General features: G+C 41.2%; 1 protein-coding gene across 3 annotated transcripts; it reads right to left on the bottom strand.

The window, feature by feature from the left end:
- Positions 1-7,593: 7,593 nt before the first annotated feature.
- TRIM36 (tripartite motif containing 36) lies at positions 7,594-59,019 on the bottom strand. Of its 3 annotated transcripts, none has more exons than XM_073344730.2 (10): positions 58,712-59,019; positions 36,232-36,469; positions 22,966-23,309; positions 19,848-19,994; positions 18,193-18,288; positions 15,802-16,055; positions 14,162-14,286; positions 11,947-12,240; positions 11,310-11,607; positions 7,594-9,908 (listed from the first exon to the last, which is right to left on the bottom strand). In XM_073344730.2, exons 1-10 carry the CDS (start codon positions 58,772-58,774, stop codon positions 9,554-9,556), a joined length of 2,214 nt encoding a protein of 737 aa, XP_073200831.2. In that variant the 5' UTR covers positions 58,775-59,019; the 3' UTR covers positions 7,594-9,553. The 3 variants fall into 3 exon arrangements, with proteins under 3 accessions (XP_073200831.2, XP_073200832.2, XP_078708975.1); XM_073344731.2 differs by having other exon boundaries at positions 22,966-23,291; positions 58,712-59,017; XM_078852849.1 differs by lacking the exon at positions 58,712-59,019 and adding an exon at positions 37,962-38,261.
- Positions 59,020-64,477: the final 5,458 nt, after the last annotated feature.

Raw genomic sequence — 64,477 nt, forward strand, 5'->3', positions numbered from 1 at the left:
ACCCCCCCCTTTCCTGGGAAATGTTGGATAAAAAGCCTCACCAATTTGCATAGGTGACCACAGACCCAAACCCTTGGATCTGAGAACAATGAAAAAGCATTCAGTTTTCTTACAAGAAGACTTTTAATAAAAATAGAAGTAAATAGAAATAAAGAAATCCCCCCTGTAAAATCAGGATGGTAGATATCTTACAGGGTAATTAGATTCAAAAACATAGAGAACCCCTCTAGGCAAAACCTTAAGTTACAAAAAAGAGACACAGACAGAAATAGTTATTCTATTCAGCACAATTCTTTTCTCAGCCATTTAAAGAAATCATAATCTAACACATACCTAGCTAGATTACTTACTAAAAGTTCTAAGACTCCATTCCTGGTCTATCCCCGGCAAAGACCAGCATATAGACAGACACACAGACCCTTTGTTTCTCTCCCTCCTCCCAGCTTTTGAAAGTATCTTGTCTCCTCATTGGTCATTTTGGTCAGGTGCCAGCGACGTTACCTTTAGCTTCTTAACCCTTGACAGGTGAGAGGAGCTTTCCCCTGGCCAGGAAGGATTTCAAAGGGGTTTACCCTTCCTTTTATATTTATGACACGTGTCCTTTTTAAAAAAGGAAGAGCATGGAAGGGATGAAAGCAGTGAAAAGCATCATGGGAAGAGGGAGACACCTCAGGTGAGGCGAGGAGGGAGTAGGACTGGAGAAACTAGTATCCCCTAGGCAAATCTTGCATTTCACGGGCAGGTACTGCCCTACCATCAGGCACAGCAAAGCTCACCAGGGAGTGTTGCCAGTTCAGTCCAAGCTATGTTTATCTTTCCCACAACATTCACGGCAACAGAATGGGATATTCCGGGGGAGCTTAATTACTTTAAAAGCTTTCTTTTTCTTCCAGACACTTAATTAGCTCAGGAGACTGAATGTCTAAATAGTTCAGTGACACACAGCATTGCTTTCTGCTGGCTGTCCACATGCCAGCATACAAATTTCACAAGTGTGTGAAAGCAAAACAGAATCTTGTTAGCTACAAAGTGTCTTCAAAATGTCAACAATCTAGATCTGATGTAATAAATTATCATTTTACTCTGAAATGAAACTAAAAGGGGCATCCATGATGGTTTCCTGGATTTTCTCTTAATGTTTCCCTCCCACCCTCACCCTCACCCCTGCCCCTTTTCCTACCTGGCCCTTTCTGTTTTAATAACATGTATGTGTCTAATTTAGACTTCAAGCACTTTGGGGCCAGAACAATGTTGTCTTTTTGTAAAGTGCCATACCAAGTTATGGAGCTGTAATTAATAATTTAGGGCTGGCCCGTTCCTTTCACAGACCCTAGGAAAACCATGCTAGGGATAGGACTCAATGGAAGGAGGCATGTCTACAAATAAAGGGAGAAAGACATTTAGCCCTGAGAAGGTAGGCATGTCTATACAGGTATACTGAGGTCACAAGGGAATGCTTGAGTTAAATTCCCTCTCTTCCTAGATAGGTCAAGAAAGGGGAGCTCCCTTAGGTAAGTCCAACCAAAGCTTGAATCCTCTAGGGAGTCGGAATAGAAGATGGTGTCTCAAAATAAAAGGACATATAGATGACCTTGATACACAGGGACCTATATATGGAAAGGAGGCCTAATACTAGGGTTATCTGCTAGGGTTTTGCATGGGGCTCATGCTATAGCCTTAGCTGAGCATTAGCTACTATTGCAGAGCCACTGGAGGTGCTGAGCTTCTGTGAGGGAGAAAAAGAGAGGAAATCAGTCGTGTACTGGGTCAGAGGACTTGAGAGAGGTGGAGGTTAAAGGTGGCCAGGGTGGGGCATGTGACTTCCTCCATTTGCAAGGAAAAGTGAGAAAAGACTCAGAGCAAAAAGAAAGCTTAGGTAGAGGAAAAAGACTTCAGTAGAGTAAGACCCTACATGAAGCTGTTGTGGAAAACAACCTCTGCAAGCAGTTTGTAGCAACTGGGATTGCTGCAAGCCTAATCCAACTCTCAGAAAAGTCAATGGGATCCGTCTATTGATATCAATGGCAGTTAGATCACATCCTAAGTGAGGCTCCCAGGTTAAATGGGGTGGGGGAAGGTAAGTCACCACAAAAAGGAGGAGGAAAGAGAGAGAGGTTGTACTAATCTACCATATTGACAGGTGTGGAGTAATGGAGAAAAAGGAAGAGTTTGCTACTTACCTTTTAGACCTACTGTAAACTGTTGACAATTCTCTCCCTTGGGGCTGACTTCAACAGAAGTTTTGGGTATTTAAACTGATCCCTAAGGTCTGATGCCTTTCCAAGGTAGCGAGGAAGGCCCAGATCCACAAAAGGACTTAGGGTCTGAGACACTAACACACATCTTCTGGCTGGAGCACAGGTGAACTATGGTGGTAGTGTGGGGGAGGTAAAATGGCAGGGAGGACTCACATGGGAGGGGTAGAGAAGGCTTGGGTGGAAGAGAAGGAGCTTTAGCTGAGCAACAAGTAGCTTCAGTTCCACTTTACCCTTGGTCCAAGGTTTCAGGTTGCCAGTTCCCTCTGGAACAGAGAGTCTTGCCAGCCCCGGCCTCTCTGGAATCTTTCCCACAGCATGATTCTTAGACTCACTCCTCTTGGTTAAAGGATTCCACAGCCTTCCTTCCTGGGGCTGTGCGGTGACTCAAACAGGCTTCCCCAGCCCTCCAACTTCTGCTCTGTTCTTGTTCCCATCCCAGACAGCCTCTGTCCTGACTGTATGCTCCTCTATAATTCTCCTCTCCAGGCAGTTACCTAACAGCTGGGTTTTATTGTTTAAAGGCAGTAGCTACCTGATTAAACAATTCCCCAAGCTAAGCCTCAGCCCTGCTGTCCCTTAAAAGGGGACAAATGACCCTGCTAGGAGTTTACCACTACCAACAAGATCAGGTACCACACCCTGGTGTGTGTAATTTCTTGGCTTAACCAACAAAGGAAACAGAGGAAAGGTGGAAAGCAAATCCTCAAATAGGGCTTATAATTGAGAAGTTGCACAGTGTTGCCTCATTCTAGGTGGAGTAATGTAACATGATGTAATGGTGTTTAATGGAAGATTGAACAAAACCAAATGTGGATTGTCCTTTGTATATGCCTCACGCAGGCATCTCCCATTAACACTGAATAGTGTGCATCTGAAGAGGGACTATACTCTGGAAAAGGATATATTGCAAGTAACTTGATTTATCATGCCACTAAAGAGCACCTACAGGTGCATCCAATTCAGTAATATGCAAAGTCCTAAATAAGGATGTTACCCCTTTGCCACTGGTATTCAAAGCACGAGTACTAAGGGAGGGCTCTTGGAACAAGTGCCAGCATGAATTAGCTGACTCAGGCTTGTGCTCTACCTTATCAGCCCAGTTTTCTCCATAGTGAGAAAGAGGCTAAATATATTTATATATAGGATGGAACAGCAGTGGCGCTTCACACTCCATAATTCACTGCTTCGTTTGGTTATTTGGATAAATATATCTAGGCACGTTAAGAGCTCATGCTTATTTCTTGAGCTGGTCTTGCACAAGTGGTTCTTATCTTCATTTATTGAAAAACTTTATTTAGAAAGCACTGATGATGCCTGTGTATTTTTTTTAGTAGGACTCTCTTTCATTCCATCACTTTTTTGTAGAGTAAAATTATTAAGATTTATTCCAGAGTAGCAGCCGTGTTAGTCTGTATCCGCAAAAAGAAAAGGAGTACTCGTGGCACCTTAGAGACTAACCAATTTATGTGAGCATAAGCTTTTGTGAGCTACAGCTCACTTCATCGGATGCTTATGCACAAATAAATAGATTAAGATTTAGTTTTACTCCCTTACAACCTTTTTAAATGACATTACTATATGTTACGCTCAAAGATATACCCCCATTCTCTCTGAGGCATGAGGGAGAGAGATCTGGTTTTGTATGGACAACTTTGAGAGGGCCTCATTGCTCACTGGGCGACTGACACCTTCTTAAATCAAGGGATGCAAACAAATAGGGACCAAACAGTTTCCTCTCAAGTGCAGAGGCAGAGACAAAAGCACTGTTTTTAAACTGGAGTAGGAAGAGATATTGCATATGGGTAGGGGTTCTCAGACTGGAGGTTGAGACCCTCAGGGGATCATCAGGTTATTATGTGGGGGGTCACGAGCTGTCAGCCTCCACCCCAAACCCCACTTTATAACATTATAAATACTGGTGGCAAATTAAAACCACTTTTTAAAATATATTTAACAGGGGGTTTCACTCAGAGGCTCGCTCTGTGAAAGAGGTCATCAGTACAAAAGTTTGAGAAGCACTGAATTAGGGCTTGTCTACACTGGCAACGTTAAAGCACTGCCACAGCAGTGTAGTTGCATCACAGCACTCTTAAAAAAACCCCACCCCCATAAGGGTACAGCTCCCAGCGCTGGTGCACTGTCCATATGGTCACGTTACCGCGCTGAAACTTGCAGCACTCAGTGGGATGTTCTTGCACACCCCTGAGCGAGAAAGTTGCAGCGCTGTAAAGTACCAGTGTAGACAAGCCCTTTAGATTCTCACACTTCTGTCTTAAGGATTCTATCTAGCAGCGTAGAAAAGGGAGGGAGGAAGGGGTTAAGAATTCTATAAGGACAGTCTGTCAAACTAGATAGGCCAGCGAAAACAAACGAATCCCTTCATACTCAGTTGGACTTGCCTAGTGCAATGTTTATGGTTGGTAATAAAAAGACACAAAAAAGCCTTATTGCAGTGCCAAGGAACTAGAAATGTTCCTCAGGCCACGCCAAAGCCACTTCTCTCAATTTGCACTGAAGTCTCACATTGAGTTTTCTCATACAGATAAACATTTATAGTAGTGTTTTCCTAAATCTTAAAAGTAAGATTTAATTAAAAATCCAGCTCCAGTCAGAGACCACAAAGTCTTTAACTATGCCCCTCAAATTATGTGCTTCCAGGAAGTATCTGCAAGATCTACCTCAACTCAAGTGACTCTCAGAGAATGCTTACTTGTCTCACAGTTGCTCTCCCCCGCACCACCATCATTTATTTTAAATAGCATTTCTCATATTCAAGGTGCATCACTCAAGGCACTTTACACAAAAAGTTATAATGTATTAGTGCAGTCACTATACAAACAAGAGCACCATTTCCGCCTTTAACAGAATACAGTGTTTTGAACTTGGGTTGGCTAAATCTGGACTGCCCCCATACCTCTTTGAAAAGGTATATGGGATCATTTACTTGCACAGATGAAAGGTTGGGAAGACAGACTGTTCTTTAGTCTCTGTAGAGAGCAACGCTAAAGGCCAAGCAACTCATAAAAGTCAGCACTGCGTATGAACCCAACTCTGTGGATGAAACATGAACCAAGCCCTTCTGCCTCAGAAGTGAGAATCCAGCTGAGCCATATTGACATTTATTTGTTCACAGTTCACTAATTTGTTATATCGTAAACTTAACCATAGCTCTCAGTATGCAAAAAAAAAAAAAAGTAGTGACCAATGCAGAAAACCCACCGCTACAAAATAGGAGAATCTTGGAAGTTGTGAAAGCAACAAATTCCATGTTTTAAGAAGTTTCATATAACTTCATTTTCATGGTGCAGCATAGGTGAAGTCAATAATTATCAGAAACCGTTAAATCACAGCCGTTCCAGATAAAGTGGCATTAACTCTAAAATAGATTAATCTACTCTGAGAACCAAGGAGAAGAATGCCATAAGCATTTATCTCATTTTATATGTGTAACACCAACAGATTCCAATTGTCTGCGGGCAGGATTGCACCAGGGACCTCTGGAGCTTAGTGCATGAACCTCTACTGCATGAGCTAAAAGCTAACCAGCTGTTAGCTAAGGCTGTAAAGCAGACTCTCTCTCTCTAAGTGGTCTCAGTGCCACGAGATGGGACAGGACACCACACCCAGAAGGTGTGTGGGTTATATATCACACTTCAAAATATCTGTGCATAACTGAATAGACTTTTCTTACACTAAGAACATGAATTTTTCCCCATCTAAAAACCAACATTCAGCTACTGTAAGCCCTGGTCTACACTAGGACTTTAGGTCGAATTTAGCAGCGTTAAATCGATTTAAACCTGCACCCGTCCACACAATGAAGCCCTTTATTTTGACTTAAAGGGCTCTTAAAATCGATTTCCTTACTCCACCCCTGACAAGTGGATTAGCGCTTAAATCGACGTTGCCGGCTCGAATTTGGGGTACTGTGGACACAATTCGATGGTATTGGCCTCCGGGAGCTATCCCAGAGTGCTCCATTCTGACCGCTCTGGACAGCGCTCTCAACTCAGATGCACTGGCCAGGTAGACAGGAAAAGAACCGCGAACTTTTGAATCTCATTTCCTGTTTGGCCAGCGTGGCTTCAGGGAGCTAAAATCAACAAAGGGGGTGGCTTTACATCAAGGAGTATTTCAGGCAGGACTTCACGGAGGGTTCCAATAAGAAATGGTGCACCTAAGTTATTGTCCTTATTGGAACAAGAAGGTTAGCCTGGCCTCTGATTGATACATGGCTAGATTTACCTCGCTGCACCTTCTCTGTAAGTGACTGCAGTGTGATCTAGAAGAATGAGTCCCCTAGACAGGGGAGGGGGGGAAGCAAATGAGTACAAAACAAATCTGGTCTATTTCTTCTTTTGATCCACTCCATCTATCTTTTACATCTTTGGCTGGCAGCAGACGGTGCAGAAGGACTGCATGCCATCCACATCTCATGGCTGCTCGGCAGAAGATGGTACAGTACGACTGCTAGCAGTCCGTATCGCCTGCCCGCTCACCATAAGACGGTTCAATAGGACTGACTGCAGGACTAAAGAGAATGACCTGCTCAAGTCACTCCAAATTTAGTCCCTGCGCCCATGTCTGCCCAGGCGCTCCTGATCAACCTCACAGAGGCGACCAGGAGCACCTCAGACATGACGATGACGGCTACCAGTCGTACTGTACTGTCTGCTGCCACAAGGCAAGGGGTTGCTGCTACTGTGTAGCAATGCCGTACCGCGTCTGCCAGCACCCAGGAGACATAGGGTGACGGTTACCTGAGCGGGCTCCATGCTTGCCGTGGTATGGCGTCTGCACAGGTAACTCAGGAAAAAAGGCGCGAAATGATTGTCTGCCCTTGCTTTCACGGGGGGAGGGAGGGAACGGGGGCCTGACGATATGTACCCAGAACCACCCGCGACAATGTTTTAGCCCCATCAGGCATTGGGATCTCAACCCAGAATTCCAATGGGCAGCGGAGACTGCGGGAACTGTGGGATAGCTACCCACAGTGCAACGCTCCGGAAGTCGACGCTTGCCTCGGTACTGTGGAAGCGCTCCGCCGAGTTAATGCACTTAATGCACTTAGAGCATTTTCTGTGGGGACACACACACTCGAATATATAAAACCGATTTCTAAAAAACCGACTTCTATAAATTCGACCTAATTTCGTAGTGTAGACATACCCTAAGAAATTACCACATCTTAACAGCAAAATGCTTAAGAACTAGAATGTAATAATGTGAATCACCCAACTACATTACTTTTCAGTTTTTATTTTAAAAAAGCAAAACCAAAGTGAAGTTACATTTACACTTAAGAACAAGAAGGTCTTGTTCAAATATATTCTGGTTAAAGCTTTCGATGTTTAAGAAAAGCATCTTCCATGATTTACGCCTATACTGTATAGAACTTTGCAGACCACAGTAGTCACCAACAGTTTTGTTTGTTTAGCAGCTATATTGCATAATGATCCAAACATACCACACAATTCTTAGCTTTGTCTACATTGTAAAGTGCTATTTTGTAGCAAGAAATTAGTTTCAAAATATTTGGATAGGCAAGTGTCACTGAACTGTGTTTTTAGAAGATGACACTTTTTCAATTATTGTGAAAAATGGAAAACGGTTTGCCTCTGTACAGTCAAGGTAGTATGTTTTCTGTTTAATACATTGAAGGAGCAAGCACCATTTATTACTGTATTAAAGTGTCCAAAGTATTCAAGTAATTCCCAGTGCAAAACAATTTTTAATTCAAATAATGAGGAGATGCATATAATAGCAATGTCAGAAGCTGGATCATAGTTCAGTTGACAGGCATATTGGTCTTTTATAGTAGTCTATTTATTAGTCACTATCTAATAAGTAAGTTCTGGCATATGTGGCAAATCTCAAATAAAACTAACATTACCTTGCATTCATTTAGGTTTATGATCCAGAATGATTAATACCCTCAATCTTGGATAAAAATAAAAACACTGATTTTCAGGTTCCATTTAAGTATTTACTTAAATACTATATACTTAATAAATGTACTTCACATATTTACTCTTTACATCCATCAAGACAGACAATCACAACCAAACAAGAACAGTGAGTTATTAAATATCTTATATTTCAGGAATATTTTCAATTTTAGAGATGCATGTTTCTTATGAGCTATGGTAACAGTGCAGATATTTACACCATTTTTGCACAAACTGCTTTCAAACATACAAACACTGCAACGTTAAAAAATTTTAATACAACAACAAGCAAATGTTTGAGCTAAACAGACACATTAAGGCAAAGAAAGAATGTCTCAAATGTGATCAGTGCATTTTTCTAACACATTCTTACCAAAAACAATCCTTTATTGAAGACAACATTAACTTACAAAACATGTATTAACAGAAAGACCTGATTTTTTAATTAAAAAGTTGTTTATGTATTTTATCATTTGTGCCAGTTCGTTTTTTTCCCAGCAAAAGACCAGGAGCCATTATTTTACATGCAGATAACTGAGCTTCATAGACATTGAAGACCAATGTTTCAAGACAAATTGCACTTTTAAAAATATACTTTATACAGTCCATACTAAAAACCTGGGATAGTAAGGGATATTTAAGAACCTCATTATTTACCACTTGTACAGTTATCCACCAGTTTCTGGAAGTCATAATTTTAGCTTATAGTCAATCTAAATGTATATCAGATACAATAATTACCCCCCCACACACACCCACACCAAATATAACCTATTTAGTGCAGTTTTGATTTCCTACTGCTTTGCATTTTCTATTGGTGCTAACATTATTTAGCACAGAAAAATCCACCGCACTGGTGCTCATGAGTCAGTTACAAAAATGCTTGACCACTCAAATTCATTCAGACAAGCTTCTTTTAAAATAAAAGGACGCATAAAAGATAATCACAATAAATGCACTATTATGTGGGCCCTGACTCCATTAAAAAAAACAAAAGTGAAACCAGCAGAGCCAGCTAAGTAAGGATATAAATTATATAACCAACAGGTTTCCAGCTCGTGAAAGACAATTAGGTTGCTAATCAAACTCTGAGGAGCAAGTTTCACCACACAATCAAAGAAAGGCAGGAGGGCGACTGGAAGAATGTCCTTATGGCCAATATAAGTTGGTAAAAAGGCGGAAGAGGTTGGCCAACAATTTTTGTTTCTATGATTAAAAAATGACCCAAAAGCATGAGTGCAGCAAAAGCACTTAGGAGATATGATGTAATTAATCAAGACTTAATGCTAAGGCAGATCCTTCTGCTCACATTTTTCATCTCAAAAACAGTACCAGTAGATATTTGCACTATATATCATCTTGGTATTCCAAATACTTTGCTGTGATGGCTTCCTCAAGATGAATTCCTGCACTCCCCATTAATGCAAAGGCTGGATACATTGTACTAGAGCAGTCTACCTGGCGCTCATAGAGGCATTTCATGTGGTCTGCATCATAGAATCCAACTTTGCCTCTGTCACAGTCAAGGCAGATTCCTATACAAGATGGCATTGGAAGAATTCTATTTGCAGAATCTTTGGGAGCAGTAGGTGCCTTGGGAATAAAGAATTTATTCATGCCTAAAGTAATCAATGTGAAAGGCTGTGATGAGTCAAAGCAGGTATCTTCACTCCCACTGTCATGACCGCTGTCTTGTTCATATCTAGAATCAAAGAGCACAATTTTCTCAATGAACAAATCAAAGTCAGAATGCTTTCAGTTATTTTAAACTGAAGTATTTTATAAGCAGATAATGCTGTATTTAACTTCTGGCTCTGCAACAGAGGCTCATAAAATGGATGTCCAATCTCAAACTGTTTTATGAGCATTGGGAGGAAAACTTTTGAATTTGAACTTCCTCACATGGTGCACACTGCTCAGCATTCATACCAAACAATTCTGCTAGTCCTTCACTGACTCAGAGATTGGTTAGGGGTTTTCTGATTTTTGGCTTTTATAGAAGATTGATGGAGCAAGTCTCATCGGGCTGAAGGGGTCTTGCCAGAGTTGACAACTCAGAACTGGTGCATCTTATCGAAATTAGGCATTCTATTTTAAAGAGTTCCACATAGAGCTCATCAGTATATAGTCTCTGACCTCACCTGAATGTTAGTGAATTTAGTTTCACAAGAACTTTGTGAGGTAAAGTAGTACTATCCTTTTGGCGCAGCAAAAGAAACTGGTACCAGTGTCATGAATTGATCAAGGTTGCAGACAATCTGTTGCAGAGCCAGAAGTTAGATCCAGAGCTCCTGATTCCCAATCCTTTCCTTGTCCACAAGACCATTTGGAAATCTGTCCAGGTAGCATGGTTGCAAGATATATTGCACAAACCTCCTGCAGTGCTCTGGTTCGTACAGCATTATCTGTGAAGTTTTGATTCCTGGAGGGACCAGAGTGCCCTGAATGTATAACACTTCTTCACATGGATTCTCCATCTCACGGTAGATGCATCCATGATTATTACAGTTGTGACTGAATATATTTGGAAGTCCTTCATTTGTACTTTGCCCCTTGACTGCTACCAAGCCAGAAAATCTTACTCCAGTGCAGTGCTATGCCTGCAATCAGTGGGATGGTGAGGTCCACTAAAGTAGACTATTAAAAAAAAAAAAAGTCACGGGCATTATTACAGTGTCTATTCCACGACCTAACAGGCCCACTGAACTCTGGGGAAGCCTTCTTACCACAGCCTATGATATCCTGGACACTTGCAATATCTGAAAAGTCATGGAAAGCTATGTAAGGTGAGACACCTATATACTTCAATTGTCTCCAGGGGACAAACTAGGGTTTTGGATAATTTAGACACCAATATTAATTGCTAGCTTCTCAGGAAGTCAAGTAATTTTTTTTTTTTTAAATCAGAGGTTCCCTAGATTGTTTCCCCATCTCTTCTTTCACCCCTCCACCCCCACACACAATTGCTGAAGCTAACCTAATTGGAACCAATTAGAGGTAAGGTCAACTCTTAATTCTACCAAATGGAAAGATGTCCCTTTAATTTATTTAAAAAGATTCACTCATTTTAAAAAAATGTTATACAAAGATCTACCACATTTACCTTGGGCTGGTTACATCACGGGGATTATGGAGCCATTCTTGTAGTTTAGTGTTAGATGCAACTCCCACTTTCACCAAGTATGAATAAGATTCCACATGAAAAGCCCAAAAGTGCTTCCCTTTTGTGATTCCAGTGTCTCCAATGACGTAGTCCAGAGTTGTGTAACACCCCACTTGGATACGTTCAGCCCCTAGCAGCAAAGGAAATCCAGCCCTACTTTCCACAGAGGTTCTCCTTGGATTCAGCATGAGACGTTCACTGTTGTAGCCACATTTATCATCAAAAAGAAAGCTAAAGACTAAAAAAAACAAAACACAAAAAATTCACACTAGGTCAATATTTTACCATGAGTTTTTTTTGTACTTATCTTACAATTTTTCTAAGATGCGCTAACATAAGAGATAAACTACTGGTAGTGCAATACAAGACAGAGTAAAACTCTTATAGCTGACTGCCAACTAGTCTCAACCTTAATTCATGAATAAATGCAATACTTATTTATTCATTCACATGCACCACAAGGATGACAGCAGGTTGTAAATTTAAAATTTACTTGAAAATGGGCATAGGTTAAAGAGAAACTGGAGGCATTGTATATTGATTCAGTTGTCTATGGATTAACTGAAACTTGGTATACCTGGAGCTGGAGGTGTGTGTAAAATAACTTCCCTGCTCCAGGGGCTACAGATAGATCCTTTATATCCTCTGACTCTAAAGGCATAGCTGCTGTTATTTTCAAGGTCAGAGATGACTTTACTCTTGCTGCAGGCTTCAATCTCTTGCCATGTTGCATTCTCCTCTTCTCTATTAAGTTTACGGTATTCAAGGATATAGGTATCAGCTGAATCTTCCTTCACTAGATGTTCCCAACAGATCAAAGCTTTATTATACATTCTGCTCCTCTCCTCATTGATCTCTGGTACATCTAGACCTGAAATAGCCATAAGATACAAGAAAAAAAAAATTCTGTACGTAAACAGCAATTAGTATTAGTTTTACATATCACTGGTGTACAAATGGCTTATGAAGTAATGGAAAGTTCTTCCTCCCATGGTGAAAGACATGTTCTCTGTACTCATTTTGAAAGTTTCCAGTATTCCTTTTCCATATATTTAAAATGTCAAGAAACTACAGAAAGTTTAAAAAAAAAAATCTATGTATGTTGTGCAAGGCACAAAAACTTCTAGTTAGACCAAGTATTATTGCCAGTCTAAAAGATATTTCTAACCATCAAAGAACAATCCTGGTATAAGTGCATTAGCAAACAGCTACTGAAATAGTTTTTGGTATCAATACCTCTAAACACAAATGTCAATTATTGTGGTTACTTGTAAAGTAGTTCTATGTGCCAGGTTACATTACATTTCTATGTATCTCATTTTTACCCAAAACTGAAGTTTGCTATGCACACTCTCTAATAATACTTTTCCATTTTCTGTGTTATGACGATTCTAAGTCTTAACATGCAGTGAGTTCCACTCATGCTCTCAGGCCTAGTCTATGCTTAAAAATTAGACCCAAGCTATGTCAGTCAGGACTGTGAAAAATTTTGCACCCAGGGCATCATAGTTAAGGCTAAGATTTTGTTATGGTTATTTTTAGTAAAAGTCACGGACAAGTCACGGGCAATAAACAAAAATTCATGGAGCCCGTGACCCTGTCCCTGACCTTACTAAAAAATAACTGGAGCAGGGCTAAAGGGGGGAGGAATGGAATCAGGGAGGTGAGGGTGGTGGGGAGAACCAACAGGGGGCACAGCCCCGGCTCCAGTGGCTGCAGCAGGTGACGCACAGCCCCTGCCCCAAATCTGGCCGCAGCTGCAGGACAGGAGTGCATAGCCCTGGCTGCAGCCCCCGCCAAGCTCTGGAGGCAGCCATGGGAAGGATACATAGCCCCTGCGGCAGCTGCAGGGCTGACACGCAGCAGAGGTTGCACAGTCCCCGCTCCAGAGTTGGCCACAGCTGTGGAACAGGGGTGCACGGCCACACCTGCAGCCCCTACCAAGCCCCGGGTGGGGTGGAGGGGAGGAGAAGAGGAGAGACACTATGTGAGACAGCCCTGGAACATGTGAGGGGGGGTGCATGGTCCCCGCTGCAGCCCCTGACAGAAGCCACGGGACTAGGATGCAGCCGGGGGACTGGGGTGGAGCGCAGCCATGGGGACCACACAGCTCCTGCTATGGAGCTGGCTGCATCTCCTAAACAGGGCTCACAGCCTGCCTGCAGCTCCCCCCAAAGCCACGGGGCAGGGGCTACAGGGTACTGGTTCCAGCCATCCAGCCCCAGTTGCAGGGTGGGGCCACACAGTCCTGCCGCCAGCTCTGACTTCAGCTGCTGATAGCTGAAGTGGAAGAAGTCACAGAGTCCATGACCTCCTTGACTAAATCACAGCCTTAATCAGCGTTAGGAGGGCCTAAATTCCTGGTGTAGACGCAGCTAGGTCAATAGGAGGATTCTTCCGTGACATAGGAACTGCTTCGCAAAGGAGGTAGCTTAACTACATTGATGCAAAAACCCCTTCCATTGGTCTAGGAAGCATCTACACTATGGTGGCACAGCTGCAGCACCACAGGCGTGCTGCTATGGCAGTCACACCCTTCGTAAACATGGAGCTACGAGACTGAGAAGCTTGACGTTTCAGAACATATTGTTGGGAGTGCAGAAATCTGTCTTCGTAAAAAGCTTTTTTCTGCTGGAAAACAGCTTTTGGGAGGCGCCTCAAGGAACTCTGCAGCCATGGTCTGAAGAGCTTGGGAATCCTACCTAAGCCTAGCCTCCCGTCAGAGCTAGCCCACCACCAGGGTCACAACTCAGGAGAGAGGTAATAAAAACAACCCCCTTTATTGAACTTACCACTGGAGTAAAAGGACAAATCTCCAAGAACCTCTTCTTGCTTTGTTATATCCACCACATAGTCTTCAAAAGAAGTTTGAGCTGCTGGCCTGAAACTCTTCAGAGATTCAGTAGCTTTTTGAATTCTGAAATGGCAGGGAGGGAGAAGGGAGAGAAAAGATACATAGATATATAATTTAGCAAAGTAGGGCTACATTTACAAGGGGCGGGGGCGGAAAATGAGACTTTGGGTATGTCTACACAGCCAAAAAGGTCCTGTGGCAAAGAGTCTGAGAACTTGGGTCAACAGGTTCATGCTATGGGGCAAAAAAATAGCAGCACAGACTTTCCTGCTTAGGCTGGAGGTGGGCTTGGAGACCCTTCCCTCTCACTGGGTTTCAGAGCCTGGATCCCAGCCCGAGTAGGAATGCCCACACTGCTATTTTTAGCCCTATGGGCAGGAGTCCAAGTCTGTAGACCCATACTCTGGGACTCACTGTTACAGGTCTTCTTTGGTTTTGCAGTGTAGACATACTCTTAGGCTCCGAGCACAGCATAACCTAACTTTTAGGCTTCCTAATAGGCACCTAGAGGAATTCACTAACCCAGACTCCCTATACAATATATGGGGACAGTTAGGTGCCTAAGAAGGGATTCAGAGAAGCCAGCATGCTAAGCAGGCAGCCACCTAAGCTAGCTGACAGCAAATGCTAAGGAGAAAGGTCTAAGCCCTGCCCCACAAAAGGGAGTTAGATGCCTAACTCCAGGCCAGATGCAGCATGTTTACCAGACTGGGCCTTTCAAGAAGGGATAGGCAGAGGAACACCGGGACTTAAGTGTGAGCTAGGTACCGAATTTTTCGGTACTGTCAAGATTTAGGTGGCTTTGCATTATACCCACCAGCAGAAACTTAGACACAATGGGAACTTAGGCACCTACAGAAGAGGGGTTTTGTGAATGCTAGTGGTGTCAAAATGTTGGTCTTAGGCACCTAACTTTTCTTTAAAGCACCTTCATCTCTCTCGTGAATCTGACCCGGAGTGTATCAAAAATAGTATTAAAATACAAAGCGTGAAGTCCTGCTGTCCTAGTCAAAACTCCCATTGACTTCAGTGGAGCCAGGATTTCACCCAAAAACTTCAAACACTGTACACCGTGACAGAGAAATCTAAAAAGGTAACAGATTAAAACTGATATTTCTGTTTACACATTTCAGTTTGTGTAAATATGCCTCCACAAAAGCAGCTTAAAGAACAAGATGAATATTCATTACCACTAATGGAGATCAGCTTTTAGGATCAAAGAGGTTAGAGGCAGAAGATACTTATTAGATCATCAAGTCTATCCCTTTGCAAATTCATGATATAGTCTCCCCGCCAACAGCGGGATATACATTCATCCAACAGTGTTCCTCTTTGTCGCTTTGCAAGGGATGAATTTCTGACTTTTCATCTCCATAAATTGTTTCCTATATTACGATGCAACTTAAGAATTGCCACCTCAGTAAGACTGAGCTCATTAAATTAACCTCTATACAATGAGCATCAGCTACATCCAAAATTTTATTTAACAAACAGCACTATCTTAATACACGTGAAAAATATGATAGAAATAAGACAAAACTTTTAAAACACTCTTTATAACGTAAGATAATTAAATACCTAACATGGAGCTGTTTTGCTGTTTGAACAAAGCAAGATTGGTCTGTTTCTTTAAGTACTTCTTGAGCATATCCCACAAGACCATTGTTTTCCAGAAGTCCTTGATATTCTTCCATTTGGGTTTGGAGTTTCTCTAGTCTTAAATTCTTGGACGTCTCAATTGCCCTCAGAGCAGCTGATCTCCTCTCTTCCAAAACATCAAACAGCGTGTCAAAGTTATTAGATGCTTCTTCTTTAGCTCTTTCACCATTGCACTATTACAAAATACAAAGTGCATTTAAAAAACAAAAGAACTCATTCTGTAGTACTGTGAAATCTTATGGGAAGCAATAGGATGTTTTATGAAAAATTTTCAGAACAGCATTGCAAAGTTCTACTCATTCACGGCAAATAATTTTTGATAGGCAAAACAGACGTCAGTATTTTCATCAAAAAGAAAAGGAGTACTTGTGGCACCTTAGAGACTAACCAATTTATTTGCGCATAAGCTTTCGTGAGCTACGGCTTACTTCATTGGATGCACATGCTTATGCGCAAATAAATTGGTTAGTCTCTAAGGTGCCACAAGTACTCCTTTTCTTTTTGCGAATACAGACTAACACGGCTGTTACTCTGAAACCAGTACTTTCATCATCAACATAAAGAGCAACAGAGTAGATTTTGTGCCTGAGTTGGGAAATTGTCATGGCAATTTCACAACTCTAATGTAGTTCGATGAGTAGACAGGAAAATGCTTCTCTGCTCATCCATTGCAAACCCTTGAACCAATGCAAGGCATTTCTCCACCTACATCATCCCACAATGATTTAAACTGATTTGTGAACAACTTTTGTGATGGCAGCTCAACAAATGCACTTGAGAATGGAATAATTTAAGCCCTGGAGAACACTAAGAAGTTTCCTTAGAGCTAATATTCACATATATTCCCCATGTGAATGGAGAGTTATTTCTATTATATGAGAGTAGAAACATGATTTTTTAAAAATTTCCTGGTGTCAGCGGCTCTTTAAGCTTATATATTTCCCCAAGACAGACACTAAAGCTGGATTTCCTAAAATATGGTAAGTGAAAACTCCTGGACCTATTATATTTTCCATTCTCTCTGAAAACTCTCTCTGCTTATGTAATACCAGCTTCTTCTCAGCCCCTTATGTCTCATGTGTAAGCTTTGTTCCCAGCCTGAACTTCCTACTTTCTCATTCTGTTACTTCCTTAAATTTGATTTTGACTGTATTATAGTCTAACTAAAATTTAAGATGGAAGAGACCTATTAGATCAAGTTCCTTCTCTGCAGGACAGTCACTGAATATTATTTCTATTTAGCTGTAGAACATAGTACCTATAAATTTCTAGCTCAATGGGGACCCAATGCAGATTGGAACACATTCCCTGTCCTGAAAAATATATAGCATAAGGGGATGTTATCAGTGGTGAGTGGGAGCCAGTTCACACCGGTTTGCTAGAACCGGTTGCTAAATTTAGAAGCCCTTTTAGAACCAGTTGTTCCACGAGGGACAACTGGTTCTAAAAGGGCTTCTAAATTTAACCGGCCAGAAGCGGCGCCTTAGGCGCTGACTCCATGGGTGCTCCAGCCCTGGAGCACCCAAGGGGAAAATTTGGTGGGTGCAGAGCAGCCACTGGCAGCTCCCTGCCCCACCCCTGGCCCCAGCTCACCTCCACTCTGCCTCCTCCCCTGAACGTACCACCCCGCTCTGCTTCTCCGCCCCCCTAGGCTTCCCGCGAATCAGGGTGGGCTGAGAAGCAGGCGGCAGCTTCGCACTCAGGCCCAGGAGGCGGAGGTGAGCTGGGGGGGGGGGCACGAGGAGGGCCACCCGCACCACCCGCAGGTAACCCGGAGGGGCGGGGCATGCAGGGGAACCCCTAGCTACGCTCCCCTGCCCCTAGGAGCCAGAGGGACCTGCCGGATGCTTCCTAGGAGCTGCCCCAGGTAAGCACCTCCGGGACTCCCCACCTTGCCCCCTGGCAGGTCCCTCTGGCTCTTAGGGGCGGGATGGGCATCCACTACGGTGGCCCACGAGACACTCCTGCCTGGTTCTGGGGGCAGTCGTCCCGGGGGGGGCAGGGGTGGGCAACGACCCCCTCGTTGTTAAGATTTTGGCAACTCATCACTGGATGTGATCAGATATTAATTTAGTACTTTAACTCCAGCCAAGCAACTTTTGATTATTTTGTACAATGTCACTCACACTGTAACGTTCTACTTTGAAGCATCATCCCAATTTGCAGAACATATACAATTTGTATTTACAATGTAGATAGAATGTGACAGTCTAGAGAAAACACATAAGAGCACAACCTTTTTTTTGAGAGAGAGAAAGAGAATGAGAATGAATGTCTAACAACAAAATCTGACCAATAAGTTATTCCTACCTCTGTTTCTTTCATTAGAAGACCCAGTTCAGAAATTTGACCTTTCACCTGGCTCTCCTTACTAATGAGGTATTCTATGTCCTTTGAAAGTTTTTCCTGTAGAAATAGAATAGTAAGTTAGAGAAAACAGGATAATATACCTGTATTGGCAGTTTGTGCACGTAAGTCATCTACAAGACAGACATCCAATACTCAATTTGGGTTGTTCAGTTAAATTTACCTATTTACAGAAACCCAACAGCCAGCCATGGATTATATATAAGCAACAGATTACAGGAACGACAGGTCATTGATCAATTCTACCTGGTGATCTGTAGTCAGTGTCAGATGTTTCCAAAGAAGGTGAAAAATCTCTATAATGCACCTAAGTTCATGCTATACTGTACCATACACCATCGAAGGACATTTCTTCCCAACCTTAGAAATCAATTTTCTCATACCCTGAAGAGTGAGATTTAAGGTCTTGTGATAATTACTAATAAATTTATATTTCATTTATATAAATAAGATCTTAAAAACACTAAAGTAATTATGATTAGGGCTCGAAGAATTTGACTTTTTTATGTTATTTAGTAACTATCAACATTTAGTTTTAAGCATTTCTATTTTTATCTATTTAAATGTTCACAGTTGCAGGATATTCCTGGGGTGGAGGGAGTGTCATATAATAATTTAATTTCAGTAAACACTAAGATTCAAAAAGTTAAATTTTTAACTGTAAAATACAAACTGTCCTTAAATTAAACTCTAGTAAGTTTCCAAGGAGCATTTTTCATTCTTTGCCTACATGTAAATTGTGATCATCATCAATGGAAATTTGTGCATTGATTTGTGTACACGGTGAATTTTACTTTAACCAAAAGTTACCAATAAAAATCTTCCAAGACTAATTAAGATTGAGCTGTTTGGAGTTTCTGAATATTTTGCTTCTGTACCTCATTATTTTTCACCAGAACCAGAAAGTTGGAAATACTGCAAGGATAGTGTGGCATAAATAGCCAGTGCTGGACACTGAATGAAAAAAGAACCCTATCCTAGACCACGTAGCTCAGATAAATAACACTCCCACTTCCCTACCCCACAAAAAAGGAAAAAAAATATTTCAAGTTTGCTCTACAGTTCTACATATATGCAGAGTAGTTCAATTTTGATTTAATTTAACTTGTGGTTCTTTTAGGCTTCTAGAACCTGCTTCAGCTGTCAGACACATTTGCTTTTCACTATTTAAGAAACAATTTCATCATTTGAAATTCCATTTGCACCTTTGTTTTTTTTAGGTCAGTTCCTCCCCAAGTCATAAGACAAGAGACTGTTTTACCGGAATAGCTAGAGTGGGCTGAACTAAACTGGTCAGTAGTGCCATGTTCTTAACTTTTTTGAAGTCTGTACTTTACAGTGAGCTAAAAGAAGCATTAACGGAAACATATTATAATTTTAAATGAGCCAGAGTATGTAGTTTATTGTTTTAGATAGACATTAACACCCACTCATATGATTGAAGAAACTAGTTACATCATCATGTTCTGTTGTGCAACAGCCACATGGTTAAGCCATTAACTACGACATTCTCTAAATGCAGAAGCCTGGGAGTGTTTATAACATGCAATACCTTACACTGCTTTCTTAGGACAAACTGAAATGACATTTAGTCTTACCTTTAGAGTTTTGTAGGCAGTGCTCATGGTTGTTACTCTATGATTTGCATGAGACCCACCCAATTTACAAAGATGACACACTGGCCTTCTGCAAATTTCACAGTACATGTTTACCCTCTCCATTTCGTGTTCTGGACACATCAAGATCTGCCAAAAATAATAAGAATGCAACTGTATTTCAGAAAAAAACATTTAACAGCTCATTAAGATACAGTATAACAGTAAACCAATCCCATAGTTCATGGACTTTAGTGCAAACTCAAGTAATTTACATTCATCTTATTTATAATCCATTGCAAGTGATATCAGGAGGGGGAAAAGAAATATTACCCAGTGATCTGTGAATAGAAGAACAGAGGTGAAATGAGCAAGGGGTGCAGTCCTCAAATGAAGCAAACTTTTACTTTTGAATTCCAAGTATCAACTTTGATCTTCTTTAGCCTTTTCACTGAAGAGGGCAACCTGTTTACCAAGGTGCTTCTGAGACAATTTCATTAGGCTAGAAGTATGAATATTCAGGATTCTATGGTTACAGACTATTGGGCTGGCAAAAAGAAGGGAAGCCCTAATAACATTCCTTTAAAGAAACCTCAAAATATGAGGATTGAATTCATAAGGACATTAGCAGCCACTGTTTGGAAGACAAGCCATTTTTCTACAGGAATGCCCAGCCTTCATAACAGACCACATTTCTACTCCTCATCTTGTCTCATACTACAGTCAAATGAAAGTTACAGCCCTCTAACAAGGTGCAGATGGAAAAAACCTAGAAGATTATCTTGTCCTTCTCTCAATTCAGGAACAATCATAGTATATGCTTCTCTCATCCCCACCACACACATCACCAAGTGCTATCAAGTCTGCTTTTAAATTAATCAAATAGATGACTGGGAACGTTGTTTAGAGGACTAATACTTCACACATTAAGTTATGGCCTAACAAAGCATGTGATGCAAGTGCACATTTAATCTTACATAAAAGTGCTGGCATCCCTCAATAAGGCCATCACAAAAGCTTTAATGTAGCTATGTTGGTCTGTTCTGAGAGTGATGCCTGAATAATTTGACGTGTTTAAGCCATAGTCATTAAACTGTATTAAAAAAAAAAAACACAACACATTTCAAGAACGTCTATCTTCATTGTCAAAGCTGCTTCTTCTATGTCACAACCATATGCGCACACAACATACCAAAATCATTCTCTCTTCCCCTTTACTACCTCTGCCTGCAAAAGAGAGATTTGGTTTAAGCTTTAAATCCTTTAAAAAACAAAACTTAATATTTGTAAATCGTTATACTCATCAGAACATATGGAAGAATTCAGAAAGACGTCAGTCACTAGAAGTCTTTTTTTTTTTTTTTAAGAAATTAGAACATCTATTGAACTTAGATAAATGACAAGGATTTGCTGCAATGATATCCTGTATTAGAGGAGAGTTAAATAACATTTGTTGATTATTGATCAGACTACTAAGTCTAGAGAGCCAAAGATTTTTTTTTTTTAAAATGGACATCACAAGTAAAAATGTTTTTATCATCAGTAAAATGCCTCTCTCAAAAAAACCCAACACCACAACAAAAAACCACCACTTGGGCTTTAAAGAGAGTGAGATTTTCTTCCCAACATACACAAAGTCTTTACAAGTAAAAAAAAAAAAAGGATAGTAAGAAAGTTTTGTTTCATTCAATTACCTATTTTACATTATTATTTGGATTATATAGTTTTGTTCTGTTGGATTTTCTGTCAGATTGCAGGAATACTATTAATTTTTTCATGTAAATTAATCTTGGAGACTATTTTGTTAAAAAAAATCATATTAAGTTAATTAACTGTACAATACTAAAAACAGAATTTTTAATAATTTCAGGCTTTCCATCTGCACTAAACTTGGATCAGTCTGCTTCTCTAAAGGAGAAAGATTAAATAACTATAACAAAGTAGAAGCAGCTAGAGTAGTCTGGATAGCAAGAGAATGTGAAAGAACATTAATTGGTTTCAAATTACACAAAACTTCTGCAGAACTATAACTCAGCTTTGCTGCTAAGCCTTGACTTTCTAGAACATAGAACCATGACTAGATTTTAACCTTAGAGTCCTGCTTAAGCTTAAACATATATTTTTTAAAAGAGCTGCTAATAGAAAATATGTAGCTGTTAGCATAAAACTTCCAGATGATGCAAATCTTTACATAAAAAGAAAATCCAAACCTGTAAGTCTATTTGCCTCCCTGATTTTATAAGTACTTTACATTTTCTCTAGGTCAGTTACTTAACGCATACATATTTGGACCAAATTAGTCATGCCTTTCAGCCTATAGTGAACCAAATTAAAGAAGATTAATATCTGAACTAGAAGATTAATATTTTAAGAAAGCAGTACTACATTATCTTGGGTACACAGACACAAGAACTACACAAATTCAGCAATATTTTTGGTGTTTGTAGGGACCTAATAAGCTACAAAGATGATTGTTACGTGCTCTCCAGCTGTCTTATGTTGGAAGGACGGCAGTTGTGACCAAAGTCATCAAATGGGGACATTTACACAGTTTAGGTTTTAAGTTCAACATGGGAACCACACATTCCACCACACACCTACCACATAATTGTGCCAGGGACTCACTTTTGCTACCACTAAGAGTGCAGGAAGAAAGCAGCAGAGGAGGAGGAGAGAGAAAGAAAGAAAGAACTATTGTTACAAAACTATTATTATTGTGCTACTTTTCTAGAATAGACCCACTGCAATGATTTTTTTTTAAAAAAGAACACATTATTTAAGACCACGAACAGACTAAAATTATTAACACCTTGTTCTTAAAAAGCCCCACACCTTCATCTGATAGACCCACACCCAACACATTTAATTTGATGCAGTCAAAGTCTATGGTCCACTTCCAATATGTTCCCCCTGCATTTGTCAACACCTACCTCTTTGGCACCAGATTAATAACTTTAATGCAAAATCTTACAACTCATTTAATAGATGATTGTGATGGAAATCAAATGTAAGATTATCCAATAGATAATTACTTTTTATGGGCAACATTTGCTCTGCAGCATCAGGTCAGATACAAGAAATGAAAAGATCTGCAAGGTATGCCAGATTAAAAACCACTTACCTTGGGCCTGAAGTTAGTGGTTGGTCCTACATACTCATGCTGGGCTTTTACAGTTCCCCAAGGATGATATATTTTGAAGCATTCATTGCAATAGCTTGCACTGCAGTCCATGCAACTCTTTGTAGATTCTTGAGGTGGAGGTTTGCAGACATCACACATAATAGCAGTGGCTGCCCTGGCTGCCTGCCTGTATCTTTCCACAATAGTTTCCAGGGTGAAATTTCGAAATAAGCCATTGATGCCACGTTCTCCCAGATCCACATCATGCCGGCAGCCAGGACAAGGAAAAATGGTTGTCCTAGGAGTCAGTGAATTGCGTTTCCAGCCTGTATAGATGGCAAGTCCTAGTTTAGTTACAACATAATAGGAAGAACAATTAGGACTGGAAAGGGGGAAAAGACAGCACCTAACACAGAAATCCACGAGCCTAAATTCTGAGGAAATTCTGAGCTACTTTAGCACACGTGTCATTGAGAGTGTCATAATACAAATTCAGGTGAATTCTGCCAAGCCAAAGACAATTTTCTTTTTAAAATTAATATCAAACAAGGCACGGCCCTGGTTGGATTCAGAAGACATAGTAAGTAAAAAATTAATTCCAAATGAAATTGTGGTAAAAATATTTAACAATTCTGACTCCAGAGCTGCAATGTTGCAATTTTGTCTCTTGCTACAGTAAAATATGTCAATAGTGCTATACTCATGCCTTTTTCTTCAAAGTAGGCACTGTATGCTCCAGTCATTTTGAAAGACAATACCAGTTAAATTCAGTGATTAATCTCAGCTATGCACGAGGGGGAAAATGGCCTAATAGGTCTGTATTCATTCCTGGTGGCAAGTCACTCTGACACAAATGCACTCCATCCAGTTACTTAAACTGGTCTGATTTTACATGGGAAGGGCATATCTACCCTATTAAGATTGACAAATTTACATGGTAATTACATGAATGTGACAAGCTGAAACCCAATCACTAACAGACCAAGAGTTACGATAATAAATCTAGTTTTGGATACCACAGGATTAGATTCGCCGACGCTTTCTGGAATCCACATTAGTGTTCAGGTGACTCTGTCCAAATACAGATGTGGGATTTTTTTGTAAAATGTTCGAAGTGGAGATTTTATTCTCACTTTTTGAGATTAAACATAGCATTGTTCCCAGATGTATATAGTTGAATTTGAGCTTTTACAAGTTTTGTTATGGCTGCAACATATCCCAAGTGGAGACAAAAATACAAAACAAGACAAGCTGGGAATTTAGAACACTAGGAAATCCCAGTCAGTCAATCACAACATGCACAGACTGATTTGGCTTTTCCCAGCTGAATCGCTCAGAATATAACACTTTTAAACAAGGGTGTCAGAACCATCTCTGTGAAAGGAAGACTACTTCCAGTAAGGTTAAATGAAACAACAGCTCCAAGTCCTGGGGTGGAAAGAGAGAGCGAGAGAGCTAAAAGGAGTTCTTACTGGCAAGAAGTAATGTTCTCTCCTATAATGATAGAAGTTTCAATATAGCCAATCAATTGGATATTTTCATGGCTTCAGTTACCAGTCAAGGGGAACCCCAGCACCAAGAAGAGGTATCTGGTTTTTGGCAGGTTTAATATAGTTTCACCTAGTCTGTATTAAAGAAAATATCAGCTTACTTAGGCTTAAAGGAATTTTGCTCTACTTTTAGTCGGGGAATATAATGTATGGCATCAAATAACTGTACACAAAACCCAAGAATTCCCAGCTCCTTCTCTCAATATCTATTAGTCTTCCCTTGTTCAAAGACTGGGATAAAGTGGCTAACTTCACCAAACACAGACACACACACACAAAACCGGTTTCCATTTTGAGTCTGCAAAACCTGGAGATAGCTCAACACTCCAACAAAACCTCAGACCGGAAGTAATTAATTGATTTCATTCTTGAAGAAAGAAATAGGAGCATCAGTCAAAAGGAGGCAATTTAAATAAATTCAAAATTGACTAAACTGGCATTTAGGCATGGTGCATATCCTTTCCTCCTCCTGCCAGTAAGCTTGAAAGTGATGCTTCTGTAACTAGAGCATGGCATTACCACCCTTTTCTCAAAAATGTTTTCAAATTCTGAGAATTGTGTTGCTATGGCTCATGCAACTGTAAATTAAGGCAATTTCCTCTTTTCTTCTTATGCATATGTTGGATGCCGTACAATCAAATTCTAAGGGAGAGTGTCTCCCACCAACATAGCTTCCTCCTCTTGCAGAGGTGGAGTAATGATGCTAATGGGATAGCGTTCTCCCGACGGCATAGTACTTCTTCACCAGACGTGCAGCTGTGCTGATGTAGCGCAGTAGAGTAGACTTGCTCCGTGTCTTGTCATTTATTAAGTTCTTTTAAAGCATTTAATTCTTTTCAAGAATAACTATTTTCTAAAAGGAAATTAGATAATATCTGTATTTTGTCAGCTGCCTTAATTCAGAAAAAATTATATAGTTTCACAGAATTTTGAAAGTTTTCCTTGAGTATCAAGATTCCATTACATGCAAAGCTATCTAGCGGTGCTGATCTCTAGCTGCCCCTACCATACCAACCAAGTCAGAATTTTCTTCACAACTTCTAGCATTCTGTTATCTTTCTTTAAAGATATTCACACCAGGAACTTTTTATAACCGTTGCTTTAGGGTGAAGGAACTGTTTTTCAAAACATGTTCGGTATGGCAGGTATGTATATGCTTCAGGAAGTGAACGGCCCACATAGAGTGAGCAAGTGTGCACAAGCAGACAGTGATCTCCAATTCAGTAGGTTCTGTATTTCTGTCTAGAGAGTCTACAGAGAGATGGCCAGCTCAGATTTACGAATAAATACAACTAAACTGATTAATGTAGTTAAGGCAAACGTACAGATTTCTGGCTAAAAAGGAATCCAAAGTGTTTGGGTACTTACTTGAAGTAAATTTAATAACCCAAGCCGGATGCCCAGCAACACCTGTAACTTGGCACAGTTGAGCAACACACACATGTAATGAATGAAAACAGTACTGATTTAAAAGCCTTATTTAAATGTATGCCCAGACATACACACATAGGTTTAAATAATACACTTTCTCCAGACATTTCAAAGAGAACCTGAAAGGCCTGAGAAGGATTATTTGGCATTCAAACCATGCAGTGAAGAGCAGCCACTAAAAGTAAGATAATACTTATGTTCACTAATAAAGCAAATAAATAATGAAAAATAATGGTAGCTTGTACAAACACAGCACATGAGCAGTTTAACATGCCAGCTAAATGTGCAATGACAAAAAGCAAAATAGCAGGTGAAAGAAACATGGTGCAGTGGTCAAGTTTAAAATCAGAACAATCAAACTCTTATCCAATAGCATGCTTTTGAAGTCTGGACCAAGTGACACACAGAAGTGGGGTTAATATTTGTTTAACCCAAAAGTGAGTTAGTTGCCAACCAACTGTGGCCTTTCTTTCTGTCACCTAAAACACAAAATCAGACCATGGTAATGACTACATGCTTTACACATATACTGGCGACACCATGCCTAGAACACCACATTCAGTGGCCAGGAAATCCAAAAGATCTTAAAAAGATGTTTCATCCCTTTTTGTTAAATTTACTCCAATAATTTGATTTTTCTCAGACTCATGACTACATGGCATTTAAGCCCTCTCAAGAGGGGAATAAGAGAATTTTTGCTAGTTAAAATAGCACCATATGCTAAATAGTTTTAGATACATGAAGAATTAGCCTCATCACTACTAATGGCTGCTCTCTCCATTTTTTTTTTTAAGTCAATATAGTTGTTAAAAGGGAAGATTCTGATCAATTTACTCCATCTTTGGAACAGCAATGTGTAGTGAATAACCAGGCAGATAAATATATTATAGTTAATGAGATGGGTTCTGTTCTTCTTCCACCCTCATTCACAAAAGCAAAAGGTTAAATTTTGCAGATATACAAAAGGAAGAATATGCCTAGAATAATTTCATAAAAACACTTCAACTTTTGTGGTTATTTCTTTTAAAGCAAGCCAGAATGCTCTATGCCATCTCTTACATGTTACAAATCCAGCTTCTACCCATCAATTCTACAGATATCTCCTACTAATATTCATACACTATCAAGATTATTATTTTCTAACTCTACATTTTCAGGATCCTATACAAACAGAACCCTGCACTACTAATAAATAGCCTTACTTGTAAGTAGACAATATCCTACCAATTCACATGTCCCATGGCTAGAGTTTAACTTCTACAGATTCTCTAACTCATTAAAAAGATAAAAATATGGTTCTCTTGGCAAGCAGTTTAGGCCCCAATCCTGCCAACAATTAAGCACATGCTTATGTTTAGTAACATGAGTAGTAAGTCAAGGCATTAAAATTGCACACATTTTATCTAAATCTTTTTTAAAAATAATGTTTTCCTCTAAGAGTGTGCTATTCCACAATGTGGAATAGCATAATATATGGCACTTAAACCAAAAAAGGGATAATGCACCTTAAAAATATAAATTGCTTGTTTGTGTTTTTCAAATACAATATGATATCACCAGCATTCTGTGATTATGGTGGATATGAAGACTAAATTTGTGGAGGGGTTAAAAAGATTAAAGGATACTTTAAAGGTCAACTGGATTCAGCTACAAACTTCTTAAATGAATTGATATTTCTACCTCCCGCCCAGTTAGCATTTTTGTAAGATTCTTAGAAAAAAGTTATAAATATTGACTTTCCTTTCTTTTTAGAAAACATAACTTCACTCATATTAGGTACTGCATAAATTTAAAATCTTTCAGTTATGATTTTTGACAATGCTGCTTTTTTTTTGCAGACTTGAACTGTCTGCAAATTGATGGTGATCTCTGTTTTGATAGATCCTTCATAATTTATTCCATATCATATTTCTAAACATTTGAGTGAAATAAGTTATATTATGTTTTCCTCCAGTTTGATTTTTAGATGTGTATGTTTAATGGGACATTTGGATTCAATTCATAATTTCGTGAAATCCATTCATTTTCTCTCTTTCAACAGTACATACCCAATTTAATCTCTTACAAAAGGTGTACTATAATTTGCAAGAACAACAAATTATTTCTCCATTTTTGTGTTTACTTTGTGCATTTGACAATATTTAAATAAGTGAGTTTCAGTGCTTCCCCTGTTTGTGTGGGTCTGTCACACAGCAACAAAAAGGATTATTTAGCAAGACAGGAAAGTGCAATTGTAAAACCACAAAAATTGGCAGGGAAACTAGGGAGCAGGTTTAGTAACAAACTATATATTTTTTGTAAATTGGTTATACCTGGGGTTCACTGTGTTCCTTTAAACACTCTGAACATTTATAAAATAATACGTTGTTTGGGGGTTTTTTGGTATATAGAGAAACTAAAGCAGAGCTTGATAAGGAAACTATCTAAAAACTTGAATTCCTAAATAACAGTGTACTGTTACAAACAGCAATTTACAATTATCACTTACATGTAGTATCTTTAAGAAAGCTACAAGTGAATTTTCATAATTATAATGAGTACTTGTCAATGTTTCAGTGGCCCTGTGATGAGTGTTGGTATATCACAAGAAAAGCTACTATTACTTCCCAGCATTAATTCCACTCAACATTTTGGAAGTGACAGGAATAGTCATCTCAGTATTTGAATGTCTGAAGAAGTTGTATAACCAAAGCCCTTCTAAAACAAAAAACTACAAACAAACAAACAAACAAAAAAAGGACATACACCACCGGATATTGGTATATCATTTTGAAGTCTCCTATTTTCCTCGGCCGAGATTCATTTCCTGGGTCCCAAAACTACCTTATCAGACTGGCAAGATGGCAGCTTCCTCTTTAGTAGTTGTGTATTACATTTAAGTAGGGTTGCCACCCATGACAGTTTGGTTTTTGGCTTCTGTGTCCCGGTGCTACTGTGGGTTGCCAGGTGCCCGGTTTTCTACCGGAAAGTCTGGTCAGAAAGGGGACCTGGCAGTGTCTGGTCAGATGTGCTGACCGGACACCAAAAGTCCAGTTACCACAGGGCCGGGGGGAGGAGCACGGTCATTAACCCATGCCAGCCCCTGCTCAGCCAGGGCTACTTTCTACCTGCAGCCAGGCTCCACTATAAGGTGGGTAGAAAGCTGGCTAGATTGTCGGGCTCAACGGGTAGTGATCAATGGCTCCATGTCTAGTTGGCAGCCGGTATCAAGTGGAGTGCCCCAAGGGTCGGTCCTGGGGCCGGTTTTGTTCAATATCTTCATAAATGATCTGGAGGATGGTGTGGATTGCACTCTCAGCAAATTTGCGGATGATACTAAACTGGGAGGAGTGGTAGATACGCTGGAGGGGAGGGATAGGATACAGAAGGACCTAGACAAATTGGAGGATTGGGCCAAAAGAAATCTGATGAGGTTCAATAAGGATAAGTGCAGGGTCCTGCACTTAGGATGGAAGAATCCAATGCACCGCTACAGACTAGGGACTGAATGGCTAGGCAGCAGTTCTGCGGAAAAGGACCTAGGGGTGACAGTGGACGAGAAGCTGGATATGAGTCAGCAGTGTGCCCTTGTTGCCAAGAAGGCCAATGGCATTTTGGGATGTATAAGTAGGGGCATAGCGAGCAGATCGAGGGACGTGATCGTTCCCCTCTATTCGACATTGGTGAGGCCTCATCTGGAGTACTGTGTCCAGTTTTGGGCCCCACACTACAAGAAGGATGTGGATAAATTGGAGAGAGTCCAGCGAAGGGCAACAAAAATGATTAGGGGTCTAGAACACATGACTTATGAGGAGAGGCTGAGGGAGCTGGGATTGTTTAGCCTGCAGAAGAGAAGAATGAGGGGGGATTTGATAGCTGCTTTCAACTACCTGAAAGGGGGTTCCAAAGAGGATGGCTCTAGACTGTTCTCAATGGTAGCAGATGACAGAACGAGGAGTAATGGTCTCAAGTTGCAGTGGGGGAGGTTTAGATTGGATATTAGGAAAAACTTTTTCATTAAGAGGGTGGTGAAACACTGGAATGCGTTACCTAGGGAGGTGGTAGAATCTCCGTCCTTAGAGGTTTTTAAGGTCAGGCTTGACAAAGCCCTGGCTGGGATGATTTAACTGGGAATTGGTCCTGCTTCGAGCAGGGGGTTGGACTAGATGACCTTCTGGGGTCCCTTCCAACCCTGATATTCTATGATTCCTTGTCAGGCTACAGCAGCTCTCATCCAAGCCCAGTAGCAGAGAGAGCCCAGCTGGAAGGGGAAGTAGTGGAGCAGGGGGCGGGACCTCGGGAGTCCAGTTACCAGCCATTAGAAGGTGGAAACCCTATATATAAGAAACCTTTAAAAAACTGTTTAGTTATTCACTCTTCTTTGTGATGGATTACAAATTTATATTGCCATTATCTTCCCTTTAAAGAAAGGATTATAACTGACCATAATTTATAGTAGATAGAAGATCAATACATTAAGTAGTATTTTTACTTCCAGTAATACCTATCAGTTTTACTGGAACCTGGTTTTGTAGCCTCTGGGGAAATGATTCCTTAGGAAAACAAAAACAATAGACAGAAATTTTTGGATGGTATAACTACAGAAATTAAGAGCAACACTGACAAAAAAAATATTCTACAGGTTTTAGTCCAGTTGACCTTTAGATTAATTGCAGAACAGAATTAAAAGTTTTTCAGACAGAAATTTTCCATAACTTTGGTCAAGTCCACAAAAGTTTAGCCGATGGACATTGATATTTAAAAACTATATGCTAACCAATTCTATTTAAATTAAGATCTAAATACTACACTATCTACAGCCATACAAGAAGTGAAGCATTTCTACCTCTCCACCCAAAAGACCTCCGCTGTGTGGCTGTGAACAATGAACAGAAAGCTGTTTTTAGAAACAAAAAATAAAGTCAACATTGGTTTACAAAAGATAAAGCAGCAAATATCTTTTCTTCTGCACTGTAGTTGCCAGGTGCCCAGGTTGCCAGGTGAAATTAAAAAATGTTTAATTTCCTAATATGCATAAATGGGAAGAAAAGCAAAAATCAAGCTCTCTTTTACTGTATTTCAGAATCATTCATCATCATTTACACAGCACTGGAACTTTAAACACTTTATAGGATTTTTGTAATATAATGGCATTACACTTAAATTATAAGACACTCATTAAATCATTATAAATTCTCCAATCCATAAAATTAAGGCCAGATTTTTTTAAAGTAAGCATTTGTGTACAGTTTAAGTTAGAGGATAAACCATTTACCAATTTCAGTCATTTTTGGCATTATTACAGCAAACAGCATTTCTAAAAAGCAAGTTGTGCAGATAATAGCTCCATAACAGATCAATTTGCTTTTGGTACTTAAAGAGTTAGAAGGTCAAGACAGCAACTAGTTTTTACTACTTCATATTAATTTAATTATCTATTAATTATGACTATGCCATTGTGACAAAGTTCCTGCTCTACCTTGGTGGGTCTTGCGCTTATTAGCGGATTTGCTTGCCTTGGAGCTTCACAGCAGCCCTCAGCTTGGCCGTTTTTCTGAACCCACAGTCCAGGTCGACTCCTCCCGTGTCTGACCAGCAGTTGGAAGGATTTGGGGGGAACCCGGGCCAGCCCTCTACTCCGGGTTCCAGCCCAGGGCCCTGTGGACTGCAGCTGTCTAGAGTGCCTCCTGGAACAGCTGTGTGACAGCTACAACTCCCTGGGCTACTTCCCCATAGCCTCCTCCCAATACCTTCTTTATCCTCACCATAGGACCTTCCTCCTGGTGTGTGATAATGCTTGTACACCTCAATCCTCCAACAGTCTGCGTTCTCAGCTCCTAGTGCCTCTTGCTCCCAGCTCCTCACACACACACCACAAACTGAAGTGAGCTCCTTTTTAAAACCCAGCTGCCCGGATTAGCCTGCCTTAATTGATTCTAGCAGCTTCTGGATTGGCTGAAGGTGTTCTAATCAGCTTATCTTAATTGTCTCCAGAAGGTTCCTGATTGTTCTGGAACCTTCCCTGTTACTTTACCCAGGGAAAAGGGACCTACTTAGCCTGAGGCTAATATATCTGACTTCTATTACTCTCCTATAGCCATCTAGCCTGACCCTGTCACAGCCATATATATAGGCTTGGCAGAATTTGTTTTTTTATAGAATGGAGAAGGGTAACTAGTGGTGTTCCCCAAGGGTCAGTCTTAGGACCAATCCTATTCAACCTATTCCTAAATGATCTGGAGAAAGGGGTAAACAGTGAGGTGGCAAAGTTTGCAGATGATATTAAACTGCTCAAGATAGTTAAGACCAAAGCAGATTCTGAAGAACTTCAAAAAGATCTCATAAAACTAAGTGATTGGGCAACAAAATGGCAAATGAAATTTAAGGTGAATAAATGTAAAGTAATGCACACTGGAAAAAAATAACCCCAACTATACATACAATGTGATGGGGGCTAATTTAGCTATAACTAATCAGGAAAGAGATCTCCGAGTCATCGTGAATAGTTCTCTGAAGACGTCCACGCAGCGTGCAGCGGCAGTCAAAAAGCAAACAGGATGTTAGGAATCATTAAAAGAGGGATAGAGAATAAGATGGAGAATATCTTATTGCCCTTATATAAATCCATGGTACGCCCACATCTTGAATACTGCATACAGATGTGGTCTCCTCATCTCAAAAAAGATATGCTGGCCTTAGAAAAGATTCAGAGAAGGGCAGCTAAAATGATTAGGGGTTTGGAACGGGTCCCGTGAGAGGAGAAATTAAAGAGGCTAGGAATTTTCAGCTTGGAAAAGAGGAGACTAAGGGGGAATATGAGAGAGGTATATAAAATCATGAGTGGTGTGGAGAAAGTGAATAAGGAAAAGTTATTTACTTGTTCCCATAATATAAGAACTAGGGGCCACCAAATGAAATTAATGGACAGCAGGTTTAAAACAAATAAAAGGAAGTTCTTCTTCACTCAGCGCACAGTCAACCTGTGGAACTCCTTGCCTGAGGAGGTTGTGAAGGCTAGGACTATAACAGGGTTTAAAAGAGAACTGGATAAATTCCTGGAGGTTAAGTCCATTAATGGCTATTAGCCAGGATGGGTAAGGAATGGTGTCCCTAGCCTCTGTTTGTCAGAGGGTGGATGGAGATGGATGGCAAGAGAGAGATCACTTGATCATTACCTGTTCAGTTCACTCAGTCTGGGGCACCTGGCATTGGCCACTTTCAGTAGACAGGATACTGGGCTGGACAGACCTTTGGTCTGACCCAGTATGGCCGTTCTTATGTTTATGTTATTTTTGAGCATTTTCTTATTTTTATTTATTTAAATTTTCACAGTTGCAGGAAATTATGGGGGAGGGTCAGACAATTATTTAGTGACAGTAGATGCTGAGATTTTAAAAAGTTAAAATTTAAAGCTTTAACTCACATTATCAACATCATATGTCAAAATATACAAATAGCCTTATGTCAAACTCTAGTAAGTTCTCAGGCAGTATTTTTCTTACTTTGCTTATCTTTCAATTTCTATTATTGCTCATGAAAATGTTTTTTTGTTGCTTTGTATATGCATGATGAAATTTATTGGTAAGTTAATAAATCTTCATATAGGTTATTATAGGACTGGCTACAAGTGTTGTCCTTGGTGTGAGATCCAAGGCTCAATTAACCTGGGACCAGGAATTAATGTTGCTGTGATTCTTGGTCTTAAAGACCATCCATCATGGAAATACACTCACTCACCAGGGTGACAAAACAGACTGCAGTATCCGGGGGACTCTCTGTGAATCTGTTTAAGGCTGTTAATGTGCCTGAAGAGTTTGCACATGGTACAGTTGGTTGGGGAAATCTAAATTTAGAACTCACAACCAATTTAGGGTTTGTGTCCTGTTTTTTCAAGTCTGCCCTGAGCTTGGTTCTCATGCTCTTGGACCACCGTTCGGAGCATTACAAAGTCAATGGGAGTTTTGCATATAAATTAGCATTTTGTACCAAGTACTCTGAAAAATCAGTTCTAGGCATCTCATATTGGGCACCCTAAATTACTTGTCACTTTTTTACACTTTTTACAAAACTACAATCTCTGTATTTCCAATCTTTCATATGTAAAATGGGAATGAAAATACCATCTCACTTCAGAAGTGTTGTAAAGATTAATTAATATTTGTAAATAACTAAAATGCTTTTAAAGAACTAAGGTACTATGATGAGAGTACCACAGAAAATGTTCCAGAAGAAATTAATAATTCTGTGTTCAGTGCAGAGTTTGGATAGCATGTGGCAAATAGTGCATGGGGTTATATACTGAATAAACTACCCATTCAATGAACACTGTTCATCCTGCACATTGAACAAGGCAGGCATCTTATGGATAAAATAGTATGTGGTCATGTAATTACAGACAGTATCATAGTACATGTGCACAAGGGGGCCCAATGAAGGTTGTATGGTCAACACTGCATTCTGCCATTTCTTATCTTCCACATGCTTGATTTTGCAACCCAAGTGTTCTTTTAACAAGTTTGTTTTTGTTTGTGTTTGGTGTGGATGAAATAGTACACAAAATGTGAAGATGGTAATTTACTGTATTGCTATAACAAAACAGGATTATACTGCACTTCAGTGGCTAGCAATGTCTCACTGAAGGCAATTTTCAACAAATCTACAGTGAACACAATGAGGTACTATAATTCACATGTCCCTGCAAAACAAGCACCAAGGAACATCTCTGAGACTAAATATCTTAGACACTTCCCGGGCGACAGCAAGCCAAAACATAAAATATTAGAGGGTAATCTCAGACTAGGATTTTTTTAATTAGCGAATCCAGGTGTGCATCATATTGCTCAAACTCCACCCTTTTTGGGGGTGGGGCAGGAAAGAGGACACAAAGAGGTATAACTAGCCATAGTCCCAATTTAAGTGTTCTTTAAAAGATGATGGTGATGTAAGTTTCTGCTCTTGAGAAATGAAAGACAAGAAATTAACATTGCTAAAACCTGAGATGCAAGTTTCAGGATTTATCTACACATGAAAGTTATTCAATAATAAGGTAGGGCTTGAATTTAAAGGGAATCCACTTTGGAAGGGGATTAAGCTAACTCAAGAAAACACACTCCGATTCCAAAATAAGAGTGTCCACACACAGAGTTATTCCAAAGCGATAGCTATTCCAGAATAGCTGAAGTGTAGCCAAGCCTTGAGCCTTTTTTGTTAAGTGTTACATAGAGTAGCTTTACACTTATTTAAATTTACATTTAATAAGGTATTTCTTTCACTTAATATCTATCAATATTTAATTAATTGAACAATAAGGTTAAGGTAAGTATCTTCAAGATAAAGTCAGACATGAAATAACAGAGAAACCCGAAATTAAGCATTCCTTGATACTTTACACAGAGAACTCTGGTTCAATCTTCTTGCAAAGCTGTCTGCTTGAAGAGTTCTGATATCACATATGGAAAGTAACCTACTAATATGCCTTAGTGAAATGAATGAAGCAAACATACATAAGAATGGCCATACCGGGTCAGACCAAAGGTCCATCCAGCCCAGTATCCTATCTACTGAAAGCGGCCAATGCTAGGTGCCCCAGAGGGAGTGAACCTAACAGGTAATGATCAAGTGATCTCTCTCCTGACATCCATCTCCATCCACCCTCTGACAAACATTCCTTACCCATCCTGGCTAATAGCCATTAATGGACTTAACCTCCAGGAATTTATCCAGTTCTATTTTAAACCCTGTTATAGTCCTAGCCTTCACAACCTCCTCAGGCAAGGAGTTCCACAGGTTGACTGTGCTCTAGGTGAAGAAGAACTTCCTTTTATTATTATTTTTGAAGGAGATATATAGTTTAGAAAGGCTGCACCAAAGACTCCAAACGAAACCTAAGCCACCAGACTGCGAGCAGCATAAAGCCTGGAGACCAACCCAAACAAAAAAAAAAAAAAAAAGGCGTTTTCTAAAGATGCCTGAGATTATGTCACATTAAACAGCCATAGTGACTAGGGTAACTTAGCATCAGAAAAATAATAGCTATGAACCAATTTACAGGATACTGTTTTTAAAAAACAATTTTATATATGTTCACTAGAGTAACAACTTTACAATAGGACATTCCCATGTCCAATATTTTTTGGTGCGTGCTGTAAACAAAGACCAAAAACTAAACCATTCTGAAGTTATTCACGTGACAACATTCAACATTAAAAGTATCAAGATGAAAACCTTTACTCAGGCAAAGACCATTCATATTAAATCAGTCTTCTACATGAAATTCCCAGAGCACACACAATATTCTAGCACATACCTGATCTATTAAGCCTGTCAATTCTATCCAAACTAGGAGAATGGATTCGAATACGAGGGCTACTTTGATTGGAGGACTCAGAGCCTAGATCAGTGAAAGAGTCTTCAAGTGTGAAGAAGAGAATTTCTTTTACACATTTGTGACAGATACTGTGCTGACAAGGGAGGATCAGTGGATGGGTAAATAACTCCTTGCATGATGGGCAGATGAGCTCTCGTTCAATATTCTTAATGGTAACCTTGAAAAGAGAGAGGTGAGGAGGAAAACAAAATTAAGACAAGATCAGAAGCTGAGCCAGTAAGGCTCACATTATATACAAACATTCAAAACTACCTTTACATCTTACATCAGAAAAAGAACGTGGCTTCAAAAATATAAGCACAACAAAGCTAAGGCTTGCATCTCAGGCCCTCCAGTAAAAATGAGAAGTCTACTGTAAAAACAAAGCAGAGTTGGTTTTTTTAAATTAATCATGAAGTTCCCGTCTGTTGGCTTTGAAGTTCATCTTCTAAAAGGGCCAAAAAGTCTGTAATACCAGATTCCCCATCTACATTGCTAACACCACAAATTAAAATTTAAAGGCTTGAAACTAATTTCTTTCACCACATGTACTGTGTTTATTATCCAAAGGGAGTGCAAAGAGTAAATATAGTAAGCAAAAGTGAAACTGTCTAGAGTCAATTTCAACTCTTTTTAGTTCTACTTCTCCTGCTTTACACAATAATCTGCATAAGAGCTGTAAATGACATTTTTTAAAAAATGAAAAATTTAACAATCCTGAAAACATGAGGTTTTGCATGGGGCTTTTTTTTAAAAAAAAGTAAAAGCCATGTATTTATGCTTTAACTACCTGAAAGTATCACTTTACTATAAATAATTGTTAATCAATTGCATTATTCAGTTCATTTCAGAATATTTGGTTACAAAAACTTCTTCCCTGAGAAAGATCCAAGTTCTCAATAAGTAGCTCTGGATAAACTGTTCCTCTCACATCTACTTAAGCTTGCTTTTCTCTAGCGTGCATTCAATAGTTGGGGTTTACTCTTCTTCCAAGTCCCTGACAATCACGAAGAACACACGAAAGCACATTGTTTCTAAGGCGGCGGCGGGGGAGCGAGAAGATTCCTGTCCCAATTACCGTCCAGTCAAAGTAAATTATAGCCTGGTTGACTGAATTAGGAGAAACGCTCTGCAACGCCCTAGGAAGAGCGCTTTGTGAACTGGGTGGGGTGGGGGAAAGGAGAGAGCTTGGCTGCTAAAGAATCAGTGAGTAATGGGCCACCTTTCTTCGCTCCCCCAAAACAAAGGCTTCCCCTGCCACACCCCCACGGGGGATTTCTGGAGGGCGCTCTCCAGGCAGGGCTGTCAGACGGGAGCGAGGCCCGGCGGCCCTGACAGCTCCTCCCGGGGGCAGGGTCCCGGCGGAGAACTGCAGCAGGATGAGTGTGCAGAAAGCCCGCAATCCACGCGCCCAGGTTTCCGGGGAGCAGCGCCGCCGCCGCCTGCAGCTCTCGGGCTGGGTGCGGCGGGGCAGCCGCTGCAGTTCCAGGCACACTGGAGGAGGGGGGGGGGGGCTGAGCGGTGTTAAAGGCAGAAAGTTTGGGGCGTCCACGAGCCCCGCGGGCTGCGGGAATCTCCCGCCTTCACCGCGCCCGGGCACCCACCGTCCGCCCCGGCCCCGAGCCCCACCCCGAGCCGGCAGCCAGGGCCGCCAGACGCCCCGCACTCACAGCGGGCTCCAGCCGATCGCCCTCCATCCTGGAGCCGCCTGGGCGAGGGCTGTCCTGCGGGCGAGGGCGGAGAGCGGGGCCGCAGGAGGCGGCGGCTGCTGCGGGCTCCCAGACAGTGCAGCAGCTGCCCGCTGGCCGGGGCGGGGCGGCCTGGCAACGGCGCCCACCGCACAATGAGGGGCGGGGCGACACCTGGCACCTTTGTCCGGGAGGAGGAAGCGCGGCCCTCGCCTCACCCAAGCCGCCCCCAGCCGAGAGGAGGGCAAGGGGCAGCGCGGCGGGCCGGGGAGCCTGGGCTGGGGGGGCGGGGCGGCAGGGACCGGCCCCAGTGCCGCGCCCCGCAAGGCAGGCGGAGGGCAGGAGAATCTCTGCTTCACCCTGCCTCCGACACACACACACCCCCTCCCCCTGCAGGAGACTGAGCCTAGACTGGCTTCCCTTAAAATCCATCCTGGGTGACGGATTTTCCCCCTCCTCCCCCTGTAAATGAGAGACTTGGCAGTGGACAAACTCTAGCAACAAGGGAAGAAGTTAGAGGTGATCAACGGGTTGTTAAAAAGAATGACAAGTCACACTGGAAGGGGTGGTACAGATCGGGCGACCAGACAGCAAATGTGAAAAATCCAGCCGAGCTGGTAATAGGAGCCTATATAAGAAAAAGGCCCATAAATCGGGACTGTGCCTATAAAATCGGGACATCTGGTCACCCTAGGCACAGAATGGGACAGTCACACCTGAATATCCCAACCTCTCTGTTTACTCTGGAGTATTTGTTTTCAGTGGAGGTGGGGGAAGGGTTAAGTATTTTTCAGATATAACAATACAAACTTTAAATGTTAGTTAATGGCAGTATCAACTATTTAGATATTAACATACTCCTTGTGTACACTACAATAAAGTACCTAAATCTGTGACTGTGCACACAGTTAGAAAACCCTTAATACTACCTTATGCCAGGAGGAAAAGTAAACAACATCTCCCATCTACATTTTAAAACACTTTGTGTTTCAGTGCCAAATGGTCCAGGTGGTGGTAGCAGGCTTGCAGATTTGCCAAGGTTGCAAAAGCTCCAGCTGGTGCAAAAATGCAGCTGCCTAGTACTTGTATAGTTTATGCTGCCAGGAGCACATCCAGCCTGCACTCCAGTACCTCCCTCCTACTGCACCACCCTTGCCTGTTCAAGGCTTTGATCATAATCTTTAGAGCCAGGAATGGATCAGATTCCAGCTGCATTATTAGAGTACACAGGTAACACTATCAAAAGTGCCTAAATCACTTTTGAAATCTAGCTTTAGGAATCTAAATATCAATCTCACTCTTGAAAATGGGATTTATGCACTTCCAAAAGTTTTACTCAACATCTCTATTTATGAACCATCAAGACAACAGCACTTCTCTGGGGCAATGCAGATCATAAAACTGAGGGGAAATACATGTGAGTGTTGGAGACAAGGTAAATAGAACTTGTCTACATGGGAAATTGACCGGGTTAGCTCCCCATGTGGACACACTTATTCCAGTGTAAGAATGTCCACACACAGAGAGCTATTCTGGAATAGATAAAAACAATGAGGAGTCCAGTGGCAGATTTATTTGGTCATAAACTTTCGTGGGTAAAAAAACCCCACTTCTTCAGATGCATGGAGTGAAAATTACAGGTGCAGGCATAAATATACTGAAACATGAAGAGACAGGAGTTATCTTACAAGTGGAGAACCAGTGTTAACAAGGCCAATTCAGTCAGGGTGGATGTGTTCCACTCCCAATAATTGATGAGGAGGTGTCAATACCAAGAGAGGGAAAATTGCTTTTGTAGTGAGCCAGCCACTCCCAGTCCCTATTCAAGCCCAAATTAATGGTATTAAATTTGCAAATGAATTGTAGCTCTGCAGTTTCTATTTGAAGCATTCTTAAAAATACAATACCTACCTGGGGAAGTGAGGAAACAGATTGACAGAGCGAGACAGGTACCCAGAAGTCACCTACTACAGGACAGACCCAACAAGGAAAACAACACCAGCACTGGCCATCACGTACAGCCCCCAGCTAAAACCTCTCCAGCACATCATCAACGATCTACAACCTATCCTGGAAAATGATCCCCTACTCTCACAGGCCTTGGGAGGCAGGCCAATCCTCGCTTACAGACAGCCCCCCCAACCTGAAGCAAATACTCACCAGCAACTACACACCACACTACAGAAACACTAACTCAAGAGCCAATCCCTGTAACAAACTCCGTTGCCTATTCTATTCCCATATCTACTCTAGCGACACCATCAGAAGATTGAATCACATGATCCATACCAACAGGGGCTCATTCACCTGCACATCTACTAATGTGATATATGCCATCATGTGCCAGCAATGCCCCTCTGCCATGTACATTGGCCAAACCGGACAGTCTCTACGCAAAAGAATAAATGAACACAAATCAGACATCAGGAATGGTAACATACAAAAGCCAGTAGGAGAACACTTCAATCTCCCTGGACACTCAGTAACATTTAAAAGTAGCCATCCTTCAACAACAAAAATTCAAAAACAGACTTCAAAGAGAAACTGTAGAGCTACAGTTCATTTGTCCAATTCATTCCCATGTAAACTAGCCCATAAGCCCTGTCTATATTAAATAAATTTGCACCAGTCTAGTGATATTGATGCAGTTATACCATTACGGGCTTGCACCATAAACATGGTGCATTGGTGTAAAGCAGTGCTTACACTAGTGCAGCTTGATCCTTTAACATACCAAACCCAACTCAATAAAGTAAAATTCCTTAGTGTAAACAGGGCCTTTACCGAAGGTATCCAGCTGTGGAGTAAAAATTAGGAGACTAGGTGACTTTAGAGTCTGACCATCTTGAGGTAACTGCAGTTACCTCTCTCTTTGATCACATTTTTCCACCATGACCAAAACCACATTCTCAACAACCATTCTCACCTACTTTTCTCTCTCCTTCCCCATTCTTCCCCCATTAAAAAAAAAAAAAAATAGAACCCCACTCCAAGCAGACTTCAAAAACACCAAAAGGGAGAGCAGCCACTCTATGAGTTCAGAGACTTTGTGTCAGTTAGAGTGACAATAGCAAAGTGCTCAGATACTGCAGGAATGGGGTGCAGAAAAAACAAACAAAAAAAACCCCTTATGTTGATAGAATTGAGGCTCTATCAGCAACAGAGACAAATAAAGATCATTTTCTCTCCAAGAAAATGGTATACTATATTATGGAGGAAGAGAGACACAGGTACACTTTCTAGTGGCCATCATACATCTCAAAAACATTTAAATAAGACTGCCTAGGATGAAACTGAAAATTCTACCAGCATAGGCATCACTGTTCTATGATCAATGTATGTCCTTGTTGTGAACCAATCACAGAACAGTGATGCCTATAGTGATAGAATTCTCAGTTTCATCCGACTAACATCAATACAGAAGCACCATCTTGCACCTATCATTGTAGCTAAGGAACAGCTAACAATAAAGGAATGATTCTTCTTTACAGCAGGATGGGCCTTTTGTGGTCTAGTGGAAGTTCAAGACTGAGTCTGAGTATTGTGCTGAAAGAATAGCTTGGCACGAACTCAGAAGTTTGTGAGGAGAAAAGCACTAGATGTCATTGTATAGTCATCTGAAAGAGCACTGCGAGGTACCTCTTCTCAGCTGGTATCCTGGAGCGAGAGACTGGAATTCAACATTGTCCCAAAAGGGAAGAGGGGCAAACAAAAAGGGAGTGGAATGAACGGGGGGTCGGGGGGAGGGGAGAGGGAAAAAAGGAACAAATACATTAAACTGATTGTGTCCAAAACTAGAAGAAAACAAGAATTCCCACCTAATCCCACCTCTGCTACTAACTCCCTCTGTGACAACGGGAAAAGCATTTAACTGCTGTGTTTTCAGCCTTCTGTATACTAGAAAAGTGCATCGGTTTAAACTAAATTAATTTTTACACTGAGCTACTTAAACCAGTGCTAAACTCTAAAGTAGAGACACGTAATCCAATTTGACCCTTGTTTGTATCAATTTATCTTAAATCAGTAGTTTAATTAATATAAGGTGGGATTGAACCTAGTTTATGTGATCTGCATTATGGATTTGCACTAGTTTAACTAAACTGATTTAAAAAAAAAAACTAGGTCATTTTTCTGGTATAGGCAAGATCCTAATTCTTATCTGGATAAGGGGATAAGATTATCTACCTCGTAGGTTGTGCCTATGCTAGACTATTTTAGGAAGTTTCCCACCATTGCTGCATTAGGATAGATTAGGAAAAAACAGAGGGTGCGCTCTATGCCAGGCCAGCTCATCTTACTTAGAATAGGCCTGGACAACAGTGGTAAAGAAACCTGTGTCCTGTTTTCACCTATGCTTGCTGTTGCTACCACTGGTGGGAGATTTCCCCCAAAAAGTTTAGTGCAGACAAAACCACAGGGTGTTTAAAACATAGATCTTCAAAGTGCTGTACAAATATTAAGGTGCACTCTGTGTTAAAAATGTACTGGGTGTTTTCCAGTCACCAAAAAAGGACATGCTCCTTGCCCCAAAGAGCATCAAATGTATGTCATCCAAGGCATTGGAAAAAAATGTGGAGTGTAATTTTAGAAAAGCGGGGAGGAACAGGCCAGGAGTTCTCTCTTCTTTAATGGCAGTTGGATGGATAAAAATATAAGAATGGCTATACTGGGTCACACCAAAGATCCATCTAGCCCAGTATCTTGTCTTCCGACAGTGACCAATGCCAGGTGCCCCAGAGGAAATGAACAGAACAGGTAATCAACAAATGATCCATCCCCTGTCACTCATTCCTAGCTTCTGTCAGACAGAGAGGCTAGGGACACCATCCCAGTTCATCCTGGCTAATAGCCATTGATGGAGCTATCCTCCATGAATTTATGTAGTTCTTTTTTAACCCTGTTATAGTCTTGGCCTTCACAACATCCTCTGACAAAGAGTTCCACAGGTTGACTATGCGTTGTGTGAAAAGATACTTCCTTTTGTTTGTTTTAAGCCTGCCACCTATTAATTTCATGTGGTGACTCCTAGTTCTTGTGTTATGAGAAGGAGTAAATAACACTTCCTAATTTACTTTCTCCACACCAGTCATGATTTTATAGATCTCGATCATATCCCCACTTAGTCGTCTCTTTTTCCAAGCTGAAAAGTCCCAGTCTTATTAATCTCTCCTCACATGGCAGCTGTTCCATACCCCTAATCATTTTTGTTGCCTTTTTCTGAACCTTTTCCAATTCCAATAGATCTTTTTTGAGATGAGGCGACCACATCTGCACGCAGTAGTCAAGGTGTGGGCGTACCAGGAATTTATATAGCAGCAATACATTTTCGGTCTTATTATCTATCCCTTTCTTAAGGATTCCCAACATGCTGTTCGCTCTTTTGACTGCCACTGCACATTGAGTGGATGATTTCAGAGAACTATCCACAATGACTCCAAGATCTCTCTCGAGTGGGAACAGCTAATTTATATTTATAGTTGGGATTTTATACATATAGTTGGGATTATGTTTTCCAATGTGCATTACTTTGCATTTATCAACGCTGAATTTCATCTGCCATATTGTTGCCCAGTCACCCAGTTTTGTGACATCCTTTTGTAGCTCTTCACAGTCTGCTTTGGACTTAACTATCTTGAGTAGTTTTGGATCATCTGCAAATTTTACCACCTCACTGTTTACCCCTTTTTCCAAATCTTTTATGAATACGTTGAATAGGACAGGTCCCAGTACAGACCCCTGAAGGACACCACTATTTACCTCTCTCCATTCTGAAAACTGACCATTTATTCCTACCCTTTGTTTCCTACCTTTTAACCAGTTACCACTCCATGAGAGGACCTTCCCTCTTATCCCATGACAGCTTATTTTGCTTAAGAGCCTTTCAGATAAATAGCTGAAAAACCCAGAGGTTTGCATGTGTCTCACCTTCTCCTTTTCCAACGTGCTTCCATTTGAAAATATGCATCCTCTCCACCCATATCCAGGACAAAAAAAAAATTAAATCCCTACATAATATGGATTAGCATCTTTAGATATTGGGGGAGGGACAGAAACAATACCATCTGTGGTCATGTACAGTTAAGCTTGTGGAAAAAAAAAACGCATTAGCTAGGAAATTCAAAGTTAAGACATACAATGTCCTTAATTCACACAATGGAAAGAGGTTTAGCTAATTAAATAGATTGAGTTATGGCCTGAGTTTCAATGGTAAAAGGCTGTCAAGTTTGATAAGCCCTACATTTGACCTACATGTTACATACACACAAAAACACAAAGTAAAGTGAGTTTAAAAGAATGTAATCAAGATAGTCGGGTATGTTTTTTCCCAAAAATTCTTTAATGATGTAACTAATGCCACTTGAGATGATTCATCAATACCAAAAAAATTTAAAGAGTAATTTGCTTTTCATCATTTTTTACTTTACGGAGCTTAAGCAGTGAAATTTGACTGGTAAATTCCAGCATTTGCTGGAAATGGTGAACACAGCGGTGTTGCTCTTTTTGCATTTTCAGCGTTGCAAAGCAATGTTTACATTCAAAACAGAGGGAAATGGTTTATTTATTTAAAAGACCAATACAGCCATTTTATTTCAAGTTCACTTTGTAAGCCACCCTCCTAACAAAATCCAGAATGTTGTTCTTAAAGCTACTGACATTAACACGGTCACTAATTTTTATATGCTTTTTTAACTGGAAAATGTCAGTTGGCCAAATCTCATGTAGCCCTGTAGCACAGACAAGGAAGGAAAAACAGGTTAGTGAGGAAATGTTTTATTGTCAAGCTTCCAAGAGGCTAATAAACCATGAATTAAGACTTAATTTGGAAATTTACGAATAACTGCATTATCCTTTCAATTTAAGAATTCCTTGACTCTATAGGCTTGCTCCATCAGAGCTTTGAAAGAATTAGTCTTTGAAAGCATCACCCAGTTCTGTCTACACTAGCACGAGTACCTATTGCTAACAACAGACACGGCTGAATTGTTGCTGAAACCGGTTCAACTATCAGCTGCAGCCAACAACAAAACCTGTTCAGCACTGCCATCCTCTCTGAAATAGGACTGAACAGGGTTTGGCCTTGGCAACACTTGCACTTACAACATGGTCCATTCTAGTTCACAGGTGCCCCTTGCCAACACCTGTTACCAACAACGGTTAATTTGGCTTGCGTAGATAAGGCTATACCCCTACCTCCTGATTGCATTGTAGTGCCAACGATTGTTATTGTCACGATTTTGTGAGTGACTATTTGTTCAATCCTATAATACATCATTAAGGTATTAACTTGTTTGTGTGCTTGTTTACTTTGACTTCAGAGTACTTTGAGAGCAGGATTTTAATTAGCCGGTTCTCCCCAGCCTATTAAGACACTGCATGGATGAAAGGTCGGAGAGGCCTGGGCTCCAATTAGTAGATCTGGAAAGGAGAAGCACATGTTCTCCCTTTAACCCCTCCAGACACCTAATTTACTATCTTTTTGACATCCCTTGACTCCAGAACTACTGCATTATCAGGGCAGTTTCCACTGCACCATTTTTGTTCATATTGCTGCATCACTGAGAAGGAAAAGGAAGGGGCAAGGGAAGGGAAGGGCCAGGCCATTAAATAAATTAGTCAGAGTAGGTGGCTTCATTAGTTGTCTCTGCAGAAAGGCCAACCAAAAACTGGAAAGCTATCCTAATGGGAGACCCTGGGGCTTGGGAGTCCCTATGCAGTATAGAGTTAGCTACACTGGCCCCTCAGCACAGGAGGTATAGCCAGAGTGCCTTGTATTCCCATGATGCTTGACTGGCAGAACAATTAAACTGAAATACATTTTATGATCCATTATCCTCACTCTTCCCTCCCATGTCCTTAATCTGTATTTGTTAACTTGTTCACTAATTCACAATAGGTCTCCCAGGCATTGGTCTGCACTGGCTTTCAGGTAAGATATAAGGTACTAGTTTTAAGTAAACTAAAGTATTTAGCTACGTTGTTTTTCATTTGTATTGTGATAATGCCTAAAGACCTCAGTCCATGACTAGGCACTTTACACGCAACACAAAGATGGTCCCTGCCCCAGAGAGCTTAGAACAGTTCGTGACTTGGCTACTAGAGACACACCTCTCCCTCTGTGCAATACTATGGCATTTGCAATCAGGATGGATGTGATAGAGTTTGAGCTCAGAGTTCGCTGGGTTAAAAACAAGGAGGCTAGTGGCAAAGTGTTCTCTGCAAATTGTCAATTCTGCTGATTACATCCGTAGGTCCAAAAAAGTTGAGCTTCAGAATATACAGCAAGGCTCATTTGTTTTCCTGGACTTTTCCTAAATGTAGGGGTTTCAGGATGCAAGTTAACCTAGCAAGGAAGGTTATTTAGAGTGGCTTTGCTAAAGGTGCTATTTTTAGTCTGGGAGATATAACTGGTTTGGGGAGTATGAGCTAGTATTCTAGGTATTTATCCTTCGGTCGTGTTACTCTGAAGAGTGGACAAGTGCTTTGTAAAATAAGGACAGAAGAATGAATAAGGTTTTGCTATAACATACACACACAAATATATTTAGATAAATATCATTATTTGGTTGTTAAGAGGAAAGGGAATCACTGTTCTAGAGAATGTTTGCTTAGTCTATTATTATACATACACAGCCATTGTCACATGAAGGCTGTAACTAGCTTCCCATAATAACTCAAAGTTTAACCATGCAATTTCTTTCATCTTCTCTAATTTTTTTCTTCAAAATAGAGCCATTGTGCCTGCAAATTGTTATAGATGGTATTCTTAATTTAGAATTGATTAATATATATTTTAATTTCCAAGCTCTTTCCAGGTGACTTTATGAACTCCACAAGGAATAGCGGCACCCACAAAGCACAGGTGCAGTGCTTAGGTCTTTATTTCTAGTTTATCAGAGTTTAAAACACCCAGCCAAAGTTCAGAGGGCCTTCACAATAGCTATGTTTTGTAGAAACAACCGAACCAAACTAAACATAATCCTAGATAGTTTTTTATATTAACATTTCCCCACTTCATTCCATCCCAATTGTGGCTACCAAAGTCATTTCTTTTGCTCCTTACTTCGACCTTCTCATCCACCTACCTTTGAGTTACTTCATTGCCTCCCACAGCAATGCACCATGAGAGTCAAATACTTGTCCTTGCTGCCAAGCCCCTACATTGGGCAGCTTCTCCCTTCAAAGTTGTTTCCATGCTGTCCCTAACACTTAGAACACGCCCAAAGTCCATTTGCCAAGCCACCTCACCGACTACATTCAATGCGATGGAGACTATGGCTAATGAGATGGAGAACAGACAATCTTAAAAAATTAACCATCAAAACGGCTCAAGTGTTGTGGAGTCATCCTCCTCTTTCTCACTTTATGACCCTCACTAGTTGTATCATGCTGAATTCAGTTTACATGCTCTTCAGGACAGGGATCTTGTTTTTATGAGGCACTGCAAAATTAAAATAAATTTAAAGGCAACAATGAATTTCTGATTAATACATGCAGCCAACCACCAAAACCATCAGTTTCATCCTTTACTCACAATTGCCACCTTCTGAAATACAAGGTGGAAAAAGGTGGGAAAATGTGAGATCTACAGAATGAGAGGTCTGGACTGCACATAAAACTTAGATAAACATAGCTACACTACTCAGGAGTGTGAAAAATCCACATGCCCGCATGGTGTAGTTAGGCCAACTTAACCCCTGGTGTAGATGCAGGTAAGCCGGTGGAAAAATACTTCCATTGCTTGGGGACGTGGTGTTCCTACAGCAATGAAAAAACCGCTTTCATCATTGTAGGTTTCATCTACACTAGGAGATTATGCTGGGAGTTATGCTGTCATAGTTTTGGCACCATACTGTAGACATGGCCGGGAAAGGTTTTAATTTCTATGGCTCTCTCAGTGTACTAAACCATTTATAGGCTCTAAACTCTCCTTGGGTCTGGCCACTCAATCTCTAGGAGCAGAGATGTGCTACAGGACCTGAACCCTATTTGGTCTTACAAACTCTGCTAGGCCAGTTTATAAATTTTCTCAGCTGAACTGCACAGGTTCAAGGTTACATTCTTAACTGGTGCAGATACAGCACCAGGGAACCAGCACAGTTGCTAAGGACTCTACTTCCTAAAGTCCCAGGATGTTATGATCCTCTTTAACTGTGGGGAAAGGAATGCAGCTGGTTAATTTGTGCCAGGGATGAGAGCCAGCATCTTTAGGCTTGGCAGTTCATAGCCCCAGCACCTCTGGGTTTGCTGCATCCGTTATGAATGTAAAAAAATTGCTTGAACCCCAGCACTTAATTGTTTGAGCCCAGGCATCTCTTTCATTACAAATTAATCACTGGCTCATATGCTTCTACTACTCTGAAGAGTAAAGAGAAGTTCAGCACATCTTTTCTGCTCCAAACCTGTAGCATCCTGCTTCACATCAAGGGCAACCCAGGGAACAGCAGCAGCTGCCCCGCTTTGCTGTGCCAAGTGATCCAGGGAGCAGTAGAATACAACAGGTCCGATGGACAAGAGCTTCAGATCTGCTGGGGCTGCTGCTTCTCTACACATCACCTGGAGCTTGATGTGCTCACTTGCCAAACAAATGTAAGAGATATTGTGAAAACGCAGCCACTTTTAATTTTAAGAAAACATCCAAACCAAAATACACTTCATTAAGGCAGAATTCGATCTCCCAAGAAGTAATGACACTTATATCATTGTAGTTATTTTAAAAGCATTTTGAAGTCTGGGAAATTCATAACTAAGGTTTAACAAGCAACTTTAATCCTGACCTCATAAAACCAGACATAAAACCTGCATAAATCACCAAACAACAGATACCCACTGATTGGATTATCAGTGCTTTTCTATTCCCACTACCTCATCCTTGTTTTGTCTTCCCTTGTCACATCATGTCCTTAGCTCCTGTAAACTCTTCAGAACAGGACAAAAATCCATCTGGGAAGTGACTAATGCACCTTCGGGTGCTGTTTAAAAATAATATAACTTCTTCTAAAATAAAGCACCAACCCTCATCACATACAGGCCACCAACTCAAACACTCACCCACTGATAGCAAGAAACTTCTGAAGTCTGATAATACATATATACACACACACACACAAACAGTAACTCCTGTTGAATTCAAGTAAGTCAATATGTTTACACAGGATTTTGGAGCAAGCCTCCCAGACTGAGTCAACAAACTTGGGCTAGCAGGGCTGGACTACACTCTAAAAATAGCTGTTTAAGAGAGCGCTTTGAAGTTGTGACTCCGCCTGAAGCTTGGGCTATATGGCTGCTAATAAACCCTATTATACGTCCTCTTGTCAATTCCTCACACAGCTCAATTTTTGTACCACTGTACAGAGCCATAACTATATCTTCTCTTAAAATTAAGCAGGAACTGCACCATAAAATAGTTATCAATGTACATACAGACACTATTCAGGAATGGATCATAGACAGGACTACAGAGGCAGAGTTTAGGTTATTTGAAGAGCCTGAATTATGAGTTTCCTGATGTCCAAATGCCTTTTAAAATACTGTTTAAAAGTGATCATGTTCTAATAAGGTTTTTGGTTGTTTTTTTAAAGTATTCTTTATTGTACAGTGTTTTATCTAGAACCAATATTTTTAAAGCTGCTTGTTATGAATCACAGGCTCTCTGGAGAGCCAGATATAAGAAAGAAAAAAAGTGGAGTAAAAGGAGTGAAGAAAAGAACTTGGGGAATTGACCAAAAAGTGTTATATATGTTGTGCCCCTTATATTAACAACAAAAATCTACAGTTAAAAATAGTCATGGATAAGCTAAAATATCACATTTTTCATTGATTTACAGTCTCCTCTTATAGAACCAGGCAAGAAAACATTAACTGGAACAGGGTCAGCGCTAAACACTATTTCCAGAGCTGCACAGATGTTAGTTATGCCATTACACAAATATATTTTTTACATTACTCAGTGTTAAACATTTATGTCGCTGCCGTGAGAGAACCAGCACCATGTGAACTCCAAGAGCCGTTCCAAATAAGAACAAAAAACCTGATCTATAAAATGGGAGACAATTTTGTGAATGGGCAGAGGAGGAGATTTGTTTTTATTAAATATTTTCACATACCGCTGTTGCTAAGTGGTATTTCATATAATGGACAGTAACAAAAAGGAGATTTGATATATCATTAGCATATTACGTTTACTGAAGATGAGACAGGTGACAGCGAGGAAGGATGGTGTTGTGGTTAAGACATTGAGCCGGGACTCAAGAGATCTGGAGGAAGATCAACCATTTCCCCTCTGCCACAGTTCTGCTGTAAAATGAGGAGACTGCTTAGCCTCCCAACCTTACAGACATATCGTGAGGTACCCAGAGATTGTGATGATTACCATAGAAAAGCCTGTAAATCAAGAGGTCAGAGGATGCAGGAAAAGGTACCAATCTTACATTCTTCATGAATCCCAACTCCCCATGTAAGTCAAGTGGGAGTTGGGGTGTATAAGGAATGCAGAATGACTTTTTGTGAAATTAGCCATCAAATTCTATGTTGACACTCAACCCTATGCTACCCACTGAAGTACATGTTGCATAGATGTAATGGGACAATTTGGCACCAGTTACCAGCACAGAACAATAATTTGTGGAGGAGGGGATAGAAATGAAATCCTTACAGGCAGTGATTTCCCCACTCCCCGCCCCCCCCTCACCCCAGTTTTGTGAACTACTTACATGCCAATTTAATGACTGATTGGAAATTTGAATTGAAATTGAAGCATTAATACACATTTTAAAAGCATATACAGTGTCTGATAAAATATATGTATATGAAAAAGTGTATATGAAAAAGTGTATTAGATTTGAAAAGTATGAACATAGACTAGCTTCCTTATACAGCTGTTGTTTTTTATGACAATGTCAATGCATTCATTTCAGTGATGTTGGCCAACCTAATAATTTCAAATTATGATTTGTAAGCAAAGTCTAAATGAGCTCTCCCTGACAGCTAGTGATGAGCTGGGGGGAAAAGGCTTCAGGACCAGATTGTATTTACATTCACACCTAATTTACCTAGGTATCCAGCAAACAGAGCTGTGTTGCCAAAGTGATAGATTTTGTCTGGGCTTGGGTTACAAATCACTTGAATGCAGGGAGGTAATGAAATTTTGTTATTCTTATTGTATGAGTAAAGGGCAGAAGAACTGTACTTAGCCTGTGTTGATTGAGGGCATCAAGAGAGGGTGGGGACAGGTGTTTTGCTTGATGGTCTACCTGAGTCACAAGTACTATTTGACCTGCCCCTCTCCACTGTTTAAAGACAGAGCTGATTAGGCTCCATAGATAATCTTTTGTTTTGTTAAGTGACCACTACAGCTGAAATCACTGATAATCAGATCTAAGTGCTTAGACCTGCTGTGGGACAGTGTTTCTGTGGAAGAGATGACCCAGACTGCACTGGCAGTGAGGTTCCCCCACTGAGAGCTCAGCTGAAATCACTGAGAGCTGGGTGGAACCTCAAGAGACCAACTTGCAGAGGTCACAGTGGCAAGTGGCAGCAGAAGGTGACTGCGCAGGACCATTGGCAACAGAGCAATGGAGTGAACAGTGCCACAACGAACAACAGTGGCCAGAACGAACAGTGAGCAGCTGGAGGAACGAGCAAGGTGCCTTCTTGCCCCCAACCTGGGAGGTGTACTCACATGAAAGCACCTCTGAATTCTGAGTCTCCACTGACCAAAGACAACACCGGTGAGTGGGGTGTGGTGGAGGGAAAAGTGAGGGGCATGTTAAATAAATATTTGTTTGTTGGACTAAATTTTAGTGACTTTGCTCCAGAATGCTAGATTTGTGACTGGGAATGGAAACTTTATATAAATAGGTTTCCTAGTAGGCCAAGGTTTTTAAAATGCATTATTTGCCAAGGTTGTTATCTCACATTGTTGCTATCTCGAGATGTCATTATGTTGGAGAATTTCTGAACTAAACGTTTTTTTTATTATTATAATTAATTTTTACATAAGAATGGTCATACTGGGTCAGACCAATGGTCCATATAGCTCAGTATTCTGTCTTCTAACAGTGGTCAAGGCCAGGTGCTTCAGAGGGAATGAACAGAACAGGTAATCATCAAGTGATCCATCCCCTGTTGCCCATTCCCAGCTTCTGGCAAACAGGCTAGGGACACTCAGAGCATGGTGTTGCATCCCTCCCCATCCTGGCTCATAGCCACTGATGGACCTATTTTCCAGATATTTATCTAGTTATTTTTTTTAATCCTGTTGTAGTTTTGGTCTTTACAACATCCCCTGGCAAAGAGTTCCACGGGTTGACTTTATGTTGTGTGAAGTACTTCCTTTTGTTTTTTTAAAGCCTGCTGCCTATTAATTTCATTGGGTGACTGCTAGTTCTTGTGTTATGTGAAGGATTAAATAACATTTCCTTATTCACTTTCTTCACACCAGTCAAGATTTTATAGACCTCTATCATATCCCCCCTTAGTCGTCTCTTTTCTAAGTTGAAAATTCCCTGTCATTTTAATCTCTCCTCCTGTTTCATACCCCAATCATTTTAGTTGCCCATCTCTGTACCTTTTTCAATTAATATATATATATTTTTTGTGATAGGATCACCAGATCTGCATACAGTATTCAAGGTGTGCATGTACCATGGATTTATATAGAGGCTCTGATATTTTCTGTCTTATTATCTAACCCTTTCTTAATGATTCCCAACATTCGGTTTGCTTGGTTGATTGCCACTGCACATTGAGTGGATATTGTCAGAGAACCATCCACAATGACTCCAACATCTCTTTCTTGAGTGTTAACAGTTAATTAAGACTCATCATTTTGTATGTATAGTTGAGATTCTGTTTTCCAATGTGCATAACTTTGCATTTATCATTGAATTTAACATTGAATTTCATCGGCCATTTTGTTGCCCAGTCACCCAGTTTTGGGACATCCTTTTGTAGCCCTTCACAGTCTGCTTTGGACTTAACTATCTTGAATAGTATTGTATAATCTGCAAATTTTGCCACCTCACTCTTTACCCCTTTTTCTAGATCATTTATGAATATGTTGAACAGTAATGGTCCCAGTATCGACCCCTCAGGGATACCACTATTTATCTCTCTCTATTCTGAAAACTGATAATTTATTCCTACCCTTTGTTTCCCATCTTTTAACCAGTTACTGATCCATGAGAGGACTTACTTCTTATCCCATGATGGCTTACTTTTCAAAAGTCAATTTAAATTAAATACATTTTTTTAAATGTATATTTTTTTAGAAATCTAGACCTGTTATGTGTTTTGGTGTATTTTATATTATCCTTATGTTAAATTTTCATTATCCTAACAAAACATTTAATTTATTCATATCTCTTTAAAATGTTGCAGGTCAAAGTGAAAATGAAAAGACAAAAAACAATACAACAATTGTTCCACTCAAAGGCCTCATAAACTAACCAAGGTGAAGAACACATCATGAACCAAGAATATAGCAACATGTCATCTGAAGGTTCAAGTGGCGTATCTACATCCGACCAGCCCGAAGCACAAATACATCTACCTACTGAAGAAACAGTGACTCCAAAACCTAAAGGCAGTTCCCGATGTTTGTCGGTCAAAGTGTTCCCATTCATTGAAGTTACAAAAGATGGCTCCTGGTGCACCTCTTGCAAAAAAGCTTACGAAGAAGGAAAGCTTCCCAATGCTATAACTGGTAAAAGTGGAGAAGCTTGGTTTGTCAGACCGATCAGCAAAGCCAATGCTGACAAGCTACATGAAAAGGCAGCAAAACACCAGGCCTCTGGAGTGCATCAACATGCAGAAAGTCTTATAAGCCCACTTTCAAAGGCCATTTTAGAAGTACTTAATGATGCTGTTAAGAATGTTGGAAACACAACACAGTTCACGCGAACAGACATGGCTGTGGCATCATACTTTCTAGTTAAGCAAGAGATACCACACACTGCAAACTGGAGGCCAATGTTAAGTGCATTGTCACTTGTTCATCCTGTAGTTGAACACTGGTTCTGAACAAGACCAGCAAATGCTCACTATCTTTCTGCAAGAAACTCAACTGACTGGCTAGAAGCATGCGGTGAAACAGTGGAAAAACTCAACAGTTGAAAAAGTGAAGAACTCTCTCACCACATTCAAAAAAATTTGCATATATGGCTGATGACTTGAATGCACCGATGCAAATAGGCATCATTGTGTACATTATCTTGATGTCAGTGGTAGGACAGTAGATGCATTTCTAGATGTTCAAGTTATAGAAGACACATTGGCTGCATCTGTGACAAACCACATCTTAGAAGAGTTAAATGTTTGTCAGTTGGACCCCAAATAGTTGGCTGCTTGTGCATTTGATGGAGCTGCAAACTTCTCTGGAAGACATGGTGGAGTACAAGCTTTGCTCAGAGAAAAGTGTAACCCTAGTCTCTCCTAATCACGCTGCAGAGGCCATCTACTCCAATTAGCACTAGTATGAGCTGCAGAATCTTCAAAAGACATTTAAAAAGCTATAAATTTAATGTCTTCATTATATTCTTTTTTTCAGCAAGAGTCCAAAAAGACTGACTATCTTGGAAAATATAGAAGATACACTGGGACTGAAGTTCATATTAGTCCAAGCTGGAAAAACCTCTGGCTTTCTTATGAGCGATTCTTGGCTGTGGTCTTAAAATTACCTCAGCTGTTATTACTGGCTTTGGAAAGTATCTACCAAGATGGGATGGATCTAAGTATTGAGGCTGGTGGATTACTTTTGCTACTACATTCAGAGAAGACTATTACCATTCTCGCTCTCGTAAGTCTACTCTTGAAACCACTTGGGTCATTAAACAATGCCATCCGGGCATCTGCTAAAACAGTAGTAGATCTTTGTCCAGCAATAGAAGTGACATTTAGGTCAGAGAGCTATCCGTTGAAAAAGTACTGGAAGAAGCAAAGACTTAAGTCCAGAAGTTGACTAATGAAGGCATTTATATTGAATCCTTAAGTGAAAAGGACAAGAAGTGTTTGTTAAGACAACTGAAAAAGTACACAGACTTGATTCTTAAAAATCTGCAACAGCGACTTCTAGATCCTACTCCACCTCTACGTAGCTTTTACAAATACCCGTCCTATAAAACGCCGACAGTTGAGTGGACTGAGGTACTACCAGCAATGGGGCTGCCATGTGCTCAGGACAGACTAGAGAATTTGAACACAGAGTGGAATATCATACGACGAATGAATGAAGATTTGACTTCAACTTCTTCTTTATCATCATTACTAGTGGCTTGACCTGATCTTTGTGCTATGTTTCCTGGGATGAAAGAAGTAGGAATTCATCTGTTGCTACTCCCAGTCACAACAGCTACAGTTGAGCATTCTTTTTCATCATTGAATAGAATTGTGTGTAAGAAGTCACCTTCTGCCTGATCATGTGAGTGAACTAATGAGCATATCAATTGAAGGAATGGAAGTACCGGACACACAAGAAGCCACTGAAGATGAACCCATTGCATTCAAGAAGTTCATTAAAAGAGTTGTGCAAAAATACAACAAGAAACCAAGAAGGATGTAGACGTAGTGCTTCATAGAAGGCTTGAGTAGCCAACTTTAATTTGTGTGATGATTTTAAAACAGGAGTTAAATCTAATAAAATGGTCATGAAACATTTTTCACTGTTTACTATGGTGCCATACAGCCCACCTTCACCCTCAGTCTCACCCCTCATCAGCGCTGACGCCCCTCCCACCCCCAATTTCAATTCCTGGGGAAACCACTGCTTACAGGACAGTTCAAGGGTAGGAGGTGATTCCTTCCCTTGGAAACAATTATTATGCACATCATTTAGAGCAATCTGATCCATGACAGGCAAACATTTGTCTTCAGAATTATCTTTTTGAGCCATAGAGCACCAGGCACAAATCCCCCTTAGCTGGGCTTATAGTACTGGCCAGAGAAACAGAAAACTGTACCAGAGGCAAGGAAATTTCCCTCACCCCAAACATTTATAATTACAGCTATCATTTTCAAATTACAGTTGCTTATAAAGAGAAGTGGAGAAAAAAAAATAATGCCATGAAGATAACTGAAACAAAACCACTTGAGTATGTACAAAGAGTCGATCACTCCTTAAGAATAGAAAGAGGAAGAGTGCCCAAAATCATCCCCTCCAGAGATTGAAACGCACCCAGTACTTTAGATAAACTATCACAAAATATGGCATAGCAAAATCTGAAAGCAAGTCAGACGTGATGATAATGCAAGGATCGCTCAGTCAATCACATACAAGGAGGGGTTTGTATTTTTGTTTCGTAAAATTTTAGAAGATGCAGACACTGCCATTTCCCCCAAGCCATATCTGCAAGTCCTGAATCATTTCCTGCTGCATGGCTATCTTTCCACTACAGCATTACCACACCAATTGTGGCCTTAAAAAAAAAAAAAAATCCCCATTTAAAAAAAGCATTGCCACTGTCAGCATCTACATTATCTCACACACAGCCACAATTTGGCACAGGCAGATAGAATTCAAGAAGTCCAACTCCCAGCCCCCTGCCCCCCGCTATAATCATTACACAGACTTTTCTTCCAGAGATCTTTAACAACCTTTTGCTTCAGAGAAGAATTCACCAATTTTAGTGCCCCTTCCCCCAAGGGGTTGAAATGAGAACATCCCTGACAATTCCACATTCATTTTTTATTCTGTCAAGGATTACACACTGCACACACTGCAGTAAGGGAACGATGCAGCAGCAAGCTAATGTCAGAATTTTGACTAGTCCATATAAATGCCTAAGGCTCTGTGTACACTTAAAACATTGCAGCTCTGCCACTCTAGTGCTTCAGGGCAGACACTTCCTATGCCCAGGGGAGGGGCTGTGCCATTGGCACAAGTATTCCACTTCCCTGAGAGGCAGAAGCTAGGTCAATGGAAGAATTCAACCTGTTGCTGTTTACATGGGGATTTAGGTTGGTTTAACAATCTGCCCAGCGGTGTGGATTTTTCACACCCCTGAGCATGTAGCTGGGTCAATCAGATCTCAGAGACCAAATAATTTAGTGTGTTACTAATGACCTAGGCCCCAATCTTGAAAAGGCTTATCCACGTTTAACTGTAAGCATGTGAGTGCCCTCACAGGCCATGTCTACATGAGGGGGAAAGTGTGTTTTTAAGGCACGCTAAACGCTTAGCATAGACAAGGCAAGTTGCAGTTTTCACACATTAGCTAGGTGAGGTGCACACTAGTGCAGAGCCGAGGGTTTACCCACACCCAGCCAGCCTATTAAAAGGACAGCTTGCCTGGTCCACACTAGAATTAGAACATTAAAAACAGACCTTTCCCCCTAGTGTAGACATGGCCATTGAGTTCAATGGGACTAGTCACATGTTTCAAAAGTTAAGGATGTATGTACATCTTTTCAGTCCTACTGCATCATCAGTAGAATAAATCAGTAATGAGGCGACAGCATAGATCAGCCTTTTGAGCTTGCTGGGGTTTGAAAGATCCGGAATGCGTGACACTGATCTCCTGTGAAATCAAGTGTCCTCCTGCCTCCTGCGCCCTCAAGGCGGTGGGCTGGCCGGCATCTCTCTGCCACTGTGACAGCTACTGTAATTCCCATTTAGCTCCCGGGGACTAGCTCCTCCCCCTGCTCCCGACGCGTGGCTCGCAGACCTCCCAGTCCTGGGGGAGTCGGGGCGGATCAACCGCAGTTTCAACAGCGCGGCCTCGGTTCCAAAAGAAAGTCAGCCCGGGGATCCCCCCTCACCTGGCTCAGCCCGGGGGCACTAGCGCCCACCCTCCCGCTAGGGAGAGCTGCTGAGCGGGCGGGGAAGCCCTCGTTCGCGGAGTTCGCTCGCAGCGGCCGCAGGCCTGTTCACACCCCGGCGCTCTCAGCCCGGTTCTGGATTCCAAGGGCGAGCGGCCGAGCTCGGAGCGGGAGCGGCGGAGCAGACGGAAAGCGCGGCTGGGGCGGACCCTGCCCCAGGCAGCAGCTGGCCGGGCGGCGCCAGGCGCTCACCCGCACAAAGCAATGGCACGGCTGCATTTCATCGTCCGCGGCAACCGCCTGGCTCATGCCACTGAGCTGCTCGATAGGTGTAAGCAATTCCGGAGTCAAGTTTGGACGGCAGCCCTGGAGGGGTCTTTTCTCCTCCCTCGCCCCCCAGTAAGGCGCCACCATGCAGCGCCCACAGAAAGCGTGGGGAAGAAAAAAAGGCACCCCGATCGCGTGAGCTCTTAGTGAGCGTAAGCCTTGTTGCCTGTTGTGACTGCCCATTAAGAGGGTTTCACATTGTCCACGGGCTTTGCGGAGAACTCGGACCCATTGCCCGAGGGACTGCGTTTCATCCCCTCAGTTTCACGCTTGAGTCGCGATCTGGTTGTGCTCGGACAGCTCGTTCGTTCCACTGAACCCCCCCTCCCCCAGTAAATCACTCGCTCGAGTTTGATCTAATCCAGGCTTTAGCAGCAACTCAGCCGGTGAAGCGTTTTGAACGCAAATAATCCTACCCCGCACCTTGTGCTTTGCATGCTCAGCGGGCGAAGGCAAACCTACGGCTGAGTCTAAACCCAGCCCTGCCGACAGGTCCGGACTTTGCACCTTCAAATCTATTCGCCATCCCCAGTGGAGGTGTAATGGGGAATCAGCCGCCTCCCCCACACGCTGTGCCTTCCCAGGGTCTCACAGCAGGGGAATTAACTAAGATAGTCTTCCGAGGGGTTGTGGCCGGGGCCCGTTTTCCTTACCTTGCCTTTCTCTATCAACTTCATTATGTAGGCAAACTCACTCCCTGCATCTGACTCACACATGCTTAGTAATGCATGCAAACAGATAAAAACGAGGACGCAAACTCCTAAAGGCAAACGGGTTTCGACAGCATTGACCTTCGCCGCTGGTCTTGGCCGGAGTTTTGCCAAAGAGAGAACCCGCCCTGCGCGCTATCAAGGAATAAAAAAAGGAGGGAGCTGCGCTCTCTTCATTGATTCTATTTGCGCTGCGGTCCAGGAGAAGATGAGCTAACGGGGAAAACGTGAGAGGCTGCCTGATGTGAAAATGTCATTAGATGAACTCTATCTCGGGACATGCAAGCTCCGCCTACAGAGACTGACTGTTTTCTCTCCCGCCTTTCCCTCCGCCCCACGGGGTATTTCTCATCAGCTGGGAACAACAAAACTCCAAGCCCGTCAATTTCCAGAGGGTAACTTGAATAAATGTGTCTAATCTCGTCTTCAGATCTGGTTTATTCAAGCAGCCTTTTGATTCGTTTGGAACTTTCCGAACGTCTTCCAAGCCTTGTCCCCGAGAACAATCAGCCTATGTTTAGGTTAACAAACAAAAGAAAGGAACGATACACAGCAAAGCAAATGAAGCAGGCCAGGGCATCCGGAAAGTAGGTCCAGCAAATACGAGGACATCGCTGGAAATCAGCCTATTAGGCCTGTATAATGAATGAAGCTAGGTTTGTATTCATCGTTTACATCAAGTGTAGTATTGCTGGGAAAACTGGGAGAGGTTAATTTTTAAAAAACGTAATAGACTATGGGATTTTATAAACTCAAGTGAAGTTACATGCAAGAGCAGACTGAAGATTTCAAAGATATTCCTGAACTGTTTATTTTTAAATGGCACTGTCAGGTTAAAAATCAATTAATTACCTGTATTACATTGGGTAATTAGAACTGAGGGTTTTTAAAGGGGATTTATTTTTTACATTAATACTGTTTCTCTACTTTTAGCATTTAATTCACCTTGGACAAGGAAAATAAACTAACGCCCTCAGCTTTCAAAGACATGCACCTGTTTAACTTTACACACTCTAAGCAGTCTCACCAAAGTCACAGGACTTCTCAGAGTGCATAAATTTAAGTATGTGAATAAGTTCTTGCAGGATCAGGGCCTAAAGCATACCTTAAGCTGTGTTTAGATATTAAAGTGTGAGGCAGCTTTGAAAACCCTTTGGCCCCACTGCTGCAATTAGATCTACCAGAATGAACCTTGCTCCCTGGCGAACTACACACAAGCACAGGGGATCACCTGCATCAACCTGATTACAGAATCAAGGCCTAATAGGTTGTTTACACAGAGGAAATTGACAAGAATGATTACTGTGGAATAAACTATTCTGTAATAGCTATTCCACAGTAACTCCTTGGGTGTTTCTATGTGGACACTCATTCCATAATAAAAGTAATTTTATTCCAGATTAGTTAGTGCACTCATAAAGCCCACTAATTCTTTGGGAATAAAGTGATTTTTAGTCTGGAATAGAGTATGCACATGGGGGACTATTCTGGGAGGATCAATTTCCCCATGTAGACAACTCCTGAAGGACAATCAGCTTTTCTTTCTGGTTCTTTTGCATTGTAGGACCCTGTTGCAATGTGGAAGCTGCAAACTCTGTAATGTTTAAATCTAAACAAAAATATTTCAGTTAAGTTAAAAAGTAGTTAACATAATTTTTTCTATTGATAAGTTTTGCAAAACATTTTTGCCTCCAAGAACAAATATTTGTGACTTTTAAAAAATATCTGATAGTGACATATCTGATAGTGACAGTTTATAATCTCACCTGTCTTTCTTCGCCTGAGAAATTACTGATGTTCTTTCCTAGTTTGTAAAATGGATCCAGGTGTGACTTACGAAGACATAGTATATATTCCTGATGTTTATATGCCTCTTTTCAAAGGGAGTAACTTGACACTAGGTTTAAAGTGGGTCAGTATGTGGGGGTACAAAATAACAGCAGCTCTCCCACAATTCTACCTTGTTTTCCAAAATCTATGCCTTTGGGGGAAAGGAGGGAATGAGGCAGGGGAGGACTTGATTATACCCAAAACTGAATTGGTATAGCATATATGGATGTAATTTATTCTAACTGTGTGCATGACCACACTTGTACTGGTGTAAACTATTGTATTTGAGCCATAGGCCCACACAGGGCTCTGCTGAACTAATTGCAGCATACTACAATTTGGGCACAGATCCCCGACTCGTGTCATTTTGGGCAATTTTCATGCCAGTTTATGGGATAGGTCCAGGAGGCTGGAGGAACTGTGGGTGGAGGTGTAAGACTCCCATGATCCTCCCTGCTGTGTCCCAAAATTCAGCTGATGGTTGCACAATTTTCATATTTCTGTCACCGTGGAGGAAGCCCAGCGGGATGCTGCACTCCTGTCCATTACTGAGATGGAAAAGCAGCTCCTGTTGTAACTGAGATCCCACCATGTTGTATTTGTGGCACCTGGGGAGCAGGGGGTGTTTTGAAGTTGCTTGAGACGGATTCTGCAAGGTCTGCTGAAATGTTCACATATGGTAATCCGGCTCATTAGAATTGCATTGGGTGTCTCACTGAGAATATCAGAACATAGGGGATTTCTTCCCTGGCTGACTGAATGTCAGTACATTAGCAAAGAAATAAAAGGAAAGGAGATACATGGCTTGAAACGGCCTTAAAGATCTCCTCCACCTTGTAAAACTCATGATCCAGGGAGCAGGAAGCCAGAAGGGTGACCTTCCATAACTCAAACTGTCACAGGAGCTGCAGTACCTCTGATGGGGGAAGCCCCACTTCACCCTCCCACTGCTAGAGGCAGAACTCTAACCAGCAGCAGAACTATGATGGGGCAGAAAGATCTCCCTATATTCTCCTCACATGAAAGCTCAGAGTGCTAGTCCCCTCAAAGTAGAGGAATTATTTCTGCTCTAGTATTATAGGAATTCCTCCAGTCTGTGCCACTCCAATGATGAGGTGGGGACTGATCCTAGTATAGGTAGTCACAGAGCTTGGGAAATGGAGATTTATGAGCTGTTCTCCTATAAGCAGAACTCTAGAACTCCTCAGTACTGGCCTGCAAGAGTTGGGGGGCGGGGTCAATTCTTCATCCCAAGACTGATTTTTCTCCTGGGTAATTTAGCTGTGTTGGAAGCCAGCAGCTGTTGTGTTCTGAGGTCTGCAAAAGTCAGAAAGCCTTGGATATTTTCTGCTGAATCAGAGCCAGAGGTAATTGCAATGTCCTGGAAAGACAATGAGGAGTCCGGTGACACCTTAAAGACTAACAGATTTATTTGAGCATAAGACTAACACGGCTACCCCTCTGATACCTGGAAAGACAGCATTCCTGTCTAAAACAGGTAAGGTGCATGCGTGCCATGTTTTCAGAAGCATCCTCTGTGGCTACATGGGCTATTTCCCAGCAACCTAGTGTTGTCTTGGCTGCTAATGTGTTCAGATTGCTGCACAGCCTCAGTAACTGTAACCAAGTGACAGGTTTCAGAGTAACAGCCATGTTAGTCTGTATTTACAAAAAGAAAAGGAGTACTTGTGGCACCTTAGAGACTAACAAATTTATTTGAGCATAAGCTTTTGTGAGCTATAGCTCACTTCATTGGATGCATACTGTGGAAAAACCAAGTGCACATTTAACTGATTAATATCTGTGCATACATCAACATGCCATCAGCTTGGTCTCTCAGAACTTCAAGGTGATTTTTGAGTTAGATTAGCAATGGTTCCTTTCTCTCTTCCTCTCATTTGGAGGGGAATGGGAAATGAGCTGGATTGGTCACTCCTTTCTTCTTGTGCAGCAGCTGGGTATGCTGTCTGGAAGGTCTGGAAATTTGGCTTCTTTTTTCTCTTTACCCACAGACCCAGACAGGGTCCAGGACACACCAAAAAGAGACGTGGGGGAGCTCTCCATAAAACTTCGTGTCACTCGGTTTATTTTACTATGATAAATGATGGAGCAGTCTCATATGTGATTAAACATGGGGGCCAGATCCTCAGCTAATGTAGATTGCTGTAGCTCCAATTTGATTCCAATGGCGCTATGTTGATTTACACCAGCTGAGGATGTGGCCCAAGATAAATAATTTGATGTCCAAATGTTCATTTTCTCAATAATATAATGTGCACAAGCCCACCGCGTTGTAATTATAGTTGGGCCAACACAGCCAGGAATTTCAGCAACAACCCAGCTGTCAGTTATATGGAACCTGGCTACACATTTTCTGTTTGTCAAAAGGTGATAGTCAAGGTTCAAGAGCGGAGAAGAGTCTGTAGCATTTTCACCCACTGCTCCAATCTAATTCTCTGCATAACTCCTCCCACCTGAAGGCAATGAACAATCCCTGCACCCATTCCATAGTTAGGAGAGTGAACAATCAGTTGCTAGGGGATACCAAAGAGTAATGGCAAAAAGAAAAGGAGGACTTGTGGCACCATAGAGACTAACAAATGTATTTGAGCATAAGCTTTCATGAGAGCTGTAGCTCACGAAAGCTTATGCTCAAATACATTTGTTAGTCTCTAAGGTGCCACAAGTCCTCCTTTTCTTTTTGCGAATACAGACTAACACGGCTGCTACTCTGAAACCTGTCAAAGAGTAATGTAATGTCAATCTCCCCTTCCATCAAGATTTGGATTGCTACAACTGTCTTGGCCCCAAGGCATAGAAATAATGAGGTTGCTCACAACCCAGATATCCCAATGATACCACAGATAGGCCTATATTTTGCCCTTATAGAAGGGGAAAGAGTGATTGGAAAACTTTGCTATTACAAAGCTGCAGAAAACCCAACAGAATCTCCTTCAGGGAATATGTCTGCACAGGCAAGGTGCAGAGCCCCAGGGGCTTTTGGGAATCAGCTCCCAAAGCCCACAGCATTTGGAGTATTCATGTAGTCAGCCAGCAATTATGTTGCCATCTTCTCCCCCTCTACTAAGGTAAGCAGGAGCCAGTGGCGATTTAATGCTAGTAAATCTGATATTTTTTTGAGAGGAGCACACTGCAGAGAGCAGTTGGCTCCACATTTCCTTCCTCTCCAATCGTATATCCCTCCCGCCTCCAACCCCCCAAGATCACAGGGAGGAGGGCATAATAAGTAGCCAACACTTCCTTCTCTTGACTGGTTTAAGGGCCTATTCGCTCACCTTTGCTCCCTTCCACACCAAAAGGAGCTCTTTGGCCCTTGTATACCACCGAGCCCATCCAGCCCCTCTGCGGTGCAAACACTGCACTGTTATCAGATACCCTTTAGAATGTATCTGTTCAGAGGCTGTATTTTCCGTGTTTTCTGATCCTGTAGTAACATGATCCCAGCTGCTTTCTACAGGTTACTCACGGAAACAATATACCCTTTCTTTCTCAGGAACCAGGCCACGTGGATAAATATCAGGTATGTCTGTTACCAGATAGTGTGTATCAGATGACTCATGAAGCAAATAGCTTGTTATTTGAATATAGGCAGAAACTTTCAGCACCTGATGTATTTGTTTTGTGACTGTGGTTTAGGAAGGAACAACATGGGGGAAAGGGAGGAAAGAGCTGTCATCAGTCAATACAGCTGAAAAGCATTTGATACATAATTTAACATGATGCTAGGTATTTTGTTTCTTTGATCTAACTAAGTAGCAAGTACCTTCTTTACAACTCAACAGGGGCAGCAGGTTTGTATAATTTTTGGTGGTGCCCAAAATGGGTCCAAGTCCTGCCCCCCACCCACCTAAGGCTCCA

Source organism: Lepidochelys kempii, chromosome 5, assembly GCF_965140285.1.
Source record: "Lepidochelys kempii isolate rLepKem1 chromosome 5, rLepKem1.hap1, whole genome shotgun sequence".
In the NCBI taxonomy this organism is placed as follows: domain Eukaryota; kingdom Metazoa; phylum Chordata; order Testudines; family Cheloniidae; genus Lepidochelys; species Lepidochelys kempii.

Bases quoted from the DNA above. Each gene is read 5' to 3' on its own strand.
- TRIM36 (XM_073344730.2), bottom strand. From the start codon at position 58,774: ATGTGTGAGTCAGATGCAGGGAGTGAGTTTGCCTACATAATGAAGTTG. The intron at 23,310-36,231 runs GTATGTGCTAGA...TAACTAAACTAG, and splicing joins TGACAGGCTTAATAGATCAG to GACTTGCCATCTATACAGGC. The intron at 19,995-22,965 runs GTAAGTGGTTTT...TATTTTTGGCAG, and splicing joins CCACTAACTTCAGGCCCAAG to ATCTTGATGTGTCCAGAACA.